General features: G+C 41.2%; 2 protein-coding genes across 3 annotated transcripts in view; one reads left to right on the plus strand and one right to left on the minus strand.

Annotated features, from left to right (window-relative positions):
* Positions 1-1,421: 1,421 nt before the first annotated feature.
* ABCC2 (ATP binding cassette subfamily C member 2) lies at positions 1,422-47,012 on the plus strand. The gene is made up of 32 exons (XM_075215964.1): positions 1,422-1,569; positions 10,230-10,403; positions 11,100-11,246; positions 14,278-14,412; positions 15,406-15,516; positions 15,948-16,003; positions 17,006-17,234; positions 18,351-18,526; positions 19,427-19,604; positions 20,263-20,517; positions 21,194-21,259; positions 21,818-21,955; positions 22,866-23,012; positions 23,612-23,696; positions 24,508-24,574; positions 26,062-26,188; positions 26,774-26,950; positions 27,471-27,638; positions 28,879-29,062; positions 29,352-29,478; positions 30,189-30,306; positions 31,148-31,367; positions 32,303-32,457; positions 33,195-33,350; positions 35,989-36,188; positions 36,299-36,425; positions 38,118-38,219; positions 38,859-39,002; positions 40,108-40,266; positions 42,567-42,733; positions 44,458-44,652; positions 45,612-47,012. The coding sequence occupies exons 1-32, from the start codon at positions 1,528-1,530 to the stop codon at positions 45,739-45,741; spliced, it is 4,662 nt and encodes a 1,553-aa protein (XP_075072065.1). The 5' UTR covers positions 1,422-1,527; the 3' UTR covers positions 45,742-47,012.
* Positions 47,013-50,666: 3,654 nt separating this feature from the next.
* The window catches only part of DNMBP (dynamin binding protein), a 97,953-nt gene continuing 76,530 nt past the window's right edge, over positions 50,667-72,089 (minus strand). For both annotated transcript variants that reach the window (XM_075215965.1, XM_075215966.1), the window contains 13 exons: positions 66,797-66,993; positions 66,508-66,607; positions 65,835-65,982; positions 65,454-65,471; positions 64,601-64,800; positions 64,039-64,169; positions 62,703-62,807; positions 59,934-60,062; positions 58,505-58,837; positions 57,339-57,521; positions 57,047-57,245; positions 55,862-56,421; positions 50,667-52,549 (listed from right to left, as the gene is read on the minus strand). In XM_075215965.1, the coding sequence (XP_075072066.1) occupies positions 52,364-52,549; positions 55,862-56,421; positions 57,047-57,245; positions 57,339-57,521; positions 58,505-58,837; positions 59,934-60,062; positions 62,703-62,807; positions 64,039-64,169; positions 64,601-64,800; positions 65,454-65,471; positions 65,835-65,982; positions 66,508-66,607; positions 66,797-66,993 (2,489 nt within the window). In that variant the 3' untranslated portion in view covers positions 50,667-52,363. The remainder of the gene's footprint in view (positions 52,550-55,861; positions 56,422-57,046; positions 57,246-57,338; positions 57,522-58,504; positions 58,838-59,933; positions 60,063-62,702; positions 62,808-64,038; positions 64,170-64,600; positions 64,801-65,453; positions 65,472-65,834; positions 65,983-66,507; positions 66,608-66,796; positions 66,994-72,089) is intronic.

The raw sequence follows: 72,089 nt of genomic DNA on the forward strand, positions 1-72,089 counted from the left end.
GATCCTGCAAAAGTCTGGGCTCCATAGGAACTGCCCTGTCCCATATTTTCTCTCCCAGTCAGTGGAGCAATTCTGCACTCCAATCCCTGTATATAAAAACCTTATTTACCATGGGGGCCACCTGTTTAGTCTTTTTCTGCCTTACATCGTGGGAAAATATAATTGATCCAGATATTCTCTGGTTCACAGTTTCTTATTACATATAAGCACAAACTCCAGACTTTTTATTGTTGTATAAATCAGTGTTTCTTAAACCCGGTCCTCAGGACCCCTAACAGTGCATGTTTTCCATATCTCCTTGCTTTAGCACAGGTGTATTCATTACTGACTGACACAATGAAACAGATCCACAGGTGGTATAATTATTTCCCTTGTCACCTGGAAAACCTGCACTGTTAGGGGTCCTGAGGACTGGGTTTGAGAAACACTGGTATAAATTACACTTATCACTGCTCCAGGGATTGTATTCTGTTTGTTGATGCGTTTGCCCCAATTTGTAACTTTTCCAAAGCATATATATGCGTTTTCAATGCGTTCTTTATGTATTGTCTATCTCCTTATCTAATTGGAGCCTCCTCTTCATTCTCATTGATTAACACATTCCTGGGTATTTTGTATCCAGAGCTCACATTTTAATAAAACTTGCAACTTGTAAATCTTGTCATACCTTGACAGAATGTGATATTTAACATTGGGGATGTTGTTCTGTGCTAGCTAGTGGCAGCATACCTGTAGTTTGTAATACAAAGACTATACTATGTCAGTCATCACTATCAGTCGACGCTCACACCTGCCCTGTAGCTGGTGCAAGCACACTTACGAGAAGCTCAGGAGTTGAGTCTTTTATATTCCAGGGGTGCACGCAGGATTTTTAAGGGGGGGTCACCCCCCCGAAACAAATATAGAGAGAGACCATTTCGGCGGTGCTGTATTGTAGTACAATACAGCACTGCCGCGGACGCTTCTTTGACAGCGTCGCAGCTGCTGTACAGTACAGTGCTGCTATGTAGGGGCAATGTTTAGCTCCCGTTCTTCGCAGAGGGGAGGGGTTTCCGGTGAACCAGAAACCCCCCCTGCCTGCACGCCTGTATTCCTAACCGTTTAGTACTTGTTTTTCCAATATCATCATGAGTTGTCAGTACGTCACAAGATTGGAATGATTGGCTCCAGTTAGGGGGGGTTGCAAAGTCCTCTCTGGGCTTAATGAGAAATTAGTTAAGACAATTACGAAAAGTGACAATCAACTCACATCACAGAAGCCACAGTCTGCACCTAATGAGTTTCTTCAAAACAAACTGCAGTTAGGGAGATGGTTAACATTTAACCCAACTCTAGTCCAATAGGTCTGTTGTGAAATGAGATGTCCCATTGGGGAGTTCACCCAGAGGAGTGGGTGGGGGGGACTTTTAACCTGCTGAATCACCGAGAGATAGCATTTCTGCAGCCAGAAGCCATGAGGAATACATAACACATTTAATAACTGCGAGAGACCAGATTGTGAGCTTTGCTGCTCACCCCACATGAAACATGTCTGCGCTTTTGGATAAATACTGTGGCTCTATTTTCTGGGTAAGTCTGTTTCTTTGATGTTTGCTAGATCAATGTTTTACCTGCGTCACAGATGTGAGGTGCGTTAAAAACGTACAAGGGTAAAGTCAACTTTAAAATAATACATTATTATAATGATAATAAAATAATGCGTGCGGAACTCAAAAATCAGAAAGCAAACTACAGAATTAATGGTCATGTCATGTCAACAACTACAGAGGAAAGCGATCTTGGAGTTATATTATCAGATGATATGTAGGTAAATAAGTGGTGTTGTCAATCAGTTGTAAAAGCCAGTAGAATATTTGGTTGATTATGAAGAGGTGTTATTAGTAGCTGGAAGAGTAAGGTGGGTGATATTTCCATATAGGTCACTGGACCTGTGTACTGTGTAAAGTTTCAGAACCCTATCTGCAAAAACACATTCATAAAGCAGTTTGGATTACAGAACAAAACTTAGTAGGAAAGACCCAAATTCTGAACATGTCCAGCTTAGAGTAATGAATTGCAGAGGTGATATGATAGAAACTTTGAAATATATCAAACATATTCATGGAATTCCAGAAGGCAGAATTTTGTTTAAGAAAAAGTGGATTTCTAGACTAAGGTAACACACTGTGAAATTGGAGTCAGGAAGACTGAATAAGTTACATCAGGGAGAATTTAGCTGATAGATCGATGGGGTAGGTTCCCAGCAGTTGTGGTGAGGTGGTAAATAAATGATAACTAGAATCTGATTGGTTGCTATAGGCAACATCTCCACTTTTTCAAACCCGCAGTTTAGTAAATATACCCCCTAAAGTAAAAACAGAAGTCTTGATGAACCTGTACGTTATTATGTGTCAATGAACTGTATGTTATGGTAGTTAAAAGATCTCGTTGTACAAGTGACAATCTAGTTTCCTTTGTAAAGTATAAGTATATTAGAAGTCAGTAATGATATATGTGACCAATAACAGTGTATGACTGTGGGCGATTTCCAGCTGCTTTATAATCTACAGCAAGGGGGATGTTGTTCCTCTTGAATACTGGAAGGCTGACATCACTAAGCACTGATTACGAGTGTTGACACAACCAAGCACTGCTCATACAGATATTATATATATGTGTTTATGACTCTTCTCTTGTGTAACATATCACATCTATCTATAATGTTCTTTTTGAGGCAGTAAATGTTGCCATGACCTGGACTTATGAGACAAAGCCATTTGTTTAATGGTATCCCGTTAAAACAACTTTGGTTGTTCAGTTTATAAATATGTGCGACTATGAGAATCTCACAGCCTGGAAATTTATATTCTTTAGAATATGAATTTTATTTCTGAGTCCCAAAAAATAAAGATAATAGCCAAACAGTAATACAAGTTGAAAGAAACTGAAATAGTTTCCACCCCCTTGGACAATTCTTGGTTGATCCCCCTCTGCTAGTCATTGTAGCCGGCTGTCTTTTTGGATAAGTCTCCATTAAGTAGATGGAGCAATACGAGGTATGTCTATTAAATAACGAGACTGTGATTCCACCTAGTAAACAAAGCACTCAGAATCAGTTATAAATGCATACGTAGTAACCTTGAACCTGTCTGAACCTGTCTGAACCTGAATGACAAGCTGCAACACTCTATGACGTTCAGTTGATTGTAAGTCACCATTTAGTTTGGTTGTGTTTTCTGTAGAGTGCCGAAAAAATGCTAAGTTTAAAAGTTGAACAACGTGTCAATTTGAAATTTTTAGTAAAATTGCACAAAACACCAACATAATGTTTTCAAATGCTTACTACGGCCTATGTGAATGACGGCCTGTCTCGTGTGCGTGTGTTTGAGCGGCACAAAAGAGTTAGTGAGGGATGTGAGAATGTCACAGATGATGAACGCCCTGGACGCCCTTGCACTTCAAGAATCAAAGTAAATGTTAAAAAATCAGTCAGATTGTTCGAAAAGACCGCAGACTCAGTGTTCGAATGATAGCTGAATCCGTGAACACTGACAAAGGCACCGTATGGAAAATTTTGCCTGAGGATCTTAAAATGACGAAAGTTTATGCAAAGATGGTCCCAAGGGTTCTCACACCAGAGCAAAAAGAACGTTGCAAGGAATTTTGTGTTCACATTCTGCAGCAACTTGACACAGATCCAAACCTGCGGCCTGATTCATTAAGGATCTTAACTTAAGAAACTTCTTATTTCAGTCTCCTGGACAAAACCATGTTACAATGCAAGGGGTGCAAATTAGCATTCTGTTTTGCACATAAGTTAAATACTGTCTGTTTTTTCATGTAGCACACAAATACTTGATAGCATATTTGTACACTGAAATATAAAGTTGATATTTGTGTGCTACATGAAAAAACTTTCTTAAGTTAAGATCCCCTGTTTCATAAAGTAATCACTTGTGATGAGACCTGGATCTTCCAGTACGATCCTGAAACCGAAAGACAGTCACTGCACTGGAAAACACTGTCATCACCAAGAATGATAAAAGCTTGTCAAAGCAAGTCAAAATTCAAAGCAATGCTCATTGTTTTTTTTTTTTTATATCAAGGGTGTAATTTTGGAAGAATTGGTTCCAGGAGGCACAACAGTTAATCAGCATTATTATAAGGAAGGTTTGCAAAAGCACCTAACAGTAGTGCACACAGCATTGCCCATGTATATTATGGGGATAGGAGGAGTTGGAGAGCAGCCAAGCACTGTCTAAAATTATAGCCAGTGTGGTGTGGAAACCCCCCTCTACAAATCCTGCGTTTGCCCCTGACGGGTACACCTGATTGTCTGCAGTAGACCCTGGTTGGCTGATCTGAGAGTGCCCCAGAGTCAGGTACCATTGAGAGAATACCCCCCCTAATATTCTCGAGAATGTAGCCTATCAGTTCACTAGGATACCATACCTCATGAATATTAGTCAGACCTTATGAATATTAGTCAGGCCTCATGAATATTAGTCAGTGCCACAGTGAGGTCACTAGTTCCTGGCAAATTTATAGGCTGCACTGGTTCATTGAAAACAAAAGATACTCTGGTGCTCTAAAACAATATATCAATCACTATGCTATATTGGGGTAAGCTCGCCTACCTATGTCAAGACATCTCCTGTGGGTAAGTCCCTAGCCTGCGTCACCACAAGTGTACTCAGGATGTCAGTTAAAACCTAGGAGCTATGAGGGGAAGGGTCTGACTCCCAAACAAATTAGAAATTGGTGAAACTAAGGTGCGCTATTGTAAATGAATGAAATGTGCACAAGTGAATACAATCATTTGAGAAAGTGCTGCCAGGGAAGTTAAGACCACTGTGTATATAAGAACCAAAGAAAAGAAACAGACAATATATAAATCACTATGTGTCATACATAAGTAGGAGAATTTTCTGCACAATATATATATTGGGTTAAGCTCCCCTGCCAACGTCAAGGCGTCTCCTGTAGGTGAGATCCTAGCACGTGGTATCTGGTTCAGCCTACAAGATGGCATCACATGTAGATGAATTAATGAATTGGTCATTGTTAAAGAAGAGAGATGAAACAGTAAAGAAACATTAGCTGCATAAATATAAGAGCCTGATGGAGGAGTGAGCATCCTGAGGGGAGGAAGCGCTCTTCCCCTCTAATGTAATATTATCCTCTGAATCCCCTCTCTCGTCCTTTGCTGGGGGAGGACACCTTCGCTCCCGGTGGTGTGTGCTTCCGGAAATATTAGCAGTCACTGTGATGTCACTGACCGCTGGAAATGCCTATGTAAGGCAGACTGATCCAGTGCCAGCGTATTGTTTCTTATCTGAGGTCTGCCCCTGGTTCCTGTGCCCTACTAGTTCCTTACACCTCTGGTTTCTTTCTATGTTGGACTTCCTGTTGCTGACTGTGACTGTTCCTCACCAATCCTTTGACTCATGTTCTGGTTCCATATGGACCTTCTGGTTCACATATTGGCTTTGTTTGGATCTCTAGGTTCTGACCCGTCTTGTCCTCTATGCTCTATCTGTAAATCCAGCTGCGTTGCTAGCGTTTAGCCCTGAGGACTGTGATCTGCATGTCCTACGCAGCTAAGAACAAACCTCCTTGCGGGGGTCCCTGCTGAACAGCGGGACATGTTAGACTCTGCGCCTCTTTGCTCAGTAGTGTGAACTACTAGTAGGTATAAGTGGTCTTTAACATACACGTGTAGTACAATAAGGGCTTGTACTACTTGTACTACCCCTTGTTTTGAGTTACATGGGTCTTGAAATACATAAGCTACCTACGTAAGCTTGGGTGTAAGCCTTGGAGTTGTTGATGATGATGAAGATTGTTGCATCTTTGCTCCAAACTTATCTATATGCTAGATTTAAGGTTGCACACGTCTTAAGGTGCATGCAGTTCAAAATACAGACATTAAAATGCAAGAAGCTTCTTTTCTCAGTCAAAAAAGCAGGTTGTTGTTAAACTCCTGTAGGGTATGAAAGACGTGACCTGTCGATGAATATGATGTTGCTCATGTCAGAGGGGTTGGTTTATTATTGCAGGTCTAAGGGTGTAATAACAGGTTCTCAAAAACCAAATATTTACCGGTCCTTTAATGAATTATTTTGAAAGTGGCAGCAAACAAGATTTCTGCACAAATGTGTAAATTGTGTCATCAACCCGTTCATTGTATTTAGAGCTTCAGCCGAGGAGCCAATGGATAAGATTGAGAACCCTGTTAGGCATTCAAAAAATGCTTCTTTGGCAAAAGGTATATTATCCTCATTAGTTGTAAGTGAGATCTATTGTCTGAGGGTTTAAGGTTCCTACTTATCAATACTGGGCAACATTGAAGATTTTCTGTTGAGCTAATCGTGGCGTGCTGGCTCACTCATGCACAAAGCAACACTAAGCCGGACTTGGGCTTCCACTTCTAGACTTGTTAAAAAAAAAAACATAATAAAGTAAAAAAAAAAAAAAAAAGAAAGAAAGAAAAACTATAAAAAAGAGGAAAAAATGCTTTATTTTACTAATAAGGCATTTATTCCTTACAGTGCCCCCGACTATCACTATACTGAGATGACGATAGTGATAAGAGGACAGTTGCTGTACTTGAACCTCCACCCTCCATGTTAGATATAGAGATAGGTCTCCCTATTGCTTTGCATGTAGAAGCTTTGCGGATAGAAATCACCGGACAGACCCAGTGAAAGCTATTACTGACAGAGCGGGTTCGTAAATAAGGAGAAGTCCTAAATTCTCCCGCTTTGATAGGACATTTAATGTTATACATGTATATATATGGCCAGTTGCTGTTTGTTTTTTTTAGTTTAGTACAGTGTTGGCTAACCTGTGACACATTCCAGATGTTGTGAAACTACAAGTCCCAGCATACCCTTCCAGCAATAAGCTGCTATATATTGGCAAAGCATGCTGGGACTTGTAGTTTCACAAACACCTGGAGTGTCACAGGTTAGCCAACACTGGTTTAGTAGATCCTGAAAGAGAGTTTGAACATTTTAAACTTTATTACATGGCTGCACACCTGCTGGTGGCAAGAATTTGTTGATACACACTTTACAGTTGGTTACAGATGCTACTAAATCTGTAGGCTGTGGTATATATCGGATGGTTTCGGAGGCACTGTGTTTGTCTGTCGTACCAACTCTGAGATGGCGGAAATCAGGTCTCACCATATAGTATTAATAACATATATTAGGTGTCGTCCAATTGCACGTTAGCAGAGATGTACATATCTAGATTTTGCTTCAAACACAGAAAAATGGCCCATGTATTTCTCTCCCAAAAGTGGGTATTAGGCAGGCACCTTGATGTGCGCTAGACGACCCAGGCAATCCGGAACAAAACCAAGGTGATTTGCACAGCACATCTAGGGCCTGATTCATTAAGAAAAGTAAATGCCGATATGTGCTGTATTTTGCATAAAACTGTTCTGCCCATGCCCAGAAACGGACCATACTACAGAGAACGCATCAGCATCTAAATCATCTTCGAGCGTAAAGGACCCTTACTACAGTCTAGGATTTCATGGGTGGAACGGGAAGGGGAGTGGGGATATGCACATAGTCAATGTACAGTAAGAGTGTGCCAAGCTCGAGCGCACACAGCAACGCCTGATTCAAGCTTTGGGTATCTCTTTGGGTACGTGTTTTTCTGTCATATCACTTACAGAGCAGGTGTAGGTGCAGAGTGATAGGGATGATGGCTATGTATTCATGCTACAACATGTGTTTGCAGTCAGGATCAACTGTAAAAATGCATTTTATGTACAGTAGTCGTCCATAACATCCTAATAAATGTATTTTACTGAAAAAAATATTTATTTTTAATGATTTGTCATTAATGACTGTATCCTTAACAGGTGACATTAATTGAATTTTTTTTTCTCTGCGTTCTTTTGTGACTTTATATTCCACATATGTATTGGACACATCTTGTACTGCATTGTCAGTAAGAGCAGATCGGGCCTAGACCCGTATTCATCAACAGACCTATCTATACATCCGCTCTTTGTTGAATACAGACGTACATATGCTCCATTTTCCTGCATTTTTTTTTTTTTAAAAACGCACACAACATTCGCAATGAATGTCTTAATGAATCAGGCCCCTAGTGAGCATTCAGATGAAGTCCACAGTTTTAGTAGATCCCTCGTCTCTCTTGCAGTAGAACAAATTTTGGTAGTTTGCACATCAGGGGGTAAATGTATAAAACTGAGAGTTTTCCGGCGGGTTTGAAAAGTGGAGATGTTGCCTATAACAACCAATCAGATTCTAGCTATCATTTTGTAGAATGTACTAAATAAATGATAGCTACAATCTGATTGGTTTTTTAAACCTGCCGAAAAACTCTCAGCTTGATACATTTACCCCTAGGTGGACAGACAAGATTATCTAAGTCATCTCTGCAATGTTGTTTTTGCCGGATTGCCATCAGACAATTTAGTGTTGTGAATTTAAAAACACATTAAGGTCTGACAAAGACCATCCTATTCAGTTAATTTGGAGGATGCCAAACTTGGAGGATGTATCAGATTTCACTATGCTGGTTTCATTCCCCAAAGTTACTCTCCTCCCCTTCCATGATATTCCCCCTGGTGCTGCGGTTTCCACCGACAGTCAAAAGACTTACCGGCCGGTTAGTTGGCTTCCTATGTGATGCGCCTTCTTATGTGTGCAAGGGTGTGTGTGTCACTGGTAGGGAAATTAAATTGTAAGCTCCACTGGGGCAGGTACCAAGGCGTATGAATAAATTATCCACACAGGGCTACATAATATATCAATACTTTGTAAATATAAAGAGTAATATTTAGCTCATATGCCAAAATGTAGCCAAAATACTAGATTAGTCTACCCAGCATGTAACTAGTTTTTGGTTTTATTAGATTTCATATTTGCTTACACAGGTAGTGTATCTCTATTTGGCATCACTTGTGGTGGTGAGGATACCAGAGAGTCAGTGATTGGCTTGCATTCTCCTAGATAACAGGAATACTAGTTAGTGATTGGTGGACTTGGGTACAGGGTCATGATCAGCAATGCCGCTATGTACATAAGTGGAAATCTATGCTATGCCTTTTCCACAGTTGTCCTTTTATCAATACACCTTTAGCCATTGTGTAACGATCGTGGAATGTGACGCACGTTGTTTGTTTTGAAGAGTTATCCAAGTAATCTATAACAGCCGTGTGTTATCAGGTGAAGGGTAAGCAGAGGCTCTTGACAGGAAACTTGATATATACAAACCTATATTTGGGGGTTCATTATCCCCTCTTATATTTAATGGAAAATCTTAGATATTATAAAGGCTTAGGGGTAGATTTATCAAACCCCTAGCAACTAATCGGATTCTAGGTCTCATTTATTTAGTACAGTCTAGAAAATGATAGCTAGAATCTGATTGGTTGCTATGGGCAACACCTCCACTTTTTCGTTTCAGAAGGTTTTATACATCTACCCCTTAGGTTTTTCCAATTAATGACAGTTTACAAAGTTCCATGTGTGTTACAACCACAAATCAATTCACTGCTGTCATTTATATACAAGAATAGCAGGCATATATGTAGCAGCGTGAGTATAGCATATGAATACATTTTTATATTAGGGTGTGAGCTAATATTTGAACTAACTGCTTTTTGCATTTTTGGTCACCTTATTTGCGCTCCTTGTATCAAGAATGTTCTTGTTCAATTTGTGCTTTTGTTCTAGAATCTCTAATTTTTCTGAGGTTAAGTTAATTTCTGTGATCTGTAATTTTACATTAAATACCGAATGCAAAGAACTTTTTATGAGAACAAAAATCTTTTACTCCTTTACTCATGCGAACAGATAACGGGGGTACAAGCAATCTCTGGTCATACATTGCTGCTTTCAGAGCAGTTTATTTATTGATCAAAATCAATCACTACAAATATGGACAGGAGTTTTACAGAAATATAGCAGCGTGTATGGGGCAACTTTAGAATGGTTTTCTTAGTATTATTATTATTACTTTTTAGTATACAGATCTGTTCTGACAACCAAGGAAAAGTAATTAGCTACAACGAACCATTTGTTTGTTTTGCTAATCTGTTTAAATATAAATATATATGTATGTATACATATATATATATATATATATATATATATATATATATATATATATAGTTGTATCTGTGTCACAACAACAAGTATGTCTATTGCACAAGTTTACACATACGGAATTCTTGACTTTCTCGTGTGTTCTATACACAGAATTCATCCTTCTTGGAGAGACCAGATCCGGATTTTCCGGAGTGTTTTCAACAAACTGTCCTCGTCTGGATCCCTCTTATATTTTTCTGGCTCTTCGCTCCATGGCAACTCCTCAACTTGTGTAAATCAAGGAAAGTGAAATCCCCCATCACTAAGCTGTACCTGGCCAAGCAGGTGAGTCACTCACACGTTACCCTTCTGAATAACCCACTCCCTTGTCTGGGGTTCAGATCACTGTTTTTTGGGTTGAAGCAACTTTGTAAATTAAATGCTTTAAAAGAAAACAAAAAAATACTATAGATGAACCACTAACTGGTTAGTCAAACTAGTGAGTGATCAGCAGCCAATCACCAATCAGCTTGCAGAACAGGCCGGAGGAATGAGTTATTCTGTCCTCAGAGCTAGGGGCGTAACTAGACATTTATGGGCCCCATGGCAAGGGCCCCAGTGTACTGCCCAAGGGTGAAGAAGGCACATATACCCATGGGGATATGACATGGAAGGCGGGCCCCCTACCTACGGGCCCCTTGGTTGCAGCACCCACTTCTACCATGGTATACCAGTTGCCAACAGTTTCTTTAAACTATATACTGCAGAGGTTATGTACAATCTCTGTCTGCACATGGCAGTGACAATAAGAACAAATAATATAGAAAATTAGATTATAGATAGAATCATGGGGGAAGCATTTTTCACCTATGCACGCCCATGGACTGTCTGTAAGCTAGTTAAAAAAAAACCCACCATGAAGACAATCAATGGCATATATCCAACACAGTATATTCTGTTTTTTATAAAGGTAGAATCTCCCTCTAAGATGATCATACACCTGTAACGTTTAACAATTACGTTGACTTTTCTCTTTTACAGATCTTGACTGTGTTACTTTTCTTCACATCGATTGCCGGACTAGGGCTCACAGCTTCAGAACATGTACAAGAACAGTCGGGGACACGTCCTGACAGGCTTCTCCCCCCTGTACTATATATTAATCCATCTCTACATGCTGTTACATGGGTAAGGAGATGCAGAATTGGGATTTACACAGATTTCTTTATAAGACACTGATTTACCCAGCACAATGTGTGACCACAGGGAAAAACTTATTTAACAATGTTTGCAGTAGCTGTATAATATGAATACTGTACGGTGAGCAATTGCATTTTAATGGTCCAGTTTGAACAATAATTTAATAATAGTTTTATTTTGAATATCAGCGCAGGCTTCACCCCGGTAAGTAAAGAGAATTGTTCAAAACTCCAAATATGAATAGTTCTGAGTTATGTTGCTTAGAACTAATAATTCAAACTATGATTGAAGACTGTTCTAGTTTGTTCTTAGCAGCAATGGGCTTACGTGGCGGAAACATAGTATTGTCCCTTTGCTCCGATTTATTCAGGTAATATCATCATCATCATGATCAGTTATTTATATAGCGCCACTAATTCCGCAGCGCTGTACAAAGAACTCATTCACATCAGTCCCTGCCCCATTGGAGCTTACAGTCTAAATTCCCTAATATAGACACAGACAGAGAGAGAGAGAGACTGGGGTCAATTTTGATAGCAGCCAATTAACCTACCAATATGTTTTTGGAATGTGGGAGGAAACCGGAGCACCCGGAGGAAACCCACGCAAACACGGGGAGAACATATAAACTCCACACAGATGTGGCCTTGGTCGAGAATTGAATTTATGACCCCAGTGCTGTGAGGCAGAAGTGCTAACCACGAAGCCACTGTGCTGACCCAGATTAATTGTTCTCTCACCCCCCCAAATGGAGATTTTTCATCTCGCTTTCTAATTGTAGATAGTCAATGACTAGATGCATCCCAATTGTAAAGCGCTACGGAATCTGCTGGCGCTATATAAATAAATGTTGATGATGACGACGATAGCACTGAACTGGATTTATCTGGTTCAGAGTACAAAAAAATCCATATACCGTATATACTAAGATATTTAAATCATTATACTATACTGAATACAGTTAGAAGGGAAATAGCTTCAAAACAGGTTATTTTAAAAGTGAATGATAAAGATCACACCTGGGCATCAACTGATATGTTTTACTGAGTGTAGAGCTGGAAATTAATAAAAGCAACAGAATATATACAGAAGATATCATCACATTTATACCCTGTAACTCTGTTCAAATTTGCTTAAACAACGTGTGTTTGTTAGAACAGGGCAGAAAGTGTATTTGTAACGTTACTTTACATCTTTTTATTTCTTAGTGCATTATTATTAGTAGTATAATGTTATTTTTGTTTATTTTATTGATTAGGTGAATCTAACTCTCTAGCATTAGCCCCTTTTCACTGAACGTGGCCGAGAGGAGCGCTTATAATACGGCAACATAAGGCCTCTCTCTCTAGCACTAGGCTTTAAGGCTTTAAGATAGCAAAATTTAGGGCGCTCAATAAGAACATTACATTGTATTATATAAAAGAGTCCAAGGGACTGGTTCATTAAGGAACACAAAATTGCCGTAATTTGAGTTTAAAAAAACGAGCGCACGCAATTTGAACGGCTGCGCGTCCTTTTTTCCATATAACAAGCGGATCTGACGAAACGTCTGCTGTTGAACACGGGCGTAAGTACGCTATGGATATACAGCACTTTCCGTATGCATTTGTGCAATATAAAGTGTTAATAATATAATCATTAAGAAAGTAAAAATATTTCTTTGCAGTATATATTTTTTTTTCCTCCATCAAATTTCTCGGGATATTTTCAATGTATAATGTATATAAAATTAATTTTTACAGTTGCTCCTGATTGCAAACACATGTTCTAGCATGTATACACTATCACTCGGCACTTACACCTGCCTTGTAGCTGGTATAAGTGGAAGACACGTACCTGAGAGATGCCCAAAGCTTGTATTAGCACTGCTGCAAGCGCTCGGCCTCAGGACATCCCTACTGTGTGTTGACTACGTTAGTTCCCCCCTTCCCCACCTCATTCTGCCCATCCAGTCGTAGGCAGCGGAATCGTCATTTACTTGCGAACATGAACTGCGTTCTTTGGTGCAAGACTCGTTTTCACACATGTACCAAGCGAAAATACACAAAATACGCCACGTAAATAGACTGTTGTTGCTGGATGAATCAGGCTCTAAGGGGCACATTTATCATTATTCGGCAAAAGTGAGAAATAGTTATCAATCCTTATCGCAAGGATAAGGATTGAACTATTTCTCACATTTATTAAAAAGGGAACACAGAAACAGCAGTTCCGAAAAACTGCTGTTTCTGTGATAGAAAAAAATCACACTTACCTCCCTCTTCGGACGCGCTGTCTCAGGATCTCCTCTTCTTCCTTCAATTGCGCATGTGCAGTGCACATGCGCAAAAAGTCCCCACTCTGTCTCTGCAACTATCGTTGCAGAGAGAGCGCGCTGAGTGACAGGGAGGGATCATGTGATCCCTCCACACATGCGCTGTCCAGCTCTGCTCGTCGGAGCAGAGCTGACAGCAGTGGATTTCTTCAATTCAGATGTTGTACACCAGCTTCAGCTACATTATCAAGACAAGTTCCCAAAAAAAAACATTTTTCGGGACTTCTTAGATTGGGGCCAGGAGCAGTCACCATTCTGTTGAATGGTGACTGCTCGCAAAAATGATCAGGAGTGCAAAGCAGCAGATATCCATGATATCTGCTGCGATGCACCCTTAATAAATTTGCGGAGGGCACATCGGGACTTTAATTCCACGGTAAGTGCACAATAGTGCACTACCGTGATTTGTTAAATATGCCCCTAAATGAGTGGTCTTTGCCTCATCGATGCATCTAATAATGCGTAAAGTGACAATATATATCTTTTTGACAATTTTTTTCTGTAGGGAATGCATCAGTCGCTCATTATATTATACGTTCTTCTAACTAACACTGAAGCGATGAGTTTAGACCTCTCCAATTATTAGTAATGACATCTGAACCCACCATATATACAGATATTATTTACAGGGTTGTATGCATATATTAGCATCACTTGGGTATTATAAAAAGATGGCTCCTTATTAGACCTTCTTCTCGCACTTAGATCTTGGTGATCATAATCCACCACACCCGACGATACTGTGTCCGGAGAGACACGGGCGCGCTGTTCATCTTCTGGACTCTCTCTGTGGTCTGTGGGATTTTTCCATTTCAGTCGTTAATCCGGGAAGCTCTGAAGGTAGGAGCTGAAACTCTTTTGTCTTTGATTTTAAAAAGAAAAATAAATACAACAATTAAATGGTTGCAATAGGAAATATTATTACAAATATATAGAAAGTTTATGGAATAATAGTTGTTGACTAGTTTTTGGACAAAACAAAAATTCTGGTTCTAGTCACAAGTAATTAACTCAGTTTTAAGTGAGCAATGTTATCATTATTCTCTTTTCTAGAAATAATGTTTTATTTTATAGCCAATATATGATACATTCTTGACTTAGATCATGTAAATTCACCTTGACAGATCCACATTTGCACAGAGTTAGGCTGGGTACACACTACAGAAAATGTCTCTCTATACGATATCATTAACGACCAAAAGTCCCGATCAGCGTGCTGATTTACTTTTGCTCTATTTTACACGATTTGCCTTCAGATCTGTGCTCTTCACCTGTCATAACCATCAACTTAAAAGATTGTGACTCTGTAAACACTATGGAGATCTGGGGGTAAATGTATCAAGCTGAGAGATTTACGGCAGGTTTGAAAAGTGGAGATGTTGCCTATAGCAACCAATCAGATTCTAGCTGTCATTTTGTAGAATGTACTAAAGAAATGATAGCTAGAATATGATTGGTTTTTCAAACCCGCCGGAAAACTCTCAGCTTGATACATTTACCCCCTGGTTGTGAGTACTTACACACTGCAGGATTTGCCCAACATCGTTCCATTATTTATAGGGATTTTAATTCCATTTATAAAATCAAATCAAACAATACGATGTGCTGTGACACAATAAAACATGATAGTTGGAGTGTAGACACGCGATATCGGACTCAACGGTCATTTATTGTGTGATTGGCGCGATAATTGGGTGAAAAAACCTGCAGTTTGTGCCCAGTCTAATATGTATAATCTGCTTATTTATTTTTGTCTTTAAATCTGCACGTTCTACCTCTTGTGACCTGTTCTTATTGTTATGATATTGTTTTCCCTTTATTCCTGTTTTTTAGAGAGATATTCCTGACCTCCCCAGATTCTGCTTGTTTTTCATCTCATATGGTCTCCAAATTATTATAATTATTGTCTCTTCCATCTCAGAAAAAAGTGACCTTACAAAGAAGGTAAGATGGGCAAGGTTGGTTCTCTGTGCTCATACGTAACTGACCAGGGGCACTAAATCCATGACCTGGGTAAAGTCATATATTCTCTTCTTAACCTGCACAGCCAGGGGGTAGAGGGCTGGCGGTCATGGAAGACCCGAATGCTTCCGTGTTGTCACTATTTCCTAATGAATGGATGCGTGCTTGTGAATATTGGTTCAGGTTACAAAATGGCTGCCTCCACGACTAGTGCACGTAATAAATCAATGGTTCATTCATGCAGTGACTTTAGTTAGTGACTTCTAAACTTATTTTTTTCTGCTTTAGTTGCAAAAATTGCAGAGTGTAAGTGCAGACAGTTCATTTTTCATGTCTCTTTGTAGCATATCATAGCTTTTATACTTACGCTTTGCTTTTTATTTAGATTTAAAGCAATTGTGTTTTACGTTTAGAATCCTGAATTGACAGCATCATTTCTAAGCAGAATCACCTTCAGCTGGTATGAAAGGTAAATATATTCTATTCAGTTTCCATATCTACATGTACAGTCATATTAGAGGGAAAATGCTCATTACTACTAGTGTGATCATGTATGTGCTGTTACTATCTCATCATATAATATCTCTAGCCAGTCTTGTTCCACTTCCTGTTCTACATCTCATTATATTACGTCCCCAGCCTGTCTTATATCGCTCCCTGTTCTATATCTCACTATATAATATCCCCAGCCAGGCTTATACCACTTCCTGTTCTACATCTATATAATATCTTTAGCCTGTCTTATACCGCTCCCTGTTCTATATCTCACTATATAATATCCCCAGCCTGGCTTATACCACTTCCTGTTCTATATCTCATTATATAATATCTCTACCCTGACTTATACCACTCCCTGTTCTATATCTCATTATATAATATCCCCAGCCTGTCTTATACCGTTCCCTGTTCTATATCTCATTATATAATATCACCATGTTCTATATCTCATTCTATAATGTCCCAAGCCAATCTTATACTGCTTCCTATTGTATACCGGATTATATCATATCATTGACCATATAATATCCCTAATTTGTCTTATACTGCCTACTGTCCTTTATGTGATAGCAGGATATCCCCAGCCTGTCTTACCCTGCTTCCTGTCCTACATCTTATCTTATACTGTGTTATTCCCACGTTCTCCTACTCTGCACCTTGTCCTACATCCTATCATATAATACCCTCAGTCTGTCTAATAACGACTCTATCCTATATTTCATCATATAATGTAGCCTTTAAGATACATTCCAATATTCCTTTATATAGTCATTATATAATATGCCAACATGTCTCATCGTGCTCCCTGTAGCACTAAGATATAAGATGCACTGACGGTCCTATGTCTATAGCATATAGGGTGCACTATACATCCCATCATATAACATCCTATATAATATCCTTCTGTGTCTGTCTATGTGGCATTTACAGTAGACTTACTCTAACCTTACACTGGAATGTTGTTATTTGGTAGCCTTGTTTGGAAAGGATATAAACAACCGTTAGTCATGGAAGACCTCTGGGAACTAAACAAAGAGGACGAAACTAAAAACATATACGAAACCTTCGAGAAAGAAATGAAGAATGATGTGGCCAAAGCAAAGAGGGAGCTGGAGAAACGCCAAAATAAGTGGAAGCTGAAGCACAACTCAATGGAAATGAACGGACTGAGCAAGGGGCAGAGCCAGAATATCCTGGTCATGGTAAATATCTTCTGTTATCATGCACTGGCCATTGTGCTCCTCATTCCTTCGTGACATCACTAGTTCCTAGTGAATTGATAGGCTGCAGTCTCATTATGATTGGTAGCTCCCACAAACGGCCGCCACCAATGTAGACAGTCAACAGCGTACCTCCCAAATGTAAAGATTTCAGAAGGATAGTCCCAATTCTCAGACCCAGGGAGGCTTAGGCCATGTAGAGAATGGTGGTGGCTTATCCAGAAGCCCCACCCAAGAGAAGGAGACAATGTGAGTGTGGGTAGGCTGGACCAGTGGTGGAGGAGTTAGGAGATTGGCTGGTAGACTTTGATTAACAGGTGAGTTTTTAAGGAACGTTTGAAGCATTGGAGGCTGGTGGATAGTCTGGTTGAAAGTGTGAGTTCCTTAGGTGGAGAGCAGCACAGGAGAAGTCTTGGAGGTGAGAGTATGTAGTAATTATCAGTATGGAGGGTAGTGACTGGTGGCAGAGTGGAGAAGGCGGTGGGGAGTGTGGTGGGAGATGAGGCTGGAGATGTAGGGGGTGGAGAGAGGGAGTTGTAGATGAGGGCGAGGAGTCTGAATTGTATTCTATAGGGTATAGGGGGCCAGTGTAGTGATTGCAGTGGCAGATCCATAGTGGAGCGATCGGGGCAATTGCCCCCCCACCCCACAGCACCGCAATACATACATTTGAGTGGCAGCTAATAGGCAGACAGAGGATATTGCCTGCCCACTCCGATTATGTTTTAAACACAATTGGAGGGGCGGAGGGGCATCCTCTGCCTGTTTCTGAGCTGCCTGGTCCTATCAAAATGAAGGTGGGGACAGGCCCACCAATCAGAGTGAAGGAGGGGTGTGGCTATGCTAAATTGCCCCCCTCTCTAAAATAAAAATCTAGGGTGAAGGAGGGGTGTGGCTATGCTAAATTGCCCCCTCTCTAAAAAAAAAAAATCTAGGTCTGCCCCTGAGTGATTGGGGAGCGTGGTGTCTGCAGATTGGGGGCTGGATGTACTTTGTCCTGATTTTGTCTGGATTAATATTGGGTAGACATGGTAGGTGCACTGTTATGTGGGAGCTCGCTGCTCCATCATCCACACGCCAATGTTTGTTCTTTTACAGGACGAAAAGAAAAAGGGAAAAAAGAAAAAAGAATCTATAGCTGGAACCAGTAAAGATTACCCCAAGTCCTGGCTATTCAAGACCCTGATTAAAACCTTCTCCAATGTCCTCCTTCACTCCGCTTTCTTCAAACTCGTTCACGACCTGCTGGTGTTCGTCAGCCCACAGATATTGAAGTAAGACTTTCTTTCTGTTGGTTTTTCATTTCTTCTTCTCTGAGCTCACTTCTCATGAAACAATAAAGGATTTCCACGGGGATACTAACAAGATAATGGGCCAGATGCCTTAAAAAAACTGACACATAATGTATGTTTTGGCAGTACAGCATTAAATGTAAAAGCATTTTACAGCTAAAGGAACTGATGATAAATACAAGATTGACTGTAGTTGTATGACATGTTACAAAGGCTACAGAAAAGCTCCTTGTCCAGATTATATACAGTAGAGGACACACACACACACACACACACACACACATTAATGACTGGACCAAACTAACCTTCCAAATAAACGCTTGTATGGTCAACTTTACCCAACGTGGCACAGTAGCCATGCTAACAGGTAAAAGGAAAATTAGCAATTCATCCACAAATCTACAGTCCGCCCCAAGCGTTTCTGTTACCTTGGAGATGTGTTAACCAATCACACAGGCTCGTTCCAAAGCAATCCAAAGGCATGAATAGACAGGATGCTGAACAGATATATTCAGGTATTCACACATCTGTTACTTTTGTTATATCACTTAAATCACTAATTTGCAGGGTTTCATATATTTAATACACATCCAATGTCAACAAGTGGCTTTACTTGCGCCTTAATTCAGTGACAGGTGCGCGTTATGAAAGTTAATGCCGTTTTGCAGATCATCGATACCGGTTTTTAAAATGTAACTTTAATTTTAAGAAATGTTAACAAATCTTTTTCTCTGGTATACATTATATAGCCAGCTTTTTATTGCTTTGTTAGTTATGGTATATAACAGCTATATACTATAAACATGGCTTCAAATGATTTGAATTTACTGTTGTCTATTAATAATGCCATGAATGAAACGTGTTCCATTGTTGTTGCTGCAGAGCGATGGTCTCATTCACGTCAAACCCTGCGGAGTATCAATGGAAAGGATATTTCTACGCCGTTTTGCTGCTTGTAACAGCTTTAATTCAGTCGCTGTGTCTGCAGCAATATTTCCAGGGCTGCTTTGTTCTGGGAATGAGGATCCGTACTACACTAACAGCTGCAGTGTACAGAAAAGTGAGTATCGTTTCAGAGGAGAGTAGACCCTTCCATGACCCCTGTACACTCAGACAATTTATCATCTGAGCACTATATTATTCACCGACAACACAAATGGAACTCAAATGACAGTAAAAGTTCTAAACAGAAAAGGAGAGGCATAACCCATCGTCCATCCAACATGGCCATTAACAAGCTGTTTGTATGAGCCTTTAATTTCAGAGAGTATTGATTTATTACAGCGGTTCTCAAATTATTTGCCATTTTAGATGGGACCATCTTGTATCAGATAAAGATACAAATACTAAAAGCCACGACAATCTGAACAGGGGATGCCATAAGAGATGTATATAAACTTTACGTTTCAGTACAGTCTGAATGCTGCCTTGCTGAATGGTGTAGTTTGGCGTAGCAAGCAGGTGAACTCCTGTTCAGCAAGGCAGCTCTTACAGCTACCAAGTTGAAAAGCAGTAAATTTACTGCAGATGAGGAATCGTATGTTCAGTGCTAGAACTGCTCCTCAAACCCCCTTGCACTCTATGAAGTTGCCTCTTCTGCCTATACCTTGTCCCGGCCCTATGTATGTACAAATACTCATATTAACTATGGTTTTCCTTTATTGAGCTTACCTGAATGTCATGTTTTGATTTTCTTATGGTGATTTTCTTTACTGTAGGCCCTGACTGTCTCGAATGCGATCCGGAAAGAGTCAACAGTAGGGGAGACGGTTAACTTGATGTCTGCCGACGCGCAGAAGTTCATGGATCTGGCTAACTTCATTCACCTCATCTGGTCATCACCCTTGCAGATTGCCATTTCTATTGTGTTCCTTTGGGTAGAGCTTGGACCATCAGTCATGGCTGGACTTGGGGTGATGATCCTGCTAATACCCATCAATGCTGTCCTAGCCACCAAATCTAAGACATTCCAGGTGAGACTTTCATCTTCTGCTGATTTCAGGGAGTCCTCAAAACCTTGGGCAAGATTGCCTATGAGAACGGAATTCTGCTTTATCTCAGGGTAGCATACTATACCTGTAACGATGGAGAACTAATTAGAGATACTACGGGTAAAGCCATAACATAAGCAATAGTAGAATAGGACATTTTGGAACCCAAGACAAAGACTCCAAGTGCAACCATCTCTCTAGGCCTCCGCACAAAGACATGGTGCAATCACATGGACAATGCATCGCATTGTCCCATTGTCGAGACCTGGCTCTCTCTATGGAAGACCTTCTATAGAGCTCTATCATCCTTCTTTGTATTATGAGGATCTTAATTAATCTAACAAGCTATGGAAAGACAAGAAATCAGTGATGGTATTTAGCGCTAAACCGATACCCAAATGTTGCTGCGCCCAAGTCAGCTGTGTCTTCATCCTACCCCTTATACCAGCACTGAGCACAGGACTGTATGCAAATGCAGTACATATGTACGATAGCAGCCCATGTTCTGCCCTCTAAGTTTAGTAATTGATCGCCTCATCTGTATGTACATAGTGTACAACACACGCAACAGTTTCTGCGTCTGCTAACCTTCAGTGTCTATTTAGCCATTCTGAATAGTGTCGTAAGATATGAACATGGTTTTATGTTTTTTTTTCAGATGAAAAACATGAAGAACAAAGACAAACGGCTGAAAATAATGAACGAAATTCTCAACGGTATCAAGGTAAGGGTTCTTTCATTTAAAGAGCTGAGAAATCCTAAATACATATTTGTTTTTAAAGATTTCACTTCTTTCTTAAAAACAGAACACCCTTTGGTTTTAACGTATATCCAATAAAATATAATGTTTTTATTGTTCATCCAAAGATCATCCCGGAGTGCCCCGATATACACTTTTATATTCCTTTTTCGTATTTATGTCCATTAGTGTTTGGGTGCACCCTCCAAGACTATATGAATTAATAACTCTTGGAAGTCCACACTGACACAGACTAATTCAGGGTTTTTCGGACAAATTAAACGTGGTGCGTTTTTTTTTTTCTCTTTTTGCACTACTTCATGTTCCTCTCTTATCAGTTTAGTCCTATATGTATCTCAGTTTTTGTCGTCTTGCTTTGAAGTACAGTATGTGATCCTCTTCTTTCTTGGTTTGTGTCATTCAAATGATTTTATATTTGTATTTGTACATCTCATACTGACGGACAAACAACATCATTGATAACGTAGAACGCTGTCCCAGAGTTTTTTTTTACTGTATGTTATGTTATGTATTTTGTTGTAGATCTTAAAGCTGTACGCCTGGGAACCTTCATTTGAGAAACAGGTGCAGGGAATTCGGGAAAAGGAGTTGAAGGACATGTTACACTTCGCTTATCTCTTCTCAGTCTCCCTCTTCATCTTCACCTGCGCACCGTTCCTGGTGAGAACCAGCAGCTCCAATTACAAATCTCATATCCCTTATTATAACTTGTTAGTAATGATCTATAATGTAGCTTGGCTTATTTCATAATATGGACTTCATGCAATCACTTACTGTCCTCAGGATCATCATACAATATGTTAATATTTTCATTGGGCAGCACAGTGGCCTAGTGGTTAGCACTTCTGCCTCACAGCACTGGGGTCATGAGTTCGATTCCCGACCATGGTCTTACCTAGGTGGAGTTTGTATGTTCTTCCCGTGTCCGGTTTCCTCCCACACTCCAAAAACATACTAGTAGGTTCATTGGCTGCTATCAAAATTGACCCTAGTCTTTTTGTGTGTGTGTGTGTATGTTGGCGAATTAAGATTGTAAGCTCCAATGGGACAGGGACTGATGTGAGAGTGAGTTCTCTGTACAGCGCTGCGGAATTAGTGGCGCTATATAAATAAATAGTAATAAATTAGGGTTTTTCAATTTTTTTCAGCACTTAAAGGGGAGAGAAAGGAAAGTGGTCCAGTCAAAGACATGGAGAGGGGGAGAAGGATTAATTGCAAAGTGCTGCGGAATTAGTGGCGCTATATAAATAAATGGTGATGATGATGATGATACACTGTTAGACAATTCAACCTCTGTACTTGGCTCTAGTTTGCCTCAGTTTCATTTTCTATAATATATTTTGCCTAATTTGTTAATCAGTAACAGTTGAACAAATACTGGTGCTTAAGGCAAATAGGGCCAGTCAGAGGAAAAGGTTAAAAATAATTTTTTTAAACAACACCAGAGTTGGGCTCCTTTGATTTACTTTGCATTGTTGCAGATTTAGGTATAGTTATAAAGCAAACTAATGACACGTGAGGGTATCCGTGTGTGTGTGTGAGATGTGATAGTAATTTCCGCTTTCCACAGGTGTCCGTGGCCAGTTTTGCCGTCTACGTGGTGGTTGATCCGAACAATGTGCTGACGGCAGAGAGAGCATTCACATCCATATCTTTGTTCAATGTCCTGCGCTTCCCTCTCTCCATGCTTCCCATGCTTATCTCTAACATAGTGCAGGTAAGTACAGTTATCACAGTATAAAGATGTATAATCTGATACAGCGGGCTGCCATGTTGGACAATTATGAAAACTGGAGCAAAGGAGACCACTATTGACCTGAGCAACCAATCAAATGCTTGGTTGCATCTTGTAAACTGCCCTGGGGAAATGACACAATCGGATTGGTTGCTATGGGCAACACTAACTTTATCTTTTTCATAAATGTCCCAACTTTGGGATATATTTACTAAACTGCGGGTTTGAAAAAGTGGAGATGTTGCCTGTAGCAACCAATCAGATTCTAGCTGTCATTTTGTAGAATGTACTAAATAAATGACAGCTAGAATCTGATTGGTTGCTATAGGCAACATCTCCACTTTTTCAAACCCGCAGTTTAGTAAATCTAGCCCTATGTATACAGGGAAGTGTTTTCTACAAACAAAATGACAAACCCATTCTTATTCATTGACAGTAGCAAATATACCAAGAAATCCAATTTTCTTCAAACATCAAATTATACATACGTTAATTATGTTACTCATAGATAAAGATATAATTGTACAAAAAAAAAAAAAAGAGATGCCAGGATGTGAATAAATAGTCCTGTCTTTATGCAGGCCAATGTATCTTGCGCCCGGCTGGAGAAATATTTGGGAGGCGGCGACTTGGACGACTCAGCCATTAGTAAAGATCCTACTATTGGTAAGATGCAAACTGCAATGGTCAACATTGTCTCTTATTGTCTTGTTAGTACACATTATATATTTATTAACAGCGATTTATATAGTGCCCATGTATTACGGAGAGTCTTACGTAGAATGTCATTCATGTCAGTCATTGCCTCAGTGGAACTGGAGAATAAATAGTGCTGTGATGTCACATGTTATTATATATTTGGTGTGGTTATCTATTATAAAGAATATTATATCCCTGTAGAATTTAAGGGTAGTTGAAGTCACTCTGTCGGGGGGGAATTTACCATATTAGGCAATAATGCAGATGCTAGTACTGTTTAGGGGGAATAGACTATATAAAGGGCTTTATGTTTATTCTACGGGGTATATTTCCTAAACTGTGGGTTTGTAAAAGTGGAGATGTTGCCCATAGCAACCAATCAGATTCTAGTTATCATTTATGTAGTACAGTGTACAAAATGACAGCTAGAATCTGATTGGTTGCTATAGGCAACATCTCCACTTTTTCAAACCTGCAGTTTAGTAAATCTAGCCCTGTGTCCTCATGACAGAAGGGGGTGTTATGTGGGTGCTCAGTTCCAAATTAATGAACTGATCACTCACTAGGCCCAAGGAAGCATCTACTAGAAAATGTCACCCCATATAAAACCAGCTATAAAGGAACGCCCTTGTCACATATAAAATCATGTTATCACGCTACTGCACATTAACCCATATATATTGGCATTAGATCTAATTATTTGCAGGCATGTAAATAAAGTGATTTGTGACAATGCATTGATTGATGCTGTGAGTGAGAAGTACACTGTCATCCACAGATGCTGCAATCCAGTTCTCAGATGCCACCTTTACCTGGGAGCCGGACACTCCCCCAGCAGTGAGAAAGTAAGACCATATTAATCTTGTATGTCATCACGATATGCAGCAATAAGGGGAGAATTTACTAGCTGTACGGAACACACAACCGGTCGCTAAAGCTGGGTACACACCTGTGCAATCTGACGTCAGATGCAATTTCTGTAACGATTTCACCAACGGTTCATGTGCACGCACCTACACCAGTTACCTTCAGATCTGTGCTCTTCATCTCTCATAACCATCTGCTGAAATAACAATGACTCCGTACATACTCTACAGAGATCTGTCTACAGTGCTGGTGGTGAGTGCGTACACACTTCCACATTTGCCCGACATCTTTCCATCGTTGATTGTGATTTTTAGGAACTTTAGAAAACCAAATCAACAGATGCAATCTGTTTCTGTACGATAAAACATCATCGTACACACTAATGCCATATCCTACCGAGTGGTCGTTTATTGTGTGAATTGCACGATAATTGTATCAGTGTGTGCCCAGGTTAAGCCATGGTGGTTCTTCTCAAGAGGGTTCAAATATATATGCCTCATATGTAATTGTAACCAAACGGCCCTATTGCGGGTTATTTGTAACTTTAGGGAGATCTCAGATTAAGATGAGCTATGGGCGAAACTGCGCTATTTTCATATTCTGCAGTAAATCCGCTAACATCATGTAACACTTCTGAATTCTGTCGGGCTATTCACACATGGATGTGGAGAGGAGAATAAAATATTAACTGCAAAATGATATTGCTGTTCTCAAAACACAGAAAATAAATCTTTATTTGATGGGATTATATGGGAGGATTAAAGGTCATCTATTTAACATGATATTCCCAATAACCAATGAATGGCGTATATTAATATGGGACAATTATAATAGGTCCCGACTCCCGTTAAGAAAACAATTAATTTGTATATGTATAAGTGAGTTTATATTGAAATCACATGATCTGTTAGCACATTATAATGATCTCTATAGATCATCGTAGAAAATGACCTTGTATATGATAATAAATGCATCTATAGAGTACAGTAATTATGCAATGAATAATTCATTCTTCATGAAGAATGAAAGGAATAATAGGTTAGCAAAACTTACATATCATAGTTATAACAATAGAAAACTTCCCCCTCTCCCCCTCCGTTCTCCCACCTTTGTCATCTCATCTCTCCATGTTGGCATTAATATTTCATAGACTGATAAGACCCAAATTAATTGTCGTATTATTTGATGCAGGAGTACTAGTTTATTATACGGTCACTTCTTGAAACCCCCCACCCCAGAATGACAAGTGGGCGGCGTCCACTTCAAGTGGTGCCCATATAATTAACAAGTGCCGATGCAACTACAGACTCTGAGCCTTTGGTGCTCTCTACAGCTTTATTTGACATTGTAGTGCTGGATTCTAATACACATTCAGTATATTAATGCTTTTTAGGTGTACTTTGGCTTCATTATAATATTGCTTAACTCTCCTCACCTCTAATGAACTCCATTGTTGTTCTTACAGTGTCTCCCTGGACATTAAGGAAGGTCATCTAGTTGCAGTAGTCGGTGGAGTTGGTTCAGGGAAATCTTCTCTTATCTCTGCAACGCTTGGAGAAATGGACCATATAAGTGGACACATTAATATAAAGGTACAAAGCTGTCTAGAAGGAGCATATGCTGCCAGTGCTAGTGACGCAGAAAGCAGGGTCCCCCTATCACAGCCAACCATGGCTCCCCTTCGCCCTGTGTTCACACAGATCGCTCCATCTATTGAGGGTAATAAAATTGCCCCCTACTTAATATTGCTCACCTTTAATATAAATCATTACAGTTTCTGTTACCAGTAACTATTACTGAATGCCAATACAAGGAACCTAGATTGCTCTAATTCATTTAAAACCCACTTAATCTATGTCAATGTGGGATAATCATGTGACCACCGCCATCTATACTGATTAGCACTTACCTTCATCTGCGGATATCAGGATTCTCAGTGCTCATCTGGTTTGTCTGGTTCTTTTCCATTAGATGGAAGTGTGTTAGTTGGATAGTAGGAATCCTAGCACAGAACAGGGCACACAGCTCTCTCTGTATAGATAGAAGACCTATAACTCCCTGGTGTAACCGGGCAGAGAGGGTCAGGCTTGTACATGTATATAGTCCTGCTTTTAGTAGGACTGTCAGTGAACTGTTGCCATTGTTGTCCTGTTGAGGATGGTGAACATGTCTTCCAGGGTTCCGTGGCCTATGTTCCCCAGCAAGCCTGGATCCAGAATGCTCCTCTGAAAGACAATATCCTGTTTGGGGCAGCTCTAGATGAGAAACGCTACCAGCAAGTTCTGGAGGCGTGCGCTCTGCTCCCAGATTTGGAGATGCTGCCTGGAGGGGACCAGTCTGAAATAGGAGAAAAGGTATTTGCCAAATTCCGACAACTGTTAAAGAAAAATGTAAAGTTCCATGTAATCTAGCATCGCATGATCACTTACGTACATAGTGTTGGTTATATTGTAAGCTGTAGAAAGATAAAAGTTGTCAGAAATATCCTGTGGGATACGCACCTTATTCCACATATGGGAGCGGAATTTTCCCTCTTTTGCTAACAGAATTTGTCCGTGTTCCGTGCAGAATTCCCCCTTATCATTCTTTGTTCCACCCACTATTTCCAGTCCTACACCCAACCACGAGAATTAATTTACCACTGTTATCCCAGAATTATTTATAGACTCCGAATGGCCAATCCACCATAGGTGACGCAAAGCAGAGCTGGGAAATGGTATCTGTGCTATCTCTGCGGAGAGGTTTTAGCCATAGACCATATTCTTCATGAGCAGCAATTGCAACAGTGACACCTGCTGGCTGGGAAGAGACACAGACTAACTGTATGAATTGTTAATAAATCATTTTTTATGATTGTCTTATCCTGCTACTTAGGGCATAAACTTAAGCGGAGGACAGAAGCAGCGTGTAAGTCTGGCCCGGGCGGTGTACCAAGATACAGACATTTACATCCTCGATGACCCGCTCTCTGCTGTTGATGCCCACGTTGGAAAACACATATTTGAAAAGGTGGTTGGACCTGGTGGATTACTGAAAAACAAGGTGAAGTTTTGTAAAATGTATCTGTGATAAAATGACTGTAGTGCCGTCAATAGCTCTATTGTGTGGCCTAATGCAGCCTATCATGCTTCAGTGGTGTCACTGGTTCTTAGTGAATTCATTGGCTGCATTTTTATAAACAATGATTGAACCCACAGCGTGGCTGCCTCCATTTGGGAAGGAAACATGCCCACTTCATAGTTGCCTACATTTGGGGCCTACTTTTGGGAGGAGGGGTCCAAAGGGCATGTACGGGGGAGCGTGATGACGCTTTTCACTCCAGCCCTGCCCCCCATCTCCACGAATCGCGCTATCAGTATCAGCAAGGCCTGGTGACGCAAATCGTGTCATCAAGGTCATGCCCTGCCCTCTTTATCAGACGATCGAGTGGTATCAGGGAGAGTGGCCTACTGTCCCAGGAGACCTGGATAACTCAGCTAAATTTAGGAGTCTCCTGGAAGCACGGTGGCTCAGTGGTTAGCACTTCTGCCTCACAGCGCTGGGGTCATGAGTTCAATTCCCGACCATGGTCTTATCTGTGTGGAGTTTGTATGTTCTCCCTGTGTTTGCGTGGGTTCCTCCGGGTGCTCAGGTTTCCTCCCACACTCCAGAAACACACTGGTAGGTTAATTTGCTGCTATCAAAATTGATCCTAGTCTGTGTCTGTCTGTGTGTGTGTAGGTTAGGGAATTTAGACTGTAAGTTCCAAAGGGGCAGGGATTGATGTGAGTGAGTTCTCTGTACAGAGCTGCGGAATCAGTGGCGCTATATAAATAAATGGTGATGATAATGATGATGTTCCGGGAGAGTGGAAAAGTATGGCCACTTTAAATGCATGAAGTCTTTCTTCTGCTATTGCACATTTTTCTAGATTAGTGGATCCAAGGGGGTGGAGGTGGCGATTGGCGCAATCCCCTTCCCTAGCAGGCATGGGCTACACACTATATTCTGGACCCTGTTGGCTGAGAGGCAGACAGAGATCCTGTACATAGTGTGCGGCTGCAGGCAGCCCGCCACTGTTAGTAGTGAAAAAAATCTAAGTCCACCCCTGACACTTGGGGCCCTAGTTTGTAAAATAGCAAAAAAAAAAGGTTAAGAACCTCTGCTCTACATGTGTAAATACTGGGAAAACGTGCCACGTTGTTTGTGTATAACTACTGCATGTGTGAACATAGCCTAAACTGATGGAATAACTGAGAGTAGAGTCAGTTTGTGTAACTGATGTTTTCGTATCTCTCCATAGACCCGCATCCTGGTCACCCACGGGGTCAGTTTCCTGAAGCACACAGATGAGATCGTGGTGTTGGTGAACGGCAGCGTAACTGAAACCGGCTCTTACAAAACCTTATTGGCCAACAATGGAGCATTTGCGGAATTTCTCAGGACCTACGCTAAGCAAGACCACACTCAGGATGTAGAACCCACAGGTAATTGGCTACAGGTTCTTACGTCCCCTCCCACTTCAAAATAGAGAACATGTGGATGAGCAAGAAATTAATTCGGAATACAAAGTATTCTCTGACCCTACTGAAATTAACCTATTCTGGACTTAGTTCGCGAGCAGGGGGTGCGCTGTTTAACTCAGGAATGTAAATGGTTTTTTTCTATATAATAATGTTCAACTTGTGGCTTTACTTGTTCTTTAACATTACATAATACTTTACTTTTTACATGATCTATTGCATTCATCCGCTTTGTCTAATGTCCGTGTTGTAGTGTTACTTGGTGCAGACGAGGAAGAAGATGGAGAAGATCCAGTAGAGCCGGCTGCAGAAGTTGCAGAAGACATAGTGACAGTGACATTAAAGAGAGAGAACAGTCTGCACAGGAGAAAACTCGGCAGGTAAAGTTTGGTCCAGGTAACGGGGGCTTTGGGCCAAATCTATTTGTCGCAACTGTTATGTGACCCCCAACACCAGTATAAAGATGGAGGAGAGTTTTTTTTACAGAGAACAATGTACCATGGCTAATCCGATATATCCTGTGACAGATTTCTAGTTTCTTCACCTGTGAGAAGCTCGGAATATTCAAATTAAAACCCATTCTACACCATGGTTGTGTCGTTCACTGCAATAAACTTGTAACTATAATATAATCTTGGATGATGCAAATGCAAATGGATGTGATGTGCGAGGGAGCTGTGGTACTGTATAAAAATATGTCTTAATAAAAATAATTCACATGGCAGCAGAGTGGCCTAGTGGTTAGCACTTCTGCCTCACAGCACTGGGGTCATGAGTTTGATTCCCAACCATGGCCTTATCTGTGTGGAGTTTGTATGTTCTCCCCGTGTTTACGTGGGTTTCCTCCCACACTCCAAAAACATAATGGTAGGTTAATTGGCTGCTATAAAAATTGACCCTTGTCTCTCTCTCTCTCTGTCTGTGTTGAATTTAGACTGTAAGCTCCAATGGGGCAGGGGCTGATGTGAATGAGTTCTCTGTACAGCGCTGCGGAATCAGTGGCGCTATATAAATAAATGGTGATGATGATGATGATGATGATTTGCAGCCCTCAGTTGCCTCTATATACATATAAATGTGTCTGTTTCAGCATGAATGGGACCTTACGGAGATCGCTCAAGGATGCAGCGAAGGAGAAGCCAGAAGAGGTGCAGAAAGTGACTAAAGGACAACAGCTTATTGAAAAGGAAACGGTGGAGACAGGAAAGGTACGAAATCCAGGGGGATCTAACATCCTTACACCTCATTCTTACGGTCTTATCCCATTGAAAGCTAGCATTTATATATCATGCTGGTTGCAGGGCTGACTGTACACATAGGACTATGCATAGCTGAGCAAGGATGAACCAGAATAGTGCTTATACAGCGGAATTAGGTTCCTTGACATGATTTCATCTAAAGCCTGTGTTTTGTGTATTCTGTTAGTCTAAAGGCTGCCATGGTCTACTGGGAATTGTAGTTCCCCAATAGCTGTTGCGTCAGAGAATTAGTCCCATGAAAAAAACATATATATTTTTTTTTTTAACAGGCTATAAGATTTGGATTGTTTTTTTTTCCTCAGGCTGCCATTAATGATTTATAGTTGTACAAAGTTTGCTCAGTGTCCTATGACTACCACAGCAACCACAGTCACATGGCACATGATAAGTGAGCAGAGACTTTATGAGCGCAGTTTGCACTGTAAAACCCACCCTCTTCTCCGCCCGCCCTCTCTGCCATCACATGACATCCTGTGAGTGTGACTGGCAGCCATACTTGTCTACCCTTCAGAGAGATTTTTAAAATGAGATAATGATTTTTTGAAGTATAGCTTTGAACAATCAAATACATGCTTAAAAGGTACTTTACTTATTGTTTAAAGGTAAAAAAAATAATCTATGGGGGATTGCTGCTTTGAATTAATATAATCAATAAGTGTAAAATAAAGGGGTTGTTTTTGGAAAAAAATTAAATTTGAGGTCATTGTTTTCTCTTTTATGAGTGAGTAAACCCCTTATTTTCCACCAGACTATACAATTTGTATATCTACCATTGTGCTTATTTTTGCAGGTGAAATTTTCCCTGTATCTGAAGTATCTCCGGGCAGTGGGTTGGGGCTTCACCTCCTGGATATTCGTGAGCTACGTCCTGCAGAACGCTGCCTTTGTTGGACAGAACTATTGGTTGAGTGACTGGACCACAGACGCTAAGACGTATTATAATCGGACCTATCCAACGTCACAGAGAGACATGAGGGTGGGGGTATTTGCAGCGCTGGGGGTGGCACAAGGTAATTTCTATTCTGCTCAACCAATTCCATTATGTTCTAAATTCTATATTCTTTATATATGCCCCATAGTAAGCCTTCAAAAAAGCGCTCACGGTCAAAAATAAATGCAAACTTGAGCGTTGCTGCACGATTTAGTGTTTTTCTTTCGCATGCGCACCACCCATGGTCGTGTGACTGCGTGGACCAATAGAAAGCTTCTAGAAGAGAGAGTGCGGCTCCCTATTGGTCCACGAGGTCATACCCCCATCTGACAGACATATTTGACTTATTTGGTTGGTTAAAAGTGTTAACCAGCCAAACATGTCTGTCCTATAGGGGTGTGACTCTGCAGGTCCAGAGTTATCCCAAACTAAAGCTTGCAGGTGGAGTGCTTGATGGCCATTTGTACTCTAAGATGACTGTTGAAAGCCATTGTGAGCTGGAGGGCCAATAGGAATCGACAAGATTCCTATTGGTTCACGTGGTGGAACACCACTAGCCAATAGAACACAGCCTTGGCTGACAAAAGACAGATAGACAAATAAATATTGACGCACTGTTGGCTGCTTAGAGCATCTGCTGCTATTTCTTTCAACTTGTGGGCTTTTTTCTTGGCCCCCAGACAGCACCCCCTGTAGACTGGTTCAGGGGGCAAATGGCCTTACTAGCCCTCCCCTTCAGTCAGCTAAGGGGAAGAAGCAGCTCAGTCATACTGTAATGTTTACAAATAAGTGCTCTATTAAAATACAGGTTCCTGTATAAGAACATTGAATAAATCTTTTCAATAGATTCATCTGCTCTGGGGGTGGGGGTCCTGAAAACAGCACAATTCGGATAGCGGAGGACTGGAGCTGGACATACATGGAAGAATATGTCTGTGTCCTGCTATTCAACCCCTTATAGCACCATGCTCTGACCATTGCTAGTAATAAATTGGTAATTTATTTATTTTCTAGGCATCTTCGTGTTTCTTGGCGCATTCCTGGTAGCTGCCGGTACAGTCCGCGCTGCAAGGCTGCTTCACACGCAACTCCTTCGCAATATCCTACACACTCCGATGCACTTCTTCGACACCACCCCAACTGGGCGCATTGTCAATCGGTTTGCCAAGGTTAGTTCACGTTACCTGTATCAATATTTCAAAAACAATGTATACTACAATTTAGGCATTGTATATTGCAAGCCTTGTTTGGGATCCCGATCAAAGTCTTTCTAGTTAGGTTTATTACAAAAGGCATCCATGGCAAAAGGTGGTCCAGGTATTAGGAGGAATATTACACCCCATACTACAGATTATACCGATTGTACAGGTCATCTTGGAGTTCTTTGACCTGTCGATTTACCTTGTGCCTTTTTAGGTCCTGAAACTCCACAATGACTATTAATTTCTTTATTAATTATACATGTGAGTAAATTATTCCCTATACATTTAATGCACTAAGAGGTCATTTGAACGATAATAGAAAAGAAACAGTTGGACACAGCTGAGAATTGGACTACACCCTGTAGGCGGATAGGTTATTCACAAAAAAGTTATTTTTTTCGATCCAGAAACATATAGTAAGCTAGACCAGCAGTGCCCAATCCGTGGGCTGTTACTCCAGTCCTATAATATGTTTTTGGGGTCATCATTAGGAACATTCGCTTTTGGGTTCTCAAAACAATGAAACCCTCACACATGGGAAGCCAGCAAAAAAAGTGATCTGGTTTGCAAAACCCACAGTCAGTGACCAGAACAGAGTGTATGAGTGAGACACATAGCGCCCCCTATGCTTTGTTCGTTAAAGTGCAGGTTAGGGCTTTGTTTGAGTTTGAATAGTTCTGTAACGTGCCACACTGTGCTTCCAGGACATCTTCACCGTGGATGAGACCATCCCCATGTCGTTCCGCAGCTGGATCGGATGCATATTGGGGGTGATCAGCACCCTTGTTTTGATCTGCATAGCGACTCCCATCTTTGCTGCCGTCATTGTACCACTGGCCATTTTCTATTATTTTGTTCAGGTAAGCATTGTATGTCTTTCTTAATACTGAACCCACAGGTGTGAAACTAAAGACACAACCAGTGTACCCACCATGCACTGGTACCCACCAGTGTACCCACTATGCACTGGTACCCACCAGAGTACCCACCATGCACTTGTACCCACCAGGGTACCCACCGTGCACTGGTACCCACCATGCAATGGTACCCACCAGTGTACCCACCATGCACTGGTACCCACTATGCACTGGTACCCACCAGGGTACCCACCATGCAATGGTACCCACCAGTGTACCCACCATGCACTGGTACCCACCAGAGTACCCACTATGCACTGGTACCCACCAGGGTACCCACCATGCACTGGTACCCACCATGCAATGGTACCCACCAGTGTACCCACCATGCACTGGTACCCACCAGTGTACCCACTATGCACTGGTACCCACCAGGGTACCCACCATGCAATGGTACCCACCAGTGTACCCACCATGCACTGGTACCCACCAGTGTACCCACTATGCACTGGTACCCACCAGTGTACCCATCATGCACTGGTACCCACCAGGGTACCCACCGTGCACTGGTACCCACCATGCATTGGGGAACTAGGCGAGGTACACCCCTGATCTTTAGCTCTTAGCCCCTTATCCTCTTAACATTCAGGGTGTGAGCCGTCTGAAAGAACATATTTATCCATGATAAGCAGACCTGGCCGGCCCTGATGTATTTATCAGACTCGGCCTCTCCCTGGCACTTATCACAGGAGCTTTTATCACCTTCAGACACTACATTATATTACACAGTTCATTTAATTTCAGATATCTTGGTATTGACATTGTCAGTAATAGTGATCAATAATCTGATTTCCTTTCCTGCTCTGTTCACAACAGCAGTATTTGGGTCTCTCTTCCTCCCATTTGTTCAAAATATTTTTTTTACACAAATTTTTGTATTTTCTTTGTAATATTTCCACTATGGATCCCATATGTTTGTTTAACCGCATAGTTACTGTAATATTATGGCTTAATTAGGGCACCTAGTTTCAGCGTAGCCATTCTCTAGCATCCTAGCTTCCTCCAGGCATCTCTCTTATATCACTAGCTTCGGGACTCGCCTACAGGAGATGCCTTGATGTTGGCAGCTGAGCTTATCCCAATATAGCTATATTGGGCCTGATTCATTAAGGAAAGTTAAGCAAAAGAAAGTAAGGCAAAACCATGTTGCATTTGGGTGGGGGGGGGGAATTTAAAATGCGGGGACAGATTTATTGCCGTATAAGGCATGTCCTAGATCAACTTTACATTTCAGTGTACAAATTAAGGTATCAAGTATTTGTGTGCTACATGAAAAGACAGCCAGTATTTATCTTATATGCAAAATAATAACCTAATTTGTCCCCCTGCATTGCAACATGGTTTTGTCCAGAAGACTTGAAAACTTACTCAATTTTTTGCTTAACTTTCCTTAATAAATCAAGCCCATTGTGCACAAAATTCTCCTTCATGTATATGCTGACACATAGTGATTTATATATTGTTTGATTGTGAGTGCCGGACAACAACTTTCGTCTGTTTGCACAATTGGTCTCATTTGTCCTTGGCCGCCATCTCAAATGATTTTATTCACTTGTACACATAAGAGCTCCTTCTTCTCTCTCTGCCTGAACTTGTTATGGTTCTCTGGTTGTTCCCACCTTCCCTAAATTTCATGACGTCTGCCACAATTCTTGGTGCAATGGATGAGTTTAGTAATGACACATGTGCACCCCTAGAACTAATACATCCATACAGTCCATGCTTAGAGCCTGGGTGAGACCTCCCTGGTTGTATTACTGAATCCTATATAATCCAGCTAAGGCACACATCATTTGGTCAGTTTCGCAAACAGGCCCCTCTTACCCAGATGTCACGTCTAGAGTTCCTTCTAGGACAGAAGAACTTACCTAAAGATCTCTCTCAAATGTGCCAACTACTTATTATAAACTGATAAATCCCAGAAGTGAATGAGGGGCAGAAGCATGAGGTCCTAGAAGGTATTTTATCTACAAGGGATATCTCCATAGCAAGGGTGAAACTATGTGTAGTGACAGTGCAGGAGGTGCGGTCGCTACAGGGCCTGGAAGTGAGAAGGGCCTGGTAATGCTGGGTCACCCCCTCTCCAAAGCCCCCCATATCACCCCCTCTCAGAAGACCCCCCACATCATCCCCTCTCCGGATGCCCCCCATATCACCCCCTCTTCGAGGCCCTCCATATCACCCCCTCTCCGGGGGCCCCTCATGTCACCCCCTCTCTGAGGCCCACCAGGTCACCCCCTCTCTGAAAGCCCCTCACGTCACCCCCTCTCCAAGGCCCTCCATATAACCCCCCCTCTCTGAGGGCCCCTCATGTCACCCCCTCTTTAAGGCCCCCTATATCACCCCCTCTTTAAGGCCCCCTATATCACCCCCTCTCTGAGGCCCACCAGGTCACCCCCTCTCTGAAGGCCCCTCAGCTGCTGCCTCCCTGCTTCCACTGTGTGTAGGTGACTAGATACAAGGCTGTCTATAGACTTATTTCCATTGACTTGTCATGTCGTCTATGGATGGCCATCAGAGAATAAGTGAAACGATTCTGTAAACATCTCAAATAACGGTTATTCCATATGGTTGTGTCTAGAGGTTTTACGTCAACACCTCACGACAGCTTAGACGTCTGGATTCAGTCACAAGGTCGCCCATCTATTCCCATTTCGGAGAGACCGTCTCCGGCCTGTCGGTCATCCGCGCTTATGGACACCAACAGAGATTCCTCCAACACAATGAAGATACTATTGACATCAATCAGAAAAGTGTTTACTCCTGGATTGTCTCCAACAGGTAATAAACCCACAACATACAATACATTGTGGTATCTATTGATGTTACAGATGTGGGGCTGAGATTTATCTTGAAGAACATTAGAAATAAATTTATGCTGTTGTCTACAGGTGGTTGGCTGTTCGCCTTGAATTCGTAGGGAACCTCACCGTGTTCTTTGCTGCGCTCTTTGCGGTGTTGGCCCGTAACACTGTGGACAGTGGGATCGTTGGCCTATCTATTTCCTCAGCACTTAATGTGAGTCTCAAATCCTTATCTTCTCCTTATCTGTTTAGAATGTAGAACATTCCGTATGGAACCTTGTGGTTCTGTGTAGATTGGGCAATGGGCAGTTATGTCAACCTCTGTCAACTTATTCCAGTTAGTGCAGGTGACACGTATATAATGTATTGTAGTCAAGCCGAAAATATATCTACAGGACATGGTATATTTAATTACATTTATCCAATAGTAAAAAAATAGCAAAAAAAAAATCTGATCTGCATACTAGAGTTAGAGTTGCTCTTAGGTTTTCCAACGTGACCCAGTGCAAATATACACAAACCAATGTTAAATACATATGCCCGTAATTAAATTTGTAAGATGCTCTTTGGCATTTCATACAAATGTTAATGAGTACTTGCACAATATGGGCCTTATTCATTAAGGAAAGTAAGGACAAAACCATGTTATAATGTAAGGGGTGCAAATTAGTGTAATATTTTGCACATAAGTTACATACTGGCTGTTTTGTCACGTAAACACACAAATACTTGATAGCTTTATTTGTACACTGAAATTTAAAGTTGGTCTAGGAAATGCCCTACCCCAAGTATAAATCGGCCATCACATTTTAAATTTACCTCCTCCTCCAATGCAACATGGTATTGCCAAGGTGCAAAGTTGCTCCCTTTTTTTTTGCTGTACTTTCCTTAATGAATCAGGCCCAATATGCACAGACACAAAATATACACCTACAAAACACACAAATCAGATGTAACGTTAAACTTAAATACGTGCCTCGGTCAGGGGGGTCATTGTTAACTCGCATCTCCACGTCCTTACTGCATGTGGGTGTGACCACTTCTGCACAATGCAACAAATCTTACGTAACATGCAGATACACTCGCTGCCAACACTACTTCACTCACCAAATAGTCATTGGCATCAAGCCATTGATCGATGCCTCGCAGCCTGCAGTCGCAGGGTCCTTTGTTGTCCTTGACGAAGGGATAAAGGGGGTAATCTGTAAAAGTGGAGAAATCTGAAAATACTCTTACAAATGTGTTTGATGCAATGACTATATACTTCTACATCATATTCCATTCAAAAGTCTTTATTTAGGATGTAAAAATGATCTTTTTGTTTAGTCCTTAAAATGTTTTCTCTTTAGTTCTTTAGGAACATACTACACTTTAATATGAAACTGTGACGATATCTGAAAAAAAAACTAACTAACTCCATAACTTGCATTCTATGAACGTTATGATTAATTGTGGTGGTAACTAGTTCACAACACATTTTACGTCATAGCATAATAAAAGGCAAAGAAAGGTTATAAATAACATTATGGAGTACAAAGATGGACAATAATCCTCAGGACAAGTTAAAGCAAAATGTCCTTTTACCCCATATTATAGAAAATCTCCCTTTCTACAGTGTTACAGTCACAATGAAGATGTGCAGATCAGGATTTGTTGGGTGATTAAATATATAGAAATTTGGTTGGGCTGCAATATCTGTTGTTGTACCCAATCTATTTAACATAAGGTAACTAGTTGTTTGGATTAAAAAAAATCATACTCATGTATAGAAATGGGTAGAAAGGAAAACTATACAACACATACCGAATATGACATCTAAAATTGCTAGTGGATTATATGAAAATACCAACAAATACCAGGATGTTTCCTTTGAATGAGTTACAAAAGTCCACTGTAATCTTTCTAGATAACTCAGACCTTGAACTGGCTGGTGCGGATGACATCTGAGTTGGAGACCAATATTGTTGCTGTTGAGCGTGTAGACGAGTATATCACAGTGGAGAATGAGGTAAGTCCCAAAACAGGTATAAAAGGGGGGTTCGAAATTCTGACAACTGTAATTTGTTGCCTTATATGCTCTCCTGCCCTTTTAACTAGATACTCCTTGTTTTTCACCAGAGCCTAAATGTCATACAGGCAAAGTGTGTTTGTGTTGCCCTTGGATATATCTTAGAACTGCTCTGTGAACACAATTGTATCCAATATACAGAGCACAGCTGACTTGTGTAGGATCCAAGGGCAATAATACACTGCTTAGTGATTTAAAGACTTTTTAAGGAAAACACAGACAGAAATTTACAATAAAGAAATGTATTTAGTACAGAAGGGCTATAAAATAAAGTTGTCTGTGTTTAATGTGATAAAGTTTATTGATCACACAGATACGATAGCGATATGTGTGGATTATCAGATCTATATCCATTTTTAGATTTGAAACCAACTACATTAATAAGATTGTCATTGTACCTGAATGTAGGGTTCAAATAATACAAACCCATTTCTTTCAATAACTCTGATTTGTACAAGACTAATCAAGAGCCAGGGTCTGATTGGTTATTATGAATGTGCTATATGAACCCTACTACAATAAAACCTGTATAAGTCCTGTTGTATAAATTCAATGCTTTTTACCCCGATTCCTTATCAGGCACCATGGGTGATGGAGAAGCGCCCCCCACAGGATTGGCCAGATAAAGGTGTTGTGCAGTTTGTGGACTACAAGGTCCGTTACCGTCCTGAATTAGAGCTTGTACTGCATGGGATTTCCTGCACTGTGCAGAGCATGGAGAAGGTACACACTCATTTACACTTCATTGTACCAATAAACGATGATGGTGATCATGATGATGATGATCGTGATAATGGTGGTGATCATTATGGTAATGGTTATAGTGGTGATCGCGATGATGATGGTGGTGGTGGTGATGATTATGGTGATTGTGGGGATGGTGATAGTGATGATGGTGATAGTGATGATGATGATTGTAATGATGGTGATAGTGGTGATCGCGATGATGATGGTGGTGGTGGTGGTGATGATGGTGATTGTGATGATGGTGATAGTGATGATGGTGATAGTGATGATGGTGATAGTGATGATGATGGTGATAGTGATGATGATGGTGATAGAGATGATAGTGATGATGGTGATTGTGATGATAGTGATGATGGTGATTGTGATGATAGTGATGATGGTGATAGTGGTGATGGTGACAGTGATGATGGTGATTGTGATGATAGTGATGATGGTGATAATGATGATGGTGATAGTGATGATGGTGATAGTGATGGTGGTGATTGTGATGATGGTGGTGATTGTGATGATGGTGGTGAAAGTGATGATAGTGGTGAAAGTGATGATGATGATTGTGATAGTGGTGAAAGTGATGACAGTGATGATAGTGGTGATAGTGATGAAAGTGATGATAGTGGTAAAAGTGATGATAGTGGTGAAAGTGATGATGATTGTGATAGTGGTGAAAGTGATGATAGTGGTGAAAGTGATGATGATGATTGTGAAAGTGATGATAGTGGTGATAGTGATGATGATGATGATGATAGTGGTGATAGTGATGAAAGTGATGATAGTGGTAAAAGTGATGATAGTGGTGATAGTGATGATAGTGATGATGGTGATAGTGATGATGGTGATTGTGATGATGGTGATGGTGATGATGGTGATTGTGATGATGGTGATGATAGTGATGATTGCTGCTAGTGATGATGGTGATGCTGATGATGATGGTGATAGTGATGATGGTGATAGTGGTGATGGTGATGAAGGTGATGGTGATGGTGATGATGGTGATGTCAAGGGGACATATTGATAACATGTTTCTTTAATGAAAACAAGGCAGTGATGTTCCCATGTAACGCTACGGATCTGCCTCCTCCAGGTGGGAATAGTTGGAAGAACAGGAGCTGGAAAATCCTCCCTTACTAACTGCCTCTTCCGGATCATTGAATCGGCCGATGGAAAGATCGTCATTGATGGGCTGGATATTTCCACTATCGGCCTCCATGACTTGCGCAAAAAACTGACTATTATTCCACAGGTAAATCTTTAACTGAGAAAACCTCCCTCTAAAAGTGGATTAGTAGGTGAGGTTCTTACACTAAGCTGTGGGACAGACATGTAGATCGTGTACAATACGCTGTGTGCAGACATGTAGATCGTGTACAATAAGCTGTGTGCAGACATGTAGATCGTGTACAATAAGCTGTGTGCAGACATGTAGAGCATGTACAATACGCTGTGTGCAGACATGTAGAGCGTGTACAATACGCTGTGTGCAGACATGTAGAGCGTGTACAATACGCTGTGTGCAGACATGTAGAGCGTGTACAATATGCTGTGTGCAGACATGTAGATCGTGTACAATAAGCTGTGTGCAGACATGTAGAGCGTGTACAATAAGCTATGTACATACATGTAGTATAGTCTCATATATAGAGTATACAAGTTATGGACTACATATAAATAGTGACCACACTCTTCTGTATATTTGCACGGGGTGGAGAAAGCACATACCCCTGGCATTAAAAACACAAAATGAGAAGTCTATTAGGTCACAGTCATTATCTGCCCTCACGGGTCAGTGTTGAGATGATAACAGTTTGTAGGTTGACGACTAGTCTGGATGTTATTTATATATTTTAGTTTTACTATCTACCTGCACTTATCAAATGTAACACTAGATGGCAGCAGTTACACACTTAAGTAGGATATGGTAACTTGACACAATTGATTTGAACCGCTATCACGTTTGGCCAGATTTCTTGGCAATGTCTTCCTTGTAATATTACATTTCACAGCCTACTTAGCAGCCTGTGGATATCTAATATCGGAGGATTACTTTTCTCACACTGAGCTTTCAAAATGTTGTTAAGTGTTGGAAACTTTTCAATTTATTTTACAACAAATATCCTTTGTTCGGTGAGATGGAAACGGTTACAATACTAACATGATGTATCAGCTGTAATAGCTGCACTATGCAGCCTCCCCCGACAATGGGAGTTTGCTTTACTCCACACAACAGGGAGACACCCGTGACCTCTATTGTATATATTACAAATGCTGACACATCATCTAATCTGCTCTTGGAATGTACAAACAAGAATTACTACAGAAACAGTGTTGTCCACCTTCTGATGACTAATTGTTTTTGTTTATTTGTCCTCCTACAACTTGTACTTATCTTCTTGGCTTCTGTTTGTGCTCTTCAGCTTTGTATTTATATAACCAGGCAAAGCTACATGCAGGGGCGATGGCCCCGTGCTGTGCTCTCCGCAGCTTGTGTCATAGTGACAGATATCACAGCAATGCCCGATGATAGGAGATGATGAAAGGAAAATAGAAATATTAAATTATATATTTAGTGACAGTTGGATATCCCACTAATATATGGAAATCAGTTGAAGGTGGGAAACTCCTTTCTCTAAATTAAAAGTTGCAGGAGCCAAAATTCTTTTGAAACTATTATAATCCCTACTGGATCCGGGACTTCCATCTAATATGAATACAGTACATACAATGGTGAAGGAGATGGAGGAGACATAAGCTCTGTTAGTCAATACTACAAATTAATGTGCCAACAACATAGTAGTCCAGTGGTGCTTGTCAGTGTGCCACTGTTCTGTAACCCACGTGTCAGTGTGCCACTGTTCTGTAACCCACGTGTCAGTGTGCCACTGTTCTGTAACCCACGTGTCAGTGTGCCACTGTTCTGTGACCTCATGTGTCAGAAAAAGAATCTCAGAATTGGAAATAGTTTTGCTTTGCTTTTCTTCAGTAAGACCCTGTCCTTTCTTATTTTAGTTTGCATATTTTTTGCTTTTATTATTTATGAAAAAAGCAAAGACAAAACTGTGGTGTGTCTAGGCCCTAAGACACAACCCAAATTTCCTGCGACGGTCATGACCTGATGGAAGTGGCTCGTACTTGCCTGAAATGGGCATGACATGTGGATGGGCGCACTGCTTAGGTGGATTGTGCCTAGTTTATCCCAATTTTCCGGTCAAGAATGTCTGATCCTTCTTTATTATTGCTTTATCCTTGATGGTTGAAAAAAGTTTTGCCTTTCAGTACCTTATAGATTGACGTAGTTGTTGGGTTACATCCAAGGTCTGGCTGTGCTGGGGGGCAGGGGGGCGTCTTTCCCCGGGTCGGTCCCATAGTGGGCTACTTTGGGCTGGTGACTGGCTCACTTGCATTTGTAATCCCCCGCCCCCCCTGAGCCGAGTCCCACCCTCCAGGCCAGCCAGCCCCTGGTAACGTGTCAGCACAGACTGTAAATAACAGATAGATCGGCTTCTTGTTCACGTCACCTTATCCACTGACTGTTGCTCTTCCCAGGACCCTGTGCTGTTTTCTGGCACATTGAGAATGAACTTGGACCCGTTTGACCAGTACGCCGACGAGGAAGTCTGGAAAGCTCTGGAGCTCTCTCACCTCAAACCATATATAGAGGGGCTGCAGGAAAAACTTTTCTACGAAGTAAGCGAAGGAGGAGAGAACCTAAGGTAGGAGAGCGCTGCAGGTGTTCAGATATCATAGGTTAAATCTAAAGCCACGGGTTACAGAATTGGTTTTCGGGTCTGGTCATACCCATACTGGACCGCATTAGACAGACTAGGCCAGTGTTGGCTAACCTGTGACACTCCAGGGGTTGTGAAACTACAAGTCTCAGCATGCTTTGCCAATATATAGCAGCTTATTGCTGGAAGGGTATTGGCAAAGCATACTGAGACTTGTAGTTTCACAACACCTGGAGTGTCACAGGTTAGCCAACACTGGACTAGGCTAAGCAGACAGACCACAAGGGGGCAGCAGATAATTGCACACACAGACATCTGCCAATCACCGCAGTAGGGATAACTAGATATCCTGCACTAAGTTGATGACCAATATTGATAAACACAGATCAATGGTTCTGAAATCTCTGAGTTCATCAGTCTTTCTAATTGTCTAGGTCCTAATAAAATACAGTTGATATAAGAAATAACTCAATTTTGATATTGGCTACACCTCTACAAAACATAGTATTATACATAGTATTCAGGAGTATCACTGTATATTAGCCAGAGTGGTTTACAGGGTGGTACAATTAATTTTTTGAACTCCTTCTAAATGGTTACATTTATATCATTTATATCATATTCTGCAGCAATTCCTCTCACTTAAACAACTCTTCACTGATCAGACTTCCACCAGTAGATCACATTTGACGCTATATAAACACAAATCTGAGAATCTTGATCAAACATTTAAAAGTCAATCAGAGGGATGTTCCCCCTATATATATATAGTAAGTGCCAGAGAATGGTGTTATCATAGAACTGTGCAGACAGACTGATCCATTGTCTATAATGCTGTATAATTTATGTATCGTCCTATAGTGCAAATGATGCAAAAGTGCAATTATATTAAATATTAGCAAAATAAATACAAGCAACGGGCGATATGTTTGGTATTTCACTACACAGTACAAACAACTCACAGTAATCAGATTTGTGTATCCGATTCCCGACAAGAACTACAGTCCCCATCTGTATACGTAATGTCCACTTCACCCCCTAAGTGCTTTCCTGTTGTATTGTTTATATCCACTTTTATACAGTAGCTTTATGTCCACAACAATTCCTGCTACAGCCCACTGGTGGCGTAATCTATACAGTTTCTATAGTCACCCACAATAAGTAGGTCCCACATTGCTCCACTTGGTCTATATAGCACTGTATAATGTCTGGTGCTCCGATTGGACTGGGCGACCAAGTAGCCGCTCATATCAGATTGCAATCACCATACTAGGCTGTCTCTTGTAGTCTAGTTCAGTGTTGGGTAACCTATGACACTCCAGATGTTGTGAAACTACAAGTCCCAGCATACCCTTTCAGGAATAAGCTGCTATAATATTGGCAAAGCATGCTGGGACTTGTAGTTTCACAACACCTGGAGTGCCACAGGTTAGCCAACACTAGTCTAGTTGCTAGAGGCTCCATATGGCTCTGTGCGTGCTCAACAAAACCATCAGTGAGCAGCACAAAGGCAAAACATGTAGGACATATACTATATAAGGATACAGTGTACATGGGGTGCCTCTATCCCAATCACAAGTCACCGTTGCTGCTCTCCAGTCTGCAGTCTAAAGGCTTCTGTCACTACTGTAGTCTATGGCAGTCTATGGTTTGATTGTATAAAGGAACAGCCTCCCTCCAATATCTGCAAATCCTGTCCTCTTCTGCAGCGTCGGTCAGCGGCAGCTGGTGTGTCTGGCTCGGGCTCTACTTCGGAAATCCAAGATCCTGATTCTGGATGAAGCCACGGCCGCCGTGGACCTGGAAACGGATAATTTAATCCAGAGGACAATCCGCAGTGAGTTTGCAGACTGCACGGTGCTGACCATTGCACATCGTCTGCACACCATCATGGACAGCAACAAGTAAGAGAGCTGCCCCTCATTACCCGTTAATACGCCACACAATCACATGGGTACATGAAGATGTCCCCCGTCCTCTAGCGGTATTATGTTGCTTTACTACTATTTATTCAAAAGCAGCATCATACATAATCTGGGAGATTCAGTTCAGCCGGAACATCCAGAGACACATTGTGTCCATGTTATAGCAGGAATCTCCGCTCATTCCTTCTTGCACTCCACAGAGGTGTGCAGAAAAAGAAGCAGGGATTCCTACCGTAACTGCAGGCAATGCACGCAGTCGGAGAGCGCTGTTATGTCCACGCTGGCAATTGAATCTCCCCCTGTCGAATCTAAAACCATATTGTTCACCTGTAAGTGTCAGTTTATCAGTTGTAAGCTCATCAGCTGGAGAGAATTAAATACACTGCATGGTTTGGGTGTACAATTAGCTCTGCTTTATTAGTTACAAGTCCCTATCTATATAGCAAAAATCACGTATTACAGAAAACTACAAAAGGTTTTAACCACTCATGCTCCCTTTACACAGATGTTGCTACATTCTCTCATTATCACACAGGAATACTCCCCAGGGGGGAGTTGGCTTATCTCCTGTGCTGCCATATTTAAGGCCATGAGCACAGTCTTCTGCAAACAATGAATAACTCCTACAAACTAGCTGTATCTAATCTGTCTTTAAGCTATAAGAGAACAAAATGGCTATAAGGCAACAAGATGGCGTCAGCTTAGCAAAATCACATTTATCACATCATACATAATGCAGTACCCCCTGCCATTTAACATGAATTTTATTTTTTGTCTTACTTCTAGTACATAAGGCAATAAAAATAATGTTTAAAGGACCTGGTGACCGGTCCACTTTAAAACCAGAAACAAATAAGGTTAAAATCTAACAACACAGCTGCAGCAATTATCTGGATCTCCATTTATACAGACATAACAATAACCGACTTGTCTTTCAGGGTAATGGTGTTGGAGGCAGGCAAAATCGTGGAATACGGTCACCCCGAACGTCTCTTGAAGAACACGGGACACTTTGCCTCTATGGCCAAGGATGCCGGCATCAACAGCGCCAACAGCACCACGTTGTAAAGACTGAAGGACCATAGCCTGGTGTGGGAAGACCACAAGACGGGCAACCGGAAGCCTCGGCACCGATTACCATGAACCAAAAGGAAACTAAAACGAAGAACAGTCTTGCAGCATTTTAATGTGGAAACAACTGTTTTTCAGCTGACGAGGGAAATGTTCGTTAATCTGGCAGTGAAACGCCAGCTGAGAAAACTCTAAGACATAGTATCTTATCATAGCATCACATTTCCATAAAGGTTTTGGTGCCAATAATACTTCCGTCTTGAGATCTAGGACACATAATAGAACTGTTATTTTGACTTTATCGCGGGATGATCGTAGAGTGCTCTACCCCAAGTTCAACCAGGTGAAGATGGTCGTTGCGCTCGTCTGAGGATATGTTGTGAAAAGTAATCATAAATCTCTAAAGGAACCTTAGAAGTAGAACCACAAGTCCCAGCATAACCTACTAGGATTCCCTAAGCTTGCTCTAAAGAAAGGTTAGCATTGCTATTCAATATCTGATTTGGCCAAAACCATTGGACTGCCATGTGTTTATAACAGTCCTTATATGAGGAACTTATGGTGGTTTCCTGTATATAAATACACTCATATAAAACGAATGTCCTTACCCACGATAGCATTGTTGTTTACACAGTAATTCATCAGAAGCCCCTGTACGAGATCACTGCCCAGATTGTTTTGGAATTTAAATGGTTAACGTGAATCATCAAGCAAAATTCATGGTGAATACTCAATTCTATAGTTTGTACCTTTGCAAAAACATCTGGGTGTTCCAATTTAAAAATAACTCTGGACATTTGCCATATGTAGATATTGACACCTTTTCTGAAACACAAACCAGAAATCCCCCCCCCCCCCACACATACAAAACAATCGCCGTACTACGTCTGTCTAATCTGGACTCAAAGCTTTTCCATCCAGTGACAGTGGTGATATTTATAGTCAAATCTTGGTATGATACCAGAGTATTATCATTCATAATTACTTGCTAACAGTTAACCCCTTTGCATTGCCATATCAGGTAGTGTCACCAGCCCGGATGACTGCCTCATTGACAATACATCGCAGTTTCTGCCTGCTGAAGCAAATCATTGCATCCTACCTATAATAACCAATTTGTCTTGTTTCTACATTATTAATTTTATTTTGTCCTTGTCCAATGACAAGAAGCATTGTAACTGAGGCATAAAAACTATGTACAGTTATATTTAATTGCTGTATGCATGCAATATGTACTTAATGTATACAGTTAAAGCACTTTTTTATTATTTGGTGTGTTCTTTGTAATTTTTTTGTCTTGTCACTTGTCTGTTTTATAAAAATACACATCTGGAAATATAATTACATTAGTAATTAATTTATAATTATATTATAAATATAATTATAATTACATTTTGTTCAGTCCACAAAACAGAAAATAAGACCCCCCCCCCCCTCCCCAGGGTGTGTTCATAAAAGGGAAAGGTCATTTTTATGGGGACTAAGACAGCAAAAATTAAGGGGGTTAAATTTAAAAACCGCAATTATGATGCAAAATTCTAATGTATGTGGTGTTTACATAGTTGGTCATCGAATAATGCTTAATACATGTATTGTATAGTGCACAGAACATACAAGTGTAAGTGGTAGTTTGTATGAGGGATAAGAAAGCCGCCATTTTAAACTGCTGCCTCAGGTTACAAGATGGCTGCCCCTGACATGCTCCACTGTTATAGAAACTTATTCCCACGTATCCTTTACATTTGGACTCATCAATTTAAAATGAACTCTCTATACTTATTTTGTGTAAAGATTGAAGGTGGAATAAAAAAGGGGGCTGTCCTGTGAATACTGAATATAAGGATTGTGTCCTGAGTGACCCAATATGGAGGCTGTAGCGTTGTCAGTGGGATGAGGTAAGTTTGCCAACAGCCCCATATTGTTTAAAAAAAAAATAAAAAAAAATCTCATGGGCATCATTCCATCCAGTGTTCTTTAATGGCAGTGACCCAATCATTCACAGGGCGCCATCCCTCACCAAGGAAAAAAGGGGAGTCAGACAGTGATGACAGAAGACACGGACTGGTCTGTGCCGCAGCAGCCGGCATCACCACGGGAATTAAACGTCTGTAACCGGCTGTTCTCACAGCCAAGGCCTCAACGCTAACTAGGGACTGCCAACAGCATACATCGCTAAATCAAAAATGACGGCAAATAGGTCTCCCTGGAAATGTTTCTCCCTTGCCCACTATTTCGATGACAATTTATTAAAACCAAAAAGATTAGAACGGCTTACAATTTACAGAGTTTCAGCTTAAAAATATACAAATAAAGGGGAGCTCCAACCTCAAATGTTATCAGAGGCCCGTGATCTCTGGCAGAGGTACCTCACCAGCACTCCACAACAAGAACGTTGTCTCCCCATGGTGCTGATCAATGTGGATTGTTGAAAATTAACATATACCAGTGTTGGCTAACCTGTGAGACTCCAGGTGTTGTAAAACTACAAGTCCCAGCATACCCTTTCAGCAATAAGCTGCTATATATCGGCAAAGCATGCTGGGACTTGTAGTTTCACAACACCTGGAATGCCACAGGTTAGCCAACACTGACATATACAGTCATCTCATAACTAATTATTACTGACATCAAATTTACTTGAAGCCAGCAGCTAAGTATCTAAAGAGGAACTCCCCTACTTTGGGGAATTAAATATTAATTCCCCCCTCAATCAAGGATATATGAAAGTTCACCTTTCATAAAGAAAAATACACTATTACCATCATTCTAAACTCAACCACGAGACAAAGAAATGACAATTTTACTGGTGGGGGGCCGGGGTGCATGAATTGAATTTTTGAGTCACATATTAAAATATATTTTGTTTGCTGTTGCAAAAGAATAATAAACACCTTAACACGCTTCAGACGTGCATATATTTACGTGTTGTGGAGGACAGCATTAAATTGACTAAACAGAATAATGTCTGCTCCTGTATTTGTATACTTCCATCGTCATTATGTGCGGGCATCGATCATCAAGAACAACCGCAGGCGACAGAATCCTAACCGTAGGCATTTAAAAACAGCAAAACATAAAGGTGCTATATAATTGATGTTCATCGTCCCAAACATGAAGTTACTAAACCAACATTCCTTGGACTCAGCGTCGTTACTGCAACACCTCCGGTATGGACGGAGCGGCCCTCTATACCTGTGATATTACTCCCACATTGCTTATCAGCTTCCAATCAACCAATAAGCAGCTATTTTATTTTTTTTATCCGCATAAATCATTTGGGGATGAGTGATATGGGGGGGGCGAGGTCTTTGTGTGTCTTTTCCTTGAAGCCTATCATGTTGACCTGACACTATCAGCATTGGATAATGCGGACCTTGGCTCTAAGTTGATAATTTATTGGGCGACAGCTTGCGTTCCAGCTGGGCTGCTCCGCTATCCCTAAATTACTATAACGTCCCATACGGTGCATTGTGCAAAGTGATAATGTGAATAGGGCCAAGCACAAACATATGGCAGGGGAAGTGTAGAAGAGGAGGTCAGCGCTGGGGATGCAGAATGTAGAGTAACAGATAAGACATCATGTATTTATAGGATTTCCCTGTAGTGATTGGGTGCTGCCCACGTCCTCTCTACTTCCATCTCCCGCTTCATCCCCTCTATATAAAATAAATCCATGGTAATAATTTAGCTCTAATCGATCCAACGCTTACATTTTACAGTAAATAAAAAATGTACAAAATAAAATAAGGTGTAATGTGAGCAGTATTTCACCTGAGCCTATATGATCCTACCCGTAAAGGCCTAAATATTACAAACGTATTATTCTCAAACATGAAGAGATGTTAGATTCTAAAAAAACTTAAACAAACAAACCAAAGAAAAACCCCACTCCAAAACGTAAACTTACATCATATTTGCCAACTCTCCCTGAATGTCAGGAGACTCCCTGAAATAGGGGTGATCTCCCTGAAGAGTCTGGCATTCTCCCTGATGCTGAGCCAGTACAAGACATGTTTGGCTTCGCCATCTGTGGCATGATGACACAGTTCAGAAATTGTGTCCTATGTCCATGTATTGATGCCTATGGGGGTGGCCATTTTCATGGAGACCAAGATTTAATTAAAGACTGACAGGTAAGACAACATGACTTCAGTAATGGAGACAGAAATGTAAAAGACACTTCAGTCTCTAGAGATTCATTAGCTGCTTTTCTTTAATGCACAGTTGCCTACTCTCCTGGAATGTCCGGGAGACTCCCGCATTTCTGGGAGACCTCCCGGGTGAGCAGGGCAACCTATGGTTCTCGCCCCCACAATAGATAAGCTGGGGGGCAGGTTTAATGACTCAATATAGTGTCATCTTAGCCTCGCCCCCTGCTGCAATTGGCCAAATTGTGACAACCGTTTAGAGGGCGGGGCCAAAATGATGTGATTTGTCATGCCCCTCCCCCCCGCCTTCCCCAGGGATCTCCCTGAAGCCAAGGAGGAAAAGTGGGCAAGTATGACTTGCATATGAAATGAAGACATTAAAACAACACAACACATGTTGCTTTATATGAAAAAGCTACTAATAGCATTCAGTTATATAGACATTCCCATACCTTACTGAGCCTGAGGTATTTAATATATTATTTATATTTGATATGCAGCCAAACGGGATGACTGACAGGAAGTTTGCTGTGCACAGGGACAATTTCTTCCCCCTCACAACAACATCTTCATCTCAAGTACCTACAGTCCTGATATCCTCCAGAGACTCTTACCCATGTTTGTGAATGTGATTAGAACTTTATATACAAGATTTGTATTTTAGGTTTAGAGCCCCCTTGTATATTATAAATGAACAGAGAAAAGTACATAAACATCACGTACTAATCGCAAAGACAGTAGGTATAAATGGAAAACAAACACCAAGCCGTAAACTGTATCTGAGGTTTTTATTGGTTCCATATAGCATTGCACAATATAGCAATGTTCTGTGTAGCATTGCACCATATAAATCAAACTTGCCTCTCCCTTCTTGAACCACGGCCTCTAGACATTATCAGAAATCCCATTATCTCCCTCTGCCCTTCAGAAAATAAAACTCAACTGTATAAAAATACACAAAACGTCATCATACAACTTTTGTTCTAAACGGAAAAACTAAAAATCGATAAAAGAGCTTGCACTCCCTAAAAAGGTGCCTATTTGAAAATGTGCAAAGGCTAGGTTTGTAAAAATAAACAAAACACATATACATTATGAAAAAAAAAAAAAATACACCAGTGAATTTTAACCGCCCAGATATTAAACCCCCCTTCAGTAGTCAAATCCACTTGTCGTACTTGCTACAAGCTTCTTATCCGTGTGATACACATACTATATAATGCTTCATTTCATAGGAATTTGTCTATACTTTACAGATGTCTCCTACTTGACCCCTTACAATGCATAACAGGGTGCTGGAAAGGAACGGTCACGTCTTAAAACAAAAATAACGGAAGAGAGGGTTGAGAGATTTGGTGTGATCTGTGTTCCTATCGATGATCAATGTCTTTCTACTTATAGGTAGGCAAGGATGACTGTGTAACCGCTTAGGTAGGGCTAGTCTGAGATATATAATTGAGGTCTTCATTGTGGTTTATTGTAGCAACTTTATTTTTCCATTATTTAAGGAAACTGCTTTGAAATAGGAGAAATGTCCACAGAAAAATGGTAATACTGCTCGGTCATCTGCAATCAGCACCACACACTGAAAAGTATGTAAATAATCTAATCTAGCCGTTGATGTTCTCCGAAAGGTGTTTTAAATGGAAAAAGTAAAGCCGAGATTTTTATCGACGTGAGAAAGAGCGCCGTTAAATACTTCCGAGCCTCGGAACCTTCAAATGAAAATAACAAACGGTATATGTCTTAAGTTCTGCCAAGAGAATCTGTACGTGAGTGTGTCTTCAGCACAGATCCATCAGCCAATCAGAGCACAGCAAAGCGTGCCACGCAATCATCACGAGGGAATCAAATCTCTTTTACACTAAAATAATGCAGCTAACAATTGATCGGTTTTCGATATTTTCTGAATGTAATGCTATGGTCATTTAGATGTTATTTCATTTGATCAGAGCACAAAACTCAAATCACAGCACATACCCGGGAATATTTGTTCTGAACTTGCAATATTTGGCTAAGTTAACGTTATATTTTAATATAAGAAAACCTATTCTAAGGATGTTCCACTTCAGACTTCGGCAACCTGTCCGGCTCTCCAGCTGGTGTTGCACTACTAATATCAGCATGTGCTGCTAGCTGGACTGCCACAGGCTGCCCAATTCTCTCCTAACTGATTGACCTCCTTAATAACCCTAGCAGTGACTGACTGAGCAGCCCACAATGCATTAAACCTTGCATTGGTACAATGCACCAGCCAAGTGCTGCATAAATAAATAGTCTGCCAATATGAATCCGCACGTTGATTCCAAGTTCTAGTGTATAAAACCACATTCTCTGTAAACAGTGTTCAAGTGACTCCAGCAGCACAAAAAAAAAAAATAATGAAAAAATCAACTTGGAAGAAGGCACAAAAATGTTCTCCTAATTGTGGCATCAGAATTCGAGGTATTGGGCGCCTAGGCGACTCGATCTCACGTGTACTCTGTTTTGCGGATGTAGGTGGATGGCACGTACCCCTGTCTCCCTTCCACTTCCGCCAACCACCATTCGTTGTTTCCATTCAGATCTCGGAATTCCAGGATCTTGAGTCTCTGATTGGCTGTGACCGACAGTTCATTTGGAGAGCGAGCTTTAAATGTGTATATCGCAAAATACACCTAAAATGACAACACAAAGAGACAAATTATAAAGGTTTGTATCGCTGATTGACTAAAGTAGCTTCTTGTTAAAAACATTCCATACAAAATTATGTAGCGGAAGTACAGAGTCAAAATCAACCAATTACAGAAGACAGTCCATCTTAAACCACGTACAATATATGGGATACTGCACCTTCCCTAGAGTGAAATATAAGAATATATAATATATTGATTTATACTATGCTTACGTTTCGAAGAAGGTGGTGCATTGCTTATCATAACTAGTAAAAAAAAATTGTACCATTTACCCTTTTTTAGTACTTATTATGTCTAGCTGATTAATATATTATAATTTGTTATACTGCGATAGCACTTTATGAAATAATTTATACTACTATAATATAGCATACTATACTATTTATAATATGATTTTTTTGTTTACATGATTTATGGATCATCATCATTTATTTATATAGCGCCACTAATTCCGCTGTACAGAGACCTCACTCACATCAGTCCCTGCCCCATTGGAGCTTACAGTCTAAATTCCCTAACATACACACACACAGATTGAGAGAGACTAAGGTCAATTTAATAGCAGCCAATTAACCTACTAGTATGTTTTTTGGAGTGTGGGAGGAAACCGGAGCACCCGGAGGAAACACGGTAAGAACATACAAACTCCCTAAAGTGCTAACAACTAAACCACCGTGCTGCTCATATTATGTATCATATCATTGTATCTATTGGTTTGGTTCAGTAGATATTGTTACACAGATCATTAGTCAGATCTTGGGAGTTAATTGAGTGCACAGACTTAAGCTGGGTACACACTACAGAATTTTCCACCAACTTTTTATGCCGAGCGATTTTACATGCGATCGCTCGGTCCATGGACTGCATACACACTAGCCTTGTTTAGGACGATAAAGGGAAGAGCGGACGTCCCTTTAGCGACTTTTTACAGCCATGTTGTCGTGAGCAATGACTGTAATTTCGTACTCACTGTTGTGGATCGGCCGGAAGTTTATACACACTACACAGCGGAAACGAGATTGGAACGAAAATATTAAACGGTATGACCAACCAAATGAGGCGACAATCGTCCATTTGGGCAGACTTTCGACCATCGTGTCACTACACACACTGACCCCACTTTTGAACGAGCGGTCGTATGTCGGCTGATTTAGCCGATTATTGGACGAAAACCGTGTAGTGTGTGCCCAGCTTAAGCCGCGAAGTGATATATATATTAGATTGGATATATGGAATGTGTTAGCGGCTGGTTCTTTTGTCTATCAGAATCCGTGTAAAGGTGAATCTTTTAGGACATTTGTTTGTTTTCCTATTTGCGCTAAGATTGTTATGATATAGATATCCGCTATCCAGCTATTGTTTTCAATTTTAGAACATTTTTTTTAAAATTTATTTTGGTCAATCTTTATCCCTTCAGATATAGATCAGAATGGGATAATAGCTCAGTGTTAGATCAGGAGGGTTCATTGTTTAGGTAGGAGATACCGTATTTGCACACATGCTGTGGTTGAGCATTGATTGAATGTGTAAGTGGAGATTGTGTGAACAGCGCTGTCATTGGCTATTAGTCAGTTGTTGTCACTGATTGTGATGGATGGGGCTGGTTTTCTAACTTAGATCCATCTTCCAAATCTTGGATACGAGTTTGGTGCAGTTATTGTAATTGTAGTTAGAGACGATGTAAGTAATGTAAGCTGTAAATCTAATAATTTTAGGAGGGCTTATGATACATAGTAACTCTCACTGGCATAATATAGAGCTTTATGTACATTTGCATTCCAGTAGGAATAGACTTGTGAGCGCAGCCCACGATTTTGTGTGCATATGGCTTGTTCCTCGTGGACATTGATTATTGATGAAGTATTGTTTATGTACCAATAAGTTAATATATTATCTATTTCAACTAAGCAAAGTGTGGTTAGTTTAGAATACATTGGTTATTTGTAGGAGACGATCAGGAGAACAGTTTGCTCAACACTAAGCATTAGAAATAAAATCCTTTATGCAATAGACAGCAGAGATTTTGGTGCTTACCCGAGAATGGATTAGCTTTCCACACATACTACCCCTGCTTAACCAACATACTAAAGCTAATATAGGATAGGACCAATTTGATTGTAGAAAACTGAGGACAAACCATACTCCTGACGAAGTTCTAGGAACGAAACGCGTAGGGTAGTTGTCCTCACAGTTTCTTATTGCTATACATTTGTACTGTCTGTATAACATTCTACATCATCGTACTACGCTACTATTGTGGAATTTTTCGTCCAGACAGAAAAGGAGTTCCACATTGGAGTTAGTATCACTGTCTATACAGTTAAGCGCTAACGTTTTTTTTATCTCTTGTAAGGGTTTTTATTAGTATTTGGAAATAAACTTGTTTGGAAGATTTTAGGTGGCCGCCTATACGGTCTGCATTTCTATTTATAGTGCAAGACTTTTATTTTTTTTGCTAAAGTGATTTGATTGGATTCATCCTGCCAAGATCAGCATCAATCAAGTTATGGTTAAGCTGTAGTTCATACTAAAAAAAAATGTACGCTACTTTATTTTAAAATCTTGATTAATAGATTTCTAGTCACTATCATCGTGAGCACCCTTTATCTTTGTAATTTCCGTTTTGATAATATGATGAGTTAAGAATATCAGGGAAGCCTGTGGAAGCCCGTGGTAGCAATCAACACTGGATCCCAATTATAACAGCTGGAGTCAGTGTAAGCCAATATGAAGAGCAGTTTGTAACCCTTTTTTACACTGACTATGATGCAACTAAAGCAGATGCTACCTTTGAACACAAATATTCGTCTTGCATATTCCAATGGAAAAGATGATGATTGCTCACAGGGGATGCGGTCAATTTTCAAACAATGAAAATGTAGTCAGTTATCCTGTCGACATGAATATGTTGGCAGGCTAAATACAGACACTTTTATTCTGGTGACGGCTTCAAAATGTCGACAGCGTGATTGTTGACATTCACAATGCAGACAGTATATGAGCAATACCAGCAGGCCTGGCGCCTAGGCAGCCAGAATCGCTGACATTGCTTTTTTAATGTCAGCATTGTGAATGTCTACAATCACACTGTCGACATTTTGAAGCCGTCGGAATTTATCCTGCTGACATTTTCATGTCGACTGTACGTACCCAACCCAGTCACAGATATCCATGTACTCTCTACTCTCTTTTTAATATATTTTATATTGTTCAAGTAATGTGTCGCATGTAATTCTCAAGGTCATTTACATATTTATCTCAGTATTCAGAAAAATAAAGCTCATTCAATCTCACCTGGTTCCCCTCTAGTTCAGAACCGTCTGCCTCCAAGTCGCTGCCCATCGGTGAAGGAGCTTTTTTTCTTAATGCTTTACGATTGGAAGACAAATACCCTTTGTCTCCATTATTTTGTAATGCAGAGTTATTCCCATTTTCTGGCTGGCTGCCCCTTCGTTTGGGTTCGGTCTCTTGGATAAAGTCTTTAGTGATGGTGTTCTCTCTTAAATAGCCTTGCTCCTTTTCCATCGCTCTTGGATGAAGAACGGAGTCCGTTTCACAGCACTTCCCAGAGGTCAACTCAGCAGAGGAAGAGCCGGCTTTGGATGGAACGTAGGAGTCCACATGGCCGCTACTTGGCACAGAGGAGTCCACGGCAGATTTCGCGGTGGTGAAAGTCACAGAGGAATTACTTGGGTTGATGGATAAAGTGCTGTTGCTGCTCTGCCGCGAGAAGTTGGGTGATGAGCCGCCGTAACCAGACTCATTGGAAGAGTGGCTGCCGATCGATGCGTCTGAATGGCTACGCCGAGGGTTATATGGCTTCAAGAACGAGCTGTAAACAAAGCCCTTCGTCACTGCGGAGGGAAGAAAACGGACGATTCAGAATGTGCCTTTATAAAATCCCGACTGAGCCACAGATAATAAACAATAGGGTAACAACTTATTACACAACCTTGTGACTTGTGTTCAGTAGGAGAGCGGTTACATTCCAAGTTGGTCAACCTGGAACAACCATCTGCTCTCCTGATAAAGGGACCAAGAGTCGTAAAACGCGTTGAGACGTTAATGTACACATCACACAGAAATAAGACTGCCGACCAGTCTCCCGTTAACCCACCAACAAAATACACAGGGACAGGTAGCAACAATCCCTATAATGCTTTTGTACCCTAATGTATATTTTACCAAGAGCTACCAAACAAGGTAAGAACCTTTATGAATGCCATTTTTGGCTAAAGTCTTGGTTAACATACATTTATTGCAGCTGTAAATAAATTAATTCTACCAACATTCGTAGTCAATCCTACCCCCGTGGCAGATAGCCTCCACCGTTACCGGTAATGTTCTCTAATGGAATGGGGAGTGGTGGGTGCAGATGGCTGGGGTGAAGGTTGCAGACAGTTGAGCACGTTCCTTTCTGCTAACCTTCTGTTCAATACAACATCAAAATAGAGACAAGGACAAACGTGCACATCTTACCCCCATTGTCTACCAGCCACCGGTTCTGACTGCCCATTGGATCCTGCTGTTTTATTACCGCAACCAGATCCCCCTCCTGGACAGAAACATCCAAATCCTGTGCTGCGTTGAAGTTGCGATCTGCCTGGAAAAGTTTTTCTGGTGGGTACCTAGCCAGTAGCAGAGCTCTGTGTTCATCCAGCTGCACTATGTACTTGGCCTGTAAAGAGAAAATAATGCAGTTAGGAGATAGAACCACCTTATAGATAGGACCCAACATGCTATTCCCAAGTGACAGCCACACATCACTCACAGGGCCCGGTACGGTCTTTCTGGCGGACTGACGTTCGATCGTTTTCCTCTCGAAAGGCTTCTTTACTGGCAGTGGAGGGTTCTCTGGGAAGAAAGTGAAGACCTGGAGCTGCTGCAGAACCTTACTGTGCTCTTCTTGGAACAAAGCAATGAGGTTTCCCTCTCGTCCCCCAATCCCCAACAGCTGGGAACAAACACACACAACATTAGCCAGAGTTATAGACACACTTTAAAAGATATAGTTTAATGTACCTGCTAGTGGAAATTATATTACAAATCGTCCTATAATAAGTAAGTGTGCTTCATCAATACTAAAGTGGTGTCAATACAGATATTAACAGGAGTTAATACATGTTTATGTATAAATGTGATAGCGCCCCCTACTGTAAATGATGAGGAGCGTACCAACATGGTGCAGACCGAGTGCTTTTCTACAAGGTCTCTTATACAAGGCCACGGAAATCTATGGTGACCGCTAATATCTCTTATAATTAACAGTGGGGGTGCATTATCTCTCATCGCAGGCAAGTTGTTGTATTAAAAACTTTAGCGGAGACACTTACCATTTATACACACATTATATACAGGAGTTTATACATATATTAGCAAATCTTGTTTATTATAAAAAAAAACAAATATTGCTCTTTAAGAAAAATCACCACTAGACTGTTAATAAAATGTTGTAATCCTCTATGAGTGAATCTCACCAAAGTGGAGGATAAGAGATTATTATGTATTATAGAACAAAGGTTGTAGCCCAATCTCATAAAAATTAAACATGTCTGCACCCCTCCCCAGAGAACAGTTCAATTCTGTTGTGTTTTAATGAGGAGATGTATGTTTACGAGCGGGGCATGTGAAGTATGGTCCCTTTCAAGAGACATAAACGTCTATCACAGTTTATCTAACCAGGAAGAATTCTATTTATTATTAACTGGACAACAATGACACATTTTGTTGAGAAATGACTGCCGTGCAAACGGAGACATCTGTACATTTATAACTAGAATAGGTTCGTTTACAAAGGTGCAAATTTCACACTGAACACACAAAGCTTATAGCAAGTTGCATGCCAATATACAATGGTAGGAAAAGGGAAGCCTATGGTCTGTAAAAGTGCTTTTGTCATTTGCAAACAAGGTTAGCTTAGAAGCGGATGTGACTTACAGCTAGAAGGGGTTTCAGTTCCTCCAAGGCCAGTTTGACGAAGTCACAATGAGCATTAGCGTAGCCGCGCACGCAGCAAGCAAACAACTCTTTGGCATAGTTGTGAAATTTGGGCAACTCGTCCAGGAGCTGGGCGTTCAGAGCTTCGTAGTTATTCCTGGCCGACTGAAGTTCATCCAACGTCCTTTTGTCCTTCAACTTTTCCGCTCGCTCGGTGCAGTTGTGGAAGTCCAGCAGTTTGTCGAATCGTTTCTGCACTAACTTGTGAGGGCCGGCGAACATGGTGAGGAGCTGGTTCAGGGGGGAGATCACCAAATTCTCCGTCCTCTCTTTCTGCACGGGAGAAAAGCAACATTTACTTTAAACCACTGTCCTGCACCGACTCGGGTATTTGTGCATGTATATGCGGGAATGAGTGTAACCCAGTTACCCTAAAATCACAGATTCTCTCTCTCTTCACTATTCTTTTGGTTCCATTCAGCACCCCTTATTGGGAACATGTTGTATAAATAGAGGAACAGCTGTATTTTCTAAACAGAGTGAGCAATATATAAACCACTTCTCTTTTACCCCATAGTGACCAGGGATATTGTTTAATTTTGTGACCAGTCACATTTCAGCAGTCCTGCTAATGTTTAATACAGGAAAAATTATTCCCCCCCCCCCCCCCCCCCCCAAACACAGCTACTAGATTTGAAAGCAGACTTTCAGACTAGTTGCAGTGCTGAGGCTGGTTTGTATGCAGAGCATATAAGAATATTAGATATTAGATATATACAAACATCAGAAGACAGTGAAATGACCGGTTAGATACACTTATCTACGCAGCGGACCTAACTTTCAGTAGGAAAAGAAACCATCAGGATTAACTTAGGTTAAATAATAGTCTGCAGAAGGTGGAGATATCCTTTAACTTGAAAGTTTACAAATTGCTTGTATGGCCAAGATAACAAAACGTCAGCCATCGATAGCTAAGGGATGGCACAGCTTTGGGAGTACCAATGTTATATTTAAGAAGTTTTATGAAAACACAAAATGTCTCATTGCCACTAATGACGACTGCTTGCATTTTGTAAACTGGTTGCTATGGGTTAAATCACTTTTTCGCACAGTGGCCTGTACACAAGTTTTCATAAATATTCTTAATTTGTACTTTTAAAGTAATTAATTACCAACATCGTTATCTACCTGTGTGACTTTTACAACTGTTTTATCTGCGCTTAGGGCGCACCCAGAGCATCTAAACAGACTGCAATATAAACAAGTAGAATTATCAGCAATAAACCATAGGCAGGTATATATGTGCACAGGGTTTAAAGGTCGCTGCTCGCAAGGCATTAAAGTGCACTTGTCGTCTGCATCGAGCGGAGGCAGCCATTTCTTTTTTTTGGGCATTTGATACATTGAAGACGACAGCAAGGCCACTCACAAAGTTGGTGAAAAGCTTTTCGCTGATGTGACGGTGAGCTCTCTGGAACTTCTCCAGGTCACTAGTTCCTTTGTCCGAGTACAAATCCCACATGCTCATCGCTGCCAGAACTTTCACACAGGCCGATTCCTAGAACACACAAGTAAAGCTGGTGAATGTCGTTAGCCAGAGAGACTGGCACAGAACACACACTGTCTGCCACACCGGGACCCGGCACAGGGCTGTCCTATCACATCAGCTAGCCCCCAGTTATGTCACCAGGAAACGTCCCAAGAGAGTGTATAGGAGCTATGCGAAAATAAGGATCAGCGGCTTCTGGCTGAATGATCGGTCTTACAATAAAGGATTTACAATAAATAAATAAACAGCAGAAACAAAGTTGCTTCCGGATAAAAAATAAAGAAAAACATTTCCATACATTGTATATTCCTTTCCACTCCTTGCTTCTTGTGTATCATTTCATTTTTAACTGGTCTTGTGCAGGACCCTCTAACATTTATGCAAGTTTAGATCTATACGTCTGTTTTTATATATATATCCCAAACTGTAATCTCCACAGCGTGCAAAGCTTCTATATAATAATAATAATAATAATAATAATAATAATAATAATAATATAATCTATTCTACATTTACAAACAAGGTAAATACATTGGATAATGTTAACAATAACCAGGTGTAATTATGTTCTGCAGTGTCTTCTGGGTAATGGATGATAAAATGATCTCTCCCAAGACATACCAAACCTTGGTATGGAGGGCCATGGCTGCCTGCCTCCTGTAACTACAGGCCCTGCCCACGCACGCTGCGATATCACAGCTGCCACATAATACAGCATCACCACAAACCAACTGCAATGCCGGAAAATCAGCTCATCTAAATTAATAGGATAATTAATCGGGCATGGCTGAAAATCTGAATGGAAGAGGACTACTATCGGCCTTTGTGTAACGCCTATAGCGTTACTGTATCGTGGTCCCGTGTCTCCGGTGACCTCGCCTGACGGTGTCCTAGCTTAATGAGGATAGCGCCTCCTATAGCAGGGGGATGGGGGGTGGGAAGCTTCACTGCACGGCAATAAGGGGAGTCTCTGGCATCGCGGGCTTAGGGGTTGGCAGGTATTTCGGAAGACTCAGGGAGGAGGAAGATGGTCCCGGGTCCCCGGCACATGCAGTGATGGCACATTTTACTAGACTCCAATAAAGTGGGAAAGAGCCCCCATTTATTAAGAGCCCCTGAGAGGAGGGGTGACAGTAAGGGGTTAAAAGTTATGAAAGTTGCAGAGGGGGATCCCCACCTTCAGGGGTACACCAGAAGAGGCACCAGAGGACATGACAGCCACACTTGGACAAAAGGGGGGAGAGTACCCACCAGCAAGGTGAGCATTTAGATTACAGTGCCTGGAGAGAGAGGAATGGATGGACAGAGAAAGCCCCTTGGAAGGGGAGAGTGTGATTGGCTATAAGTCACATGCGATGCGAGAGGACACTGCGTATCGCACTCTTGTAAAGGGGACGGGGGGGACGGGAAGGGGGGCGGGGTGGAGTCGCTGTAACTAGGCAGTAGGCTGCTCTGGAGGAAGAGAGTCCCCACAGTGACTTGTAGATGGTCCTTTGGTTGAGTAACTAACATCAAGTGAGGCAGAGTCCCCGGCTAATGGGATATATTGAAGAGTAACAGTCAATGAAATGACACCAGCTGCTGAAGCAGCGAAAGGTCCCTGGATATTGGGAAGACACCTGAAAGTGGCGTTGTGAGAAGCATCAGAGAAGCTGCAGTAAGAGGATCCCTGTGAGGGACGGGAGCACTGTGGCACAGAGAATCCCTGGATAGCGGGTTGTCAGCTAATCCCTGCTGGAACATAAGTATGAACCTCCAAAGTATGCCCATTGTCTGCTGTCAGCTGTTAAAGAGCCAAGCAGTTATTGAATGTGTGGAACTACTGCACCCAGCAACACCAGGTATGCAGCTGTGTAATTACACATAATGGGCTCTGCAAGTACTATGCAGGTGGAGTAAAGGAGTATTGTAAAGTAATGACATCTGCTGAAGTTTATGTGCTGGAGGAGTTGGAGAGACGTTGAGCTGGTAACCATTATAATCTGTGCTGGAGGAGAAGGTGTTGAACATAAAATAGGTCTGACGCCTGACAAGGACAACTACTGCATTGTGCAACACAGGCGTCCACTCCGTGTTAATTGAGTTAAAACAGCTGAGCATTAAGGGGCCCCACTGGTTTGCGGATGCCATACCCACGCCAAAGCCGGAGGGCAACAACAAGCAGGCACCACATCGCATCATGGTTCCCATGTAAGTGACCACACAACACATGACCAGCAGGGTACGAGGTCATCCTCATCCACTAACAGGACACAGGAAAGCTGGACGTGATCGTGATCTTATCTGGGTTAGGTACCCACATGTGTGGGGTCAAGCAGCAGTATCGGCCTTTGTGTGGACAACATTGCTCCGCTATAAACAGAGGCGACGATGGATCACCTTTCCCACGCTGTATATACAAGTCACTCAGTACTAAGGAAGCAACCAAACAGTGAAATATATTGATTTATGCCATCATACGCTCCTGACTGTTTACAATCTCAAAGGGCAACCAAACTACCTTTCCAAAGGGATTATCCTAGACCTACATATTCCGTCAGGTTACTAATTAACATTGCATTGAGGACTAGGACACCGGGATCTCAGCGACCTGGACATGACAGAACATCTTCAGCTAAAGATTTACCAGGCTGCTATTAAAGGCCTCACCCTAATGTGCTGGAGATAGACGGACAGGTCGCGGATGAAGGATTTGATCAACCTCTCCTGCATTCTGAAGTTCTTCTCCGTCTCTTCAAAGGCTTCATCTTTGATCTGTTATACATGAAGTCAAAGAAAGACATGGTCAGTGGAAGGCTGAAAGCGGTTTGTGAACAAGACCTATATAAGGGTCATTATGAAGTGATGTGCTCACAAACAACTTATTTTTGCTTAGATATGACATTAAAGAGTCACACACATAGTGGAGGCAACCATTTTATAAGCCGAGCTATTAATCGTTAGAATGCAGCCTATCGGTTCACGAGAAACCAGGGGCATCACTGGGAGATCAGAGACAGTGTGACCTGATAGGCTGCATCCCGGTGAATACTGGCGGTTCAACAAATAATGTGGTTTCGCCATATTATTAGTGCAGATGGAGGGTACAGTCTAATAGCTGAACCTAAAAGGTACTACCTGGCAAACTAATAGGGGGAGAGGATGACAAGAGAGCAGGGGGAGTGGGGAGAGGAGGACAAGAAAGCAGGGAAAGGGGGGAGAGGCGGACAAGAACGCAGGGGGAGGGGGGAGAGGCGGACAAGAGAGCAGGGGGAGGGGGGAGAAGCGGTCAAAAGAGCAGGGGAATGGGGAGAGGAGGACAAGAAAGCAGGGGGAGGGGGGAGAGGATGACAAGAAAGCAGTGGGAGGGTGGAGAGGAGGACAAGAAGGCAGTGGGAGAGGGGAGAGGAGGACAAGAAAGCAGTGGGAGAGGGGAGAGGAGGACAAGAAAGCAGTGGGAGAGGGGAGAGGAGGACAAGAAAGCAGTGGGAGAGGTGAGAGGAGGACAAGAAAGCAGTGGGAGAGGGGAGAGGAGGACAAGAAAGCAGTGGGAGAGGGGAGAGGAGGACAAGAAAGCAGTGGGAGAGGAGGACAAGAAAGCAGTGGGAGAGGGGAGAGGAGGACAAGAAAGCAGTGGGAGAGGGGAGAGGAGGACAAGAAAGCAGTGGGAGAGGGGAGAGGAGGACAAGAAAGCAGTGGGAGAGGGCGACAAGAAGGCAGTGGGAGGGGGGAGAGGAGGACAAGAAAGCAGTGGGAGGGGGGAGAGGAGGACAAGAAAGCAGTGGGAGGGGGAGAGGAGGACAAGAAAGCTGGGGGAGGGGGGAGAGGAGGACAAGAAAGCGGGGGGAGGGGGGAGAGGAGGACAGGAGAGGAGGTCAAAAGAGCAGGGGAATGGGGAGAGGAGGACAAGAAAGCAGGGGGAGGAGGGAGAGAGCAGGGGGAGGGGGAGAGGAGGGCAAGGAGAACATCTAACTTACGGACACAGAACAGGCTGACTCGTCATTACCTGAGGGGAAAGTCCAGTGAGATGCTTTATGTGGCTGCTGACCCGGTTGGATTTCTTGATGATTGAGTGGATATTTAGTTTATATATTTTATCTATTAAACTTTCCTCATCACCTTTGCGGTACTTTACAACTGATAGAAGAAAAAACAAACAAAAAAAAAATTCACAGTTTTGCATTACTTATGGGTAATAAATAAAACATCCTGAAACTATTTACATTTACAGTACTTGTGAACTTTTTAAAGGTTAACTCCCCCAAAACGGTAAAATTATTTCATATTATTCTATCCACATTTTATTTCCACTTGTCACGTCTCAAAATACCTTCACACATTCTACTTTTCTCTCTCCAACAAAAAATTCACTCTCCGGCATCCCATCCCCTACAGTGTGCCCATAGTTAGTCCTAGATTAATCCCGATTCCACGCTCTGCCTCTGAGCTTAAATAGCTTCCAACTTATCTATAGATATTATTGAGGATAAAAAATTAACACAATAGGAGCTCTAACACTAGCCTAAAACATGATAAAAATGTCCCAACTTCAGCGCTCCACAACTCACCCAGATCCTTCCTTCTCTTGTACTCATTTATATTGACGTTAATTTCCTTGGCGGCTCGCACAGCCTCTTTAATAGGGGTCTTGTCTGGGTGGGAGTCGGGGGTCGCTCCTAGAAGTTCCATGAGGAGCAGAGGATATCGCATTATCCGCTGCACCGGCTTGATGAGGAACGAGCCCAGGTTTATATAGTTGGTGCAGCCCCTGCGGAGTAAATTACAACGTTAGAGGCGGTTTAGGATTTATAAGATGCTAAAGAAACACAAGACTTCACAATTTTATATATAGCAATTTATTTGGAGTGCTATGTGTTCCTTTCTTAAGCTACATCACCTGCTTGGCAATGGCGATTAATATGGTTTCAGTAATGCGGACCACCCTCATCTAGAGTGCTGATTTCATTGCATGTAGGTGATAGATGCACTTTAATAAAATTTAATTTGTTTGGAATAAGCACAGCGGTATGTCCACGCCCCTTCCTAAGTATAAAATAATGTGCTTTGATAAGAATCCTATGCCAATGCAGTATATGAACATTTATTTTGACATTAAAGAGCAAATAGGCCACTCCTAATGAGAAGAGGAGAATTCTGGGAAATTCTACTTTTATGGCAGTAATTTCAGTTCATTATTTGCCCACTGGTGGTGTAGAGCATAATGCTTAGCTAGTATCAAGACAGAAACTCCAGATAGACTGTTTCACCCTTACTAAAGCCATCACTGCAGACTAGTTTTCAGCTCAGCATGTTAAATGCTATCCAACCCCTAAATAATTCAAATTAAACAATCATATCTGTTATTTTCATAAAGCTTCTGAGAACAGAGAATTCAGAGTAAAGAGACAATGAGGTACTCACCATTCCTGGTACAGGCTCCTGTATCACCCAAAAGAGAAAAAAACCAATTAGAACCCTAGTAAAATAAAACATTTTCATGGGAGTGTAAACAAAGATTTTGTAAAGGAATCAGCAGACAAAGGACATGGCATGCTTAGGATGAATGGCTCGCTAATCTGCTCAGAGCACTATCATTCTGGAATGCACCGCTAAGAAAAGGACAATTTAACGTAAAGATTAAAAACACGAAACTCTGAAAGAAACTACTGAAACAACCATAATACATTTGCACTAGGGAATGTTGAGTGAAACTTAACCCCTCTGACTGGCAGTGGGATGTAACCAATGTAATCATTTTCTGATTTATTTAATAAGAGAATATTTGTACAGCCGCAATCTTACTTGACAGTCTCGATACACTCAATCAAGTGTCTCTGGAACTTTTCGTCTTTGTCATAGGTTTCCAGCAGTGCGATGGTCTCCTCGTGATTCTGGCAATATTCCTTGTACACAGACTCTAATTCGATGTGGTGCTCGAGGAATATCAAACCTGGATATAGATAGAAAACGTCAGACCTGCTTTGCAGCGGTTTCTATTGCAGTTGGGTCTGTTAACTTTTGTGTTGAGAATAATCTGGGGCCAGATTTTGGCCAGCTCCGAGGCTGTGGGAAAATCAAGTCCTTAAAAAAAAAAAATCTGTGTGTCCTCTTGCCCATCTCTTCCCATGCCAAGATACCAAATATTACACGTCCAGAAGATGACGTTGTTTAGATGTCTAAGTGCTATATGCACTGTGGGACCTGCCCTTTGGTAAACGACACTTAGCATCTCAAAACATGAATTACAATACTAGAGTAGAAACTTTCCACTCAAAAGAACTAAGTAGCAAAATAAACTGTAAATGCTTTACTGGGTTGTACAACTAATTGCCAAAGAAGCCGAAGAGCTATTTCATAGCCCCAACCTTTTGTGTACATTTTTGCAGCTGTATCCAGTACACAATACCCTAGTTATACCATATACAACCTGCACAATACATCAAACAACACCGATTTACTAAAGAGACATACTCACCAACAGAGTCACAGTTCTCTAGAGCACCTAAAAATTTCTTCGTAACATCGACCACTGAATAGATGTTTCCAAACAATACCTCAAAATCCACATGCGTCATCTGTAAAAGATAGAAACATTTGCTTGCTGTGCGTATGAACTGCGACACGTTGCTTACTGTATGCAGTATTATGCTAATCCGCGGTATAATACTGGTGTAATAACAGCTGAACTGTGAAAATGAAAGATTCTAGGTCATCAATAAAATGAAAGCTTAAAAATAATAAACTAAAATAAAAAAGTGTCTTACACGCGTGGCCTGCAGGGGTACCATGATATGGTCCACACACGTCTCCAGGTCCCTCAGGTAATCCCTCTCTGTCTGTAACAGTTCCTCGATGACCTTTGACCGCTTCTCCAGCATCCTTAGCTCGGAGTTCTCGGTGGCAGACGCAGCAGATGGACTCTCCTCCAGTACCTCGGGCTGGGAGGACAGCAGTGTCATCTCTGCAAAAAGGAAGGCATTGTTCTGTAAATATTCTGCTAATCGGCAGACTGGAAAGAAATGAGACACTTCACAGCCTAATCATTTCATCATAAGTATAATCTTTTACATGTCTGTTATTGTAACAAGTCTCCGTGACATTTTCTTTTCTACACTATGTTGGGATCAACAGATTCGTTCTCCCGTATGGATAGTCGGGACTACTTGCCAACACAACTTTTCGTTAATTTAACCAAAATTTTTCAAACGTTAGCCAACTAAAAAGTATAAAACTAGACAATTTGCTAAATGAAATCAGTGAATAGAAGATGCCTTATTTATAATCTTTTAATAAGTGGCAGAGAATTAGAACCTAATCTCCTCCAACACCACCTGCTTTCCTTCCTAATCTACTCATCTCTTGACGCATAACACTTGATACAATAAAACACAACATTCATGCTATATTAGGTGGTCAGTTTATATTACTGCTTAGATACATACATCTGTCACCAAATCTTCTACCGGATTGTTGGCTGGGCAAACAAAGAGCAGCTGCCGCCATTTTTAAGGCATTCTGTGGGGTGTCATAAGGGGGGTGGATGTGCCAACACCTACCGCAATAAGTTACAAGTCAAGAACTTTTTGGCGCTCTCCTCTTCGTTGTGACTGCTATGGCATCCGAGCAGCCAGTTTAATAGTTCTCGGAGGCTTTCTAAATCTAAAGGATGACATCACTACCACGAGAAGTCTCCAATACCTCCTAAACAGGCTCCGCTGGTGTGGTCACATATCTAGAGCCCCCGGCTCTGGTTTAGCCTAGACTCATTAAATCCAGCCCTGAGGGTAACTCATAAGTCGTTATGAAACCAAACACTCCTTATGTTTGCATTAAAAATCAGGTGTGGGAAAGCTAAATGACCGTGGACTGTGTAAAGAGGCAAAGAAAATGTCAGAAGTGACGGAGAGATAAATAATAGTCAAAGTAAAGTAACTAAATCCACGGCCAGTGGACCCTTCATGCTCTCATAATATAAGGTATCACAGAGAAATATGGTTTTAAACAAGATATCATTGGGAAGCAGATAAAAGGCACGGCACAGAATATACAGGTAGGGGGTACAACTGTCAGAGACAGAACCGGTTTGTTCATAAGATGGCCCTTTCCCTGGTCCATGCAGCGATTGTATGCCTAGTTCATATAAGGCCATTATTAGAATGCTGGTATATGGGACAAAACAGAAACCGTGATATCGGTCAAGCAGCCACGGATATGAGGCGACAAGGACCCATCTTAGGGCAACTAGACCCCTGTGGATGTACACTTCACAAACACGAAAGAAGCAATGCGGCTTCCTCAGCCGCAAATCTAGTGGTGGACAAAGCTGTGCAAAACATGCAATCTGATTTGGTGGCAGAACAGGCCATTTGGCAGAGGTGCTTAATTCCACCATTACAATCTTTAGAGTTGGTTTTGCTTTCTTATTCCACGGAACGGCCATTTTGCACTGGATTTACAAAAAACTTTGCCTTTTGAGTAATTTATAGTCCATCAATAGAGCTCAGACAACAATGTAGATTTATTCTGCTCTGGAGAGTGGTTAATGTCTAATAAGGGGAATTCCATGAAAAATAATTAAGGCTGGATGCACCCAGAGCAAAGTGTGACATTCCACGGCCCAACACAGAGATGTGGTGGAACCGGAACCTCACTTACATAAACCTTTTCTCCAAATCACAGATCATTCAGAGTCATAATATCCAGCCTGTAGAGCAGAATGATTACAATCTACGAGATAATTTGTTCTATTACAAAATGGATACATACTATTAGTATTTACTAACATTTAAATAATCTGCAGCGCTTTACAAGTCAGGTAATGTGATTAAATGCTTGAAACCTGAGCAGTCGCCCAAAACTTTACATAATACAATTACACCCACAGACACAAGTGATTGCCATGTGCACATTTGCCTTGGCCAGAATCTCTGTTATTGTGAGGAAGTAGTCAACAGTTGATCCAATTTACCCTCAAGCTCCGAGAAAGATTGCGAACTCTACGGGGCAGTAAATCACTTAGCACTTTTTGGACATAACCTGTGCTAGTGCCAGCAACGGATTCAGTGTCCTCTTTCTCTACGCCAATATGTACATTGGCAGCTGAATTAGTTAGAATACGTAATAAAACATGTATTCGTAGAGTCATGTTGGGATAGGTCCTAAATATCACACGCCCGGATGCTTCCTTATCATCAACTTTCACACAGTGATCTGTAAGATCCTGCTTGGTGCAGCCACATTTAGTACATTGGGATGGTCTATAACCTGGGTTAGGTTTTTTCTACAGAAATGCATTTTACAACAAAATCATCATCATCTATTTATTTATATAGCGCCACTAATTCCGCAGCGCTGAACAGATAACTCACTCACATCAGTCCCTGCCCCATTGGAGCTTACAGTCTAAATTCCCTAACACACGCACAGACCGAGACTAGGGTCAATTTGATAGCAGCCAATTAACCTACTAGTATGTTCTTGGATTGTGGGAGGAAACCGGAGCACCTGGAGGAAACCCACACAACACGACATACAAACATGTGCATAACTGTAAAAAGGGGTGCATTTGTGAAAAAGGAGGTGCATGGAATCACAACACAGTATTTAAACTGCACTTTCGTAAATGACCCTAAGTTTGCTCATAACGTAAAACAATTTCTCCCTTTAAAGGAAAGTACCTTTACGGGTACATACGATATGCTAAAACAAACATGGGTTTTACAAAGCTCTAAAACAAGAGTACTCTCATGTCCTGGAAATGCTTGATTGTTTTTAATTAAATTGTTTCATAGCAGTATAAAGCACTGTGCTGCATGATGGCATCATATAAATAAACGCTATTAAAATTAATAATGAGAATAATTATTATTTTTACTATTCACTTGTTAACTAAGGCACCATTGGAGTACATGGCTACAACTGCACCCAAAAAGTAATATCTAAATATATAAGGTTCCATGTGTTTGAGGATTCATACCGATAGATTTTCGGTTACTGTTTACAGAAATATAAAAAAAAAGGAGATATTACCTATATATAGGGTATAAAATGCCTCTAATATTACTCAGTATGTGAAACACATTGTGGCTGATAAACAGCAGTCAGTAGGATGGGCGCTTTGTTAAAACCTTTGACACTGATAAATGATGCAATAACAATGATCTCCTAGCAACACAAACAAACAACTATTTCTCGAGCAGTTTCGCGTCCGCCTTTCTCAGCGATAACCGTTTTAAAAGTTAAACACGTCAAAGTCTTTGAAATAGTTTGTAACTGATTTAAATTCATCTCAGACCAGACCATCGGCACCAATTAAATCAAAATAGAAAACCACCACCACCACCACAGGACTTAACATATATTATTTGGCAATTCCTACCACCCTAACACAGGAACAGCTCTCTCTCTCTCTCTCTCTCTCTAAGCTGGAAATGACCGCGTTAAACCAGTGTGAATCCATTGTGCAGGGTTGCACTGAACAGCAGATTCTCAATGCAACCATTCAGGGTCATGCTTTCATTAGGCTTTTTAATTTCCAGTGCAATTTATATGGAATAGGGAACGTTGGCTATATAGAAAAAGGAATGAGGAAATAAGTAAAAATGACATTATGTTACATGGTCTATAATATCTATGTTTGCTTTTTCAGTTATTCAATTGTTATTGCTCTCCTCCAAGTCCATTGCTGGCAAATGTTTCAGGCCACTCCTTAGGGCTGGTTCAGACAAAGGCTTCTAGTGCAATTTCTCATGCTGAGCTCCGTGTGGAAAGTGACAGGAGAACAGTGCTCTAAAAACACTGCAAGTGTAGCAACAGTGATCCCTTTTTGCCTAAAACTGTCCGCCGTTCACATAAGCATAAGCCATAGGCTGCATTAAAATAGTGTAAGATCATGTACATGCAATTTTTATGAGCGTTTCCATCTGAACACAGTTTACGCTGCTGCCAATTTGAATGGAGAATCTATGCAAGTATAAATGATCGTGGTGCAGGTACTATTTTCAGAGTTTTTATGTTCTCCCCGTGTTTGCGTGGGTTTCCTCCAGGTGCTCCGGTTTCCTCCCACATTCCAAAAACATACTAGTAGGTTAATTGGCTGCTATCAAAATTGACCCTAGTCTGTGTCTGTCTGTCTGTCTGTCTGTGTGTGTGTGTTAGGGAATTTAGACTAAGCCCCAATGGGGCAGGGACTGATGTGAGTGAGTTTTCTGTACAGCGCTGCGGAATCATTGGCGCTATATAAATAAATGGTGATGATGATGAGTACTGTTCTTGTGTTATGTTTCATAGTGAAAGCTGTGGGGAAATGTTCTGACAACAACTAGTCCAACACTGACAAAGCCATCAGCTTAGTCATCTGTTTACAGCTGTAATACAGTTTCACCTGTTTCTCTGTCCTTTAACGCTAGATTGTAATCTCATAAATGCAGGAAACTTTCCCCCTTCTGTATCACTCTGTACCTGGTTCTCCAGGTTACCTAGCTTACACCCATATGTATAGGGCTAATTAAAAGGATAGCGCTATACAAATCCAATATAATATTAAGGTGCAATTAACGCTATACAAATCTAATAATATTAAGGTACAATTGCATGCTACGGTACTACATCTATTACCTATTATCAATAACAATATGATCTAGAAAGTTCAGCAAACCAGAAAATATAAACAAAGGAAGAAACTGCTGCTGATCACTAGGCGATTCATCCTGCATTCACTGTGAGGAGCACTGCTATGTAAAGTTAATGAGCGATATATTTTTTCATTGTGATTGTGCAGACGTTTCTGTATGGTAACTGTGGCCCCTGTTCGCCATGACGGACTCACCACAGTGACGAGCAGACGAGATGCTACTAATGACAGAATTATGGGAGGTCAATTTCTTTACTTTGAACGTAGCGGCCGATTATCATGCTAACTAAAAGTATACCTTTGGGGTGTAAAGGAGCATACCAGGGAAAGACTGGGGTCATTGCTAAATGCCGGTTAGTATTTAAATTTCCCAAGCATACTGGATAATAGACCTGATTCCTGGATTAGAATTCTAGCGATGGTTT

The sequence above is a fragment of the Mixophyes fleayi genome, chromosome 6, assembly GCF_038048845.1.
Source record: "Mixophyes fleayi isolate aMixFle1 chromosome 6, aMixFle1.hap1, whole genome shotgun sequence".
NCBI classification, from domain to species: Eukaryota; Metazoa; Chordata; class Amphibia; order Anura; family Limnodynastidae; genus Mixophyes; species Mixophyes fleayi.

Bases quoted from the DNA above. Each gene is read 5' to 3' on its own strand.
- ABCC2 (XM_075215964.1), top strand. From the start codon at position 1,528: ATGTCTGCGCTTTTGGATAAATACTGTGGCTCTATTTTCTGG. The intron at 29,479-30,188 runs GTAAAGTTTGGT...TGTCTGTTTCAG, and splicing joins CACAGGAGAAAACTCGGCAG to CATGAATGGGACCTTACGGA. The intron at 38,220-38,858 runs GTAAGTCCCAAA...ATTCCTTATCAG, and splicing joins ATATCACAGTGGAGAATGAG to GCACCATGGGTGATGGAGAA.